Below are 72,089 nucleotides of genomic sequence, written 5' to 3'. Positions count from 1 at the left end.
AATCCTGGAGGCGGTGTCCCCACCGTTCTATCCGCGGGGGTATTCGAGGCAAGGGATTGCCGAAAATGGTGAGGAGGGCTAGGTGGCCGGTGACCACTGTAAATGTTTTCCTGAATAGGAACAGATGGAAATGTTCACAGGCCCAGACAACCGTCAGGCTTTCTTTCTCTGCCTGGGAGTATTTTTGTTCAGTTGGGGTAAGGCTGCGGGTGGCGTATGATACCACTTTCTTGATATGGGGCATCCTGGGGTTGTATTGTGCCAGTATCGCGCCCAACCCCACAGGGCTGGCACCCACCGTCACCTTAGTGTCTTTGGCTGAGCTAAAGTAGGCCATGTCTGAGGCTGAGGCAATAGGGGCCCGGATGTATGTGAAGGCAGCCTCACATTGGGTAGTCCAGATGAATTCCTGACCTGTCTTAGTGAGCTCTTGCAGTGGGGCACTCACCATCGTAAAGTTTTCCAGGTAAAGTGAACAATAGCCGACCAGCCCTTGGAATGACCTAAGGTCTGACACGTCCATTGGCCGCGGGGTGTCTTATAATGCCTTGACTTTCTCGGGGTCCGACCTCGTGCCTTGGTCAGAGAATATGTGACCAAAGAATGTGAGATTTGTTTTCCAAATTCACACTTGTCCTTATTAAGTGTGATGTTAGCTGCTTCTAGGGTCCTGCAAACTTTGTGTAAGTTGTCATTGTGCTCCTGGGTTGATTTTCCGAATACTTGGATGTTGTCACTGTAGTTACTACACCCTGGAATATGTTTGATCACCTGCTGGATCTCCTCCTGGAAAATCTCAGCCGCCAATGTTATGCAGAAATGTAGGTGTTTGTAGAGGAAGAGCCCTATGTGGGTTACAAAAGTGGTGATGTACCTGGACTCCCGTGCTATTTCCAGCTGGTGGTAGCCCTTGTTGAGGTCAAGCTTCGAGAATACGGTTGCACTATTGAGGAGGTGGATCATGTCTGTTATTCTCCGAGCCTGGTGTCGCTCTTGCTGTATCGTCATGTTAGGGTGGTGCATGTCTACGTACAAATGAATGGAGCCTTCAGCCGACTTTTGGGGTACTGGTACAATCAGCGAGAACCATGGGGTGGGTCCCACCGCCAGCTCGATGATGAGGAGGTCCATAAGGCGTCACAGTTCTTCCTTGACTTGCCTCTGTATGTTTATCGGGATGCCCCTGTAGTGTCGAGCAACCGGCTTGACCTTGGGATCGATATGTGGTCTCACTTTGCAATGGCGCAATTTGCCCAAACCTTTGAAGAGGTATATTTTCATGACACCACCTTCAGGGGCCATGTATTTATGGACCATCAAGTGGTTATAGGATGTGGACAAGTCCCATGTCGATAGCCATCCTGAAGCTCAGGATGCATCTGCTGTTGGCTTCCGTGGAGAGGACGTGCAGTTGTATTCGGGCCATGTGCGATTTGCGTGTGCACGCGGTGGCAAAAGTGCCCTTGCATGGCAGTGGTGTGTTGGAGCCATAGGGAAAAATGTTGACTTGAGAGGGACAAAGTTTTGGCTGGTGTGGCAGGCGGTTGTAGGCCTCCTCGCTCAGGACATTGACGGTTGCACCCGTGTCAATGAGGAATACAGTCAGCGTGTTTTGTAAGTGGAGTGTTAGGATGGGGCTATGTTCTTTTGCTGTTTCGTTCCCCAGTGCCCATACATATCCTTTTCTCCTTTGGCTGTCATGAGAAGAAGAGGAATCACTTCCTGACTGTGATCGTATTGCTACATAGAAAACGCTCCTCCGGGGTTTGTGAGATGTTCTTCTGTCAGGGGACCGAAGTGATCTTCTGGAGGTTTGGTGGCTACCCTTAGTCTCCGCAGGGTGATGTCTTCTGCATTCACGGCTCGCTCTCCTGTCCTATGATCGGTGAGTGGGATGACGTCTGCTGCTCCTCGGGGAGGCTGTCGAGGTGGGCGGTGTTGGGGCTTTTCTGCAGACTGCCCTAAAATGGTCATCACCCCCACATGCTGCGCACTTCTGTCTGATGCTGGGCACGTGCCTTCATTGGGGTATGTATAACCGCACCAGTAACATGCCTTTGTCGAGTGCGTACATTTTTCATGCTGAGCTGGTGTCAGTTTCCTGACGTTCTCCTAATCTTTGGCATCCAATGATATCTTCACCTGTCGCTGACCGACCCCCTATTGTGTGACGGCCAAGTCAGTGCGAACCATGGCTAGTATTTCATCCAGGGTCCTCTGTTTCTGGAGTAACACCCCACGATGACCTGAGAGGAAGGGCCTCATTGTTACAGTATCGGTGAACAGTGCAGTGCTTCATGCGGATGTGCAGTCTCATAACGTAATTGTCCATGGTTTCTCCTTTGTCATGCATGGTTGTGTGAAAAATATGTCTCTCGTAACCTACGTTGGTGTGTGGGGTGAAGTAGGTGTCAAGTGCCTCTCGGATCTCCTGGTATGTCACCTTTTCTTCATCAACCAGCTCGTAGAGGATCTCTCTCACAGCTGATCCCACTGCCAATGTAAAGAGATTTTTTTTTCCTTTCCTCATCCATAGGGCCCATTGCCCCATGTATACTTTAAAATCTTTCATCCATCGGACGCACTGGGTCCCTAGGTTACCTGTGTCTCTGAGATCAAATGCCTGGGGTAGTTGCCATGGGGAAGTCTCTCCTTGGCCACGTGGAAATGCTTCTGAAAATCTTGTCGTCCTCTGACATTCTCCCCGATTAGCTGGTGGCATGTGTGTTTTACCTGTCCAACGGGCTATCTTCACACTGGTGATGTGTGTGGGTGGGCCACACTCCACTGTCCCTTGTAGAGTGCTCCTGTGTGCAGTGTCTGGCTCCAGAAACCCTTTCTGTAGGTTTTTCTTTGTTTGCCTTATAACCCTTTTGTGGCTTTGTGACATTTTCCTTATGTGTGGCAACCTGGGGGCGCTGTGCAGCCATTTTAGATTGAAAAGATCACTGCTGCGGCCCTGGTCGTAGCAGGCCGTGAGGATCGAGGTCTTCCCTGTCGCACTCTGGGAGCAGATCACCGCCTCAGGGCCCAGGAGCGCAATGGAAGTGGGTCACGAACCCCACTGACATGCACGCTGTGCAAAAGAAATATGCCTCAGCGGGCTGCACCGGGTCCACCACCTCATTGCCAGGGTCATGTGATGCAGTGCACGCTTGGGGAAAGCTGATCTGCTATCGGAATGTCCGGCACTGCGCATGAATAAAGAGGCCCACACGGAAGGACGCGTCCGGTCTCACTCTTCTTGAATATAAACTGCCCCTTCCCTGTTCCCACCACGTCACTTCCCCTCCCCATGGGTCCGCCCCGCCCTAGCCCAAACTTTCACATAACAATGCGGACAACTGGAAAAGTCCAACATGACAACCAGTATATTCCTCTCGCGTTGCAGCCCCTCACACACTCTCCTAATTTATCACTATACATTGTATGCGGCATATCTGTATAGTAGCTTGTACCGTGTGTCAAAAGCCCGAACACTCGGGACATCTTACCTATCCTTGGAAAACATAGCAGCCATTGTCTTTCTTCCAGTTCCACTTCCCACTCCCTTTCCCAAACCTCCACATGCTTTCAATTAAAACTGCACTTCAAGCTCATTATCAATTGCCAAGATGAGACCCTTAGAAGAGCTCATCCCCTGCAGGATCTTTTCTATCCCTGTGGGAGGCCTACTAACCTCAGCCTCATTTATTCAATGCAAAAGCTAGTGCCGGCGCTGGAGGTATTCCAAATGACCTGCTTTCATCTTCCTGAATTTTGCATTGCACTGTTCAAAACTTTTAAAGCTTTTCTCACGAAACAAGTCCCAATTTTGTTGCACTCTGCTGCCTTTCATCTGGAACACCGTGTCTCCTACAATCCCAGTGAGATGTCAGGGTTTCAAATATGGGTGTGAACGGGGACAGGGATGAGGTAATCCCTGCGACCCCAGATACTTTCTAGATATTGAAATAGCAAGGGTTGTGATTGGGCTGACCATCGTGGATTTTGCCCTATATCAGGACGAAAGCCGGGTCTGTCTACAAATATGGGACCCTGTAATTGCCTGCTCCATAAAATAACATTTCTTAGATTCTCTCGGTATCCACTCCCCAAAAACTCATAGCTGCAAAGCCTCTAAATAAGATTCGATATCTGGGCACCCCAGACCCTCTTTCAATTTGAAGTACAACCTTCAGACTCACTCTGGCCGTAGCACCCGGCCGCATGAACTGAGCAATTATCCTATGCATTTTCGTGATCTCCTTTTATAAACCGCTATGGGGAGCTCATGAAACAAATACAATAACCCAGGAAGGACATTCATTTTGGATATTGCAATTCCCTATCCTTGTGCTCTATAGCTGTACAATTGCTTCCACTTCGAGGAGTGATAGTTGTACTGAATCATTCTAGTCATATGTGGACTGAATCCATATTTTTCTAATACCTTTTGCAAATACCCACAATCTACTCAATCAAATACCTTCTCCGCATCTAGCATGAGTAGGGCCAACGTAATCCTTGACCTATGGACCTTATCAATAACATGAAACACCCTTGAAGTCGAATGGACATCTATTTGGAGAAAAAGAAAACAGATTGGCCTGGGTCTGCTGAGGGTTATCGATATATCTCACTACAACTGACAACAATTCTTGTGTATAATTTTGCATTGATTTTAATCAGTTAAATCGGCCTCTGAGGGGCACACAGTTGAGGATCCTCCTCCCGTTTTGAAATTATTTTAATTCTGTATTCCTCCATTGATTCTGTACGTGGGCTCATATCCCTAAAGGATTAAACAACTTCATCAGATGGGGAACCCTTACAGGTGTGAATGTCTAAGAAAAAGAGGCAGTAGTAACACCTGGAGCTGGTCTTTTATTATTTTTCATCACTTTGTCCGACGTGTACAGCTCCTACTCCACAGGATCTAGCCTTTCTTTGATCCTGTGCAAGATTGTGAGAGGCCCTTTTTAAGTATGTATCTTGATGTAAATAAGGGCATTGTTACCTAGAGTACGGTGATGTATACTATTTAGAAAATTCCCTCTTCTGATCTTATTCTATCCTTATCTGATGCTTTGATTGTATTATGAGCCTTGATGCTTTGGACCTGCAGCTGCTGTGCCAGCATCGATCCGCTTCTGTTTCCATGCAGAAAGAATGCTGCTTCGCCTTAGGGAAAGCAGCTTTGCTTTTATATTTCAGAAGGAATATAAGATGAGCTTTGGCTGTGAGAAAAGTCTTCCCCTCTGCGCCTGACCTATTTCCTCGTGCAAAGCAACCTGATACCTTAAATCATCTTCAGTGAGTAATCTCAATGTTTAGCTGCAATCACCAATGCTATACAGTTCCCCTGTATTACACCTTTCATCATATCCCATGTGGTTGGCGTATGATTTGTCCCAGGGATCATTTTCTCTTTTGAAACACTCAATTATATATCTTGATTGTTTCCTACATACAGACCCTCTTAGGATATACACTTTTAATATCCATAGCCTCCTTCTACCAGTTGGTTTGTCCAGACTATAATCTAGCGAAATCGGGGCATTATCTGACATGAAATTATACCCATACCAACCTCCCTGAACCCCTTGAAAACATAATGAGAAGTCAATAGAATAGCAGTTCACCACTAAGTGTGGCGCCCATGGGAGTAAAAAGAATAATTCTTCCTCTCTGGGGGGTACGTTAGGCCATGCATCCAGTAGCTCCTCTTCCAAATTCTAGCTTTTAATTAGCTAACATACCCACTGCCGACTGATATATTGAATTTGAAGAGTGGCCCAACAGTAGGTTGGTCACTAGATTACAACCTCCGACCTTAGTAGGCGAGAACCCCCAAGCATTCCCGGATAAAAGGTTCCTGTCCCTGTTTTGGAGGCTAAATCGACATAAACATCAAGGTGACATCCCCCAACGGTCCCATCACCAAGAAGTATCTTCCTACAGGGTCAGATGCAGCCAGCCACCTGTAAATGAAAGTTTACATGGAAGAAGAGAGCAACCCCTAGTCACTTTCATCATAATATTGCACTGGATGTTCCTTAAACCTAAGCCTGTGCAGGTCTATTAGTCTGAGGTGTGTGTCTTGCAGACAATCAATGTCCGGAAGATCATTGCCCCCTCATCAACCTGCCTCTCTTGAGTGGGGAATTTAATCCCGTTACTTATAAAGACCATATTACAGTCATGCCTCACAATGGGAAGGAGGCCTTGCTTGGTCCTCTCCCTTAGCCCCTAGCATGTCTACAACGATTCTGAACACCTTAAGCCCTATTAGCCTGAATATTCCAATATAAGCTGTTATAATTTGGGCCCTAACAAACACTCGACCCTCTTCCCCTCCCTTAACCCCCTGCCCTCCTTATCCCTTTGAAATTACGCTGAAGGACCTCTCTCAGCTACTTCCGCGTGGCCTGCTGACTTTTCCCGTGACCACTCCTTAATGACGCCCCACCACACCCGACAATCCATCCGGCATTCATTAGAGCAGGTCACATTCAACAGGCAAGAACTTGCTAGTTAAGATGCACTTCAAAACCAAACAGTTTGACACTTCTACTCACGCATTCAGTGGCAAACTAAGCACATTTCTCGGCTCCAGCAGCTGACTGGCAACCTTGCTCTTTACTGGCTTGTACCACAACTCACCTAAAGCATGTCAGCCCTAGCCCTACACCCCAAAAATAGTTTGTCACTCCAGAAAGCCTCAAAAGCTCTCATCCATAAGCAGTTTTGGGTGGTCTGCACTTTTTTCTCTGCGGCTGCCAGTTGTTATTGAGTCTCAAGATAGAATATCGCTCCTGTTGTCATTTCCACTCTGAGGATTCTATGCCGTTCGTCCGTTGTGGTAACTCAATCCTTCTTATCTGCTGACTGAAATTGTAGCACACACAGAAATATCCAACTATATCAAACTTGTAATGCTTCAAGCGCCTCTACCACTGGTGTCATCTCTCTCCTCCAGGCAGCCGTCGCTGCTGTGATGTCCTAGAATAGTTGGACCTTGCTATCAAGATAATTCATGTGGGGTTTAATTGCTGCAGTTGCACGGAAGTCATGAAATTTGGCTAGAATGTCTCTCGAAGAGGGACCAGCCTAATTGCAATTTACAATTCCAGCCGACTCTAAGCTCTCACGCTACCCTAAAATGGTTTATGGTAGATTTCCAATGATTGCTGTAAACTGCACCTGCATTCATCCTCCAATGTCATTGAGTTTCTCTCTTCGGGACTGGTTATCTAGGACTCCACACTTCTATGCCCATTCTGCAAGGGGGATTCTTGCAACGTCTCAATTTCGGAGCCAGTGGATTTCATGCCACCTGCACATGATTCTATACGACAGTGGATGTACAAAATGGCACCCCTGCTCTGACAGTGAGGCAACCACTGATTGGTTAGCATTCTGGAAGGTCTTTACCTTACGTGCATGCAGTCCCATATAAAAGGGATGTTTAAAATGGCACCGCTGGCCCGACAGACAGGTGTCCGCTGCGCATAGCTAGCACACCACACAGCGCATCACAATGGTGTCTAAAATGGTAAGTATGCACATAGATCCACAGAAATGGACTCGGCTAATAAGAGAATGCTCATTGTAAATAAGGGACATATCACAAAGGTATTAGAACAGAACACAATAAATATATTGAACAATGAATGTAGAGAGCATTAGGCTCATCGTTGCTTCTCCATTCTGTTTTAGAACACTGTGCATGACAAACAGAACTTCACCAAAGAAGTTGGATATTTAAAAGTACGGGGAAGGGGGGGGCGGCATGGCCTGGGAGGACCCGAGAGAAGATGCCCCTCTGAGAGCCTCTGCACTCTGGTGGAGTTTTTCCATATATTCAGTAGTTTACAAGGCTATCAGTTACCCATATGACAGATAACAACGCCACTGACTCAGGTAACATGGATCAAATGCAGCAGCTAATGCAGGCCATGCAATCGCTCACTCATGAGGTCCAGAATTTGAAACAAGAAAACACGAACCTCAGACAACAGGTAGCCCGGCTCACGCTGGTCCAGAACTCCCCACTTCCAGCTACATTTCGAAGACCGAATCATCCAGAATATACCAGCTCTGGTCGACTGCAATGCAGCCGGCAATTTTATTGATGACCAATGGGCCCAGGAGAAGGGCCTAGGTCGTATTGCCAAACCAGTGTCTATCCCCGTCCAAGGAGTGGACAGAAGCCCTTTAGTGTCAAGACCTATTAAGGAACAGACTTGCATGTTATTTTGTAAGATTTTGTCTCATACAGAGCAGATCAGCTCTGACATAATGACAGACCATTTTCCTATAATCTTGGGTTTGCCTTGGCTCCGCTTACACAACTTACACAATCCCTATGTGAATTGTACAGCAGGCACTATTTTCCTAGGTTCCAAACAGTGTATCACCCATTGTATAACACAAGGTTCCATTGGGATTAGTTTCATTCCGTCCTGTCCTCATGACACCTCCCCTGTGATTTTCCGCCAAATGTGTGGAAACCCTTCTTGGTATTCCGAATTCACTGAGATTTTCTCTTCACCACAATTTGCGGTGCTACCCTCTCATCGAAGGGATGATTGTCATATCGAGTTGGTACCTGATCAACACATTCCTTTCGGGCGCATGTACTTCCTTTCTCAAAAGGAGAAGCAGATCTTGAAGGAATACCTCCAGACAAATCTTCAGAATTGATTGATTGCTGAATGCACCTTACCAGCGGGTGCCTCATTATTTTTTATCCCCAAGAAAAACATTGACGAACTTCGTCCATTTCTGGATTATCGAGGCCTCAATAAAATCACAGTACCAGATCAACATCCGATGCCTCTTATCCTGGACATATTGGAGGCGGTGAATGGAGCAAATATATACCAAGCTTGATCCAAGGGGAGCTTACCACCTGATACGGATTGCAGAAGGGGACGAGTGGAGGAAAGCCTTCTGCACTCCGTTCGGACAATATGAGTACCAGGTGATGCCGTTTGGGCTCTCTAATGCACCGGCAATATTTCAAAGGTTCATGGACCATTTGTTCTCTGATGTATTAATACACTGTGTAGTCATATACTTAGGCGATATTCTGGTGTTTTCCCCCACAGAAGAGGAGAATGTCAAGCATGTACAATTAGTTCTAGGACGACTTCAGTCAAATCACCTCTATTGTAAAATGGAGAAGTGTGAATTCCATAGTTCCCAAGTATCTTATCAGCTCAAGGTATTTTGCATGGATCCGTCCAAAGTCTCAGCGGTTCTTGACTGGCCACCACCTACCTCAGTCAAGGAAATCTAGCGTTTTGTGGGATTTGCTAACTTTTATAGAAAATTCATCCCAGACTTCTCTTAAACCATTTTGCCCCTCACAAGACTGCTGAAGAAGGATGTTCCATTTCTATGGGATTCTCACGTTCAGTCCTCATTTGAACGTTTAAAACAAGCCTTTTCGATGGAACCCATACTCATCACACCAGACCAGAACAAGAAGTTCATCCTAGAGACGGACGCTTCCCATCATACCATTGGAGCGGTCTTATTGCAAGAAAACGACATTGGACTAGAATCTCCTGTAGCATATCTTTCTAGAACCTTAAACCTGTCAGAACTAAATTATTCGGTGCTTGAAAAAGAACTACTGGGCATCAAGAAGGCCTTCGAAGAGTGGAGGCACATCTTGTTAGGGTCTAAACACCCCATTGAGGTTTGAACCGACCACCAAAATCTAAAGGTACTACAGTACACCCAGACCACCAAGAGCAGACAGGCCCGGTGGGCTCATTTCTTCTCACCTTACAATATACTGTTTACCTTCCTTCCGGGCAGACAAAATCTGCGGGCCGATGCGTTGTCCCATAAAAATCATCCTACAGTCAAGTTCCAGTCTGAGAAAATCTTCCCCAAGTCAGTGTTTGTACACGTCATCACAGATTTTCTACACTCAGTTAAACAGGAAACCCTGGCTCATGCAAGGGAATGTCAAACCATGGCCCGACTACATGACTTAACCTCAGAGGGAGGCTACTACTTTGGCAATCACCAATTGTTGACTCCAACTCCCACACTCCAAGTTGAGATAATGCACATGTGTCATGACTCCCTGGCCGCTGGACATAGAGGGGTTTCCAACACCTTAGCCCTAATAAAAAGACACTTTTGGTGGCCCACCATGACTACGGATGTACGAGATTATGTCTCATCTTGCTCCGTTTGCCTACAGACCAAGACTCCTTTACATCATTCATCTGCACTCTTATCCCGTATGCCCATTCCTGATAAACCATTTCAGATCATATCTTCTTATTTTATCGTAGACCTCCCTCCTTCAGAACAACACACCGCCATTCTGGTCGTCATCGATTATTTCAGTAAGGTGGCTCATTTTGTTTCATTACCAGGGGTCCCAACAGCTTCTCACATGGCTAGGATCTTCATCCAAACCATTTTTGCTAGACATGGGTTTCATGACATGATAGTGTCCGATCGGGCACTCAGTTCACTTCCCAATACTGGCAGAAGGTTTGTTCTCTTCTCAATATCCTCTGTGCCCTTATTTCAGGATACCAACCACAGACCAATGGTCAGACTGAGCATCTGAACCAAACTCTAGAAGGCTACCAGCGTTGCTTTATCTCTGTTGCTCAAGACAACTGGGTTAGCCTTCTACCATTGGCAGAGTTTGCATATAATAACTTGCCTCATACGACTCTGAAAGCTAGCCCCTTTTTCTGCACATATGGTATCCATCCTGCCTGTTTTCTGACTGCGATTCTGTCCACCTCTCACATGACCGATGTGGATGCCTTGTCATGGACATTCATCAAGGTCACAAATTGGCTCGCAAGGCCCTCCAGGATTCTCAGGATCACATTAAATGGTATGCAGATTGGATTAGGCAGCCTGCTCCGAAGTACTTGGTCGGGACTTTGCGTGGTTGGCCTCCCGTTTCTTACCTCGACATCTGGTTCCATCCAAATTGTCCCCATGTTATTTCGGCCCATTCAAGTCTTCAGCTGATTGGTCCTGCGCAGGTGCGCCTCCATTTGCCTCCCTCAGGGACTCGTATCCATCCGGTTTTTCATCTGTCTCAGGTCAATCCTGCTCCTCCGGATTGCTTCCAACGTGGGGCCTCATCTCATCCCCCTTCTGTGTCCACCGCTACCGGCCCGGAGTTCAAAGTATCAGGCATTTGTGACTCCTGTTACTACCCGGGTCGTCTCCAGTACTTGGTGGACTGGAAGGGGTACTCTCCTGCGGACAGGTCTTGGGAGCCGGCGGCTGGGGTTCATGCACCCCGATTGGTTCGTTGTTTCCATCGACTGCATCCGGGCAAGCCTGGCGAGATGCCTCTGAAGGGGGAGCATACTGTCAAGACCCGTTGCCGGCACAGGTTGTGGCCATTCCGTCAGAGTACAAGCCCTGTATCTTCTTTGCTGTTTCTTTCTCCCAACATGGCCACCCGTTCACTCAATTTATTCAGGGCATTGCACGCAATAGTCACTGATAGTGCTTTGTCCCGGTCAACCTGCGCATCCGACATATCTGCAGTGGATGCCCGCGGCTGGACGTGTCGCTACTCCTTTTCCAGACGCTACATGAGTTCGCTTCTGGTCTTAGACTATGTCTGTCTTAATCTATCGTGCTTCCTTGCTTCGAGTAACTCTATCTTTTTGCATTATAGTGTCTCTGAGCCCTTTGTTGACAGCTTAGTTTGGGCTCCTATGCTATCGGTGTTCAGACTGCCACCCACTCTGCTCGGAGCTTGACCGGCATTACGCTATCAGTATTCTACCCCGAAGAAGTCTACGCCTTCGAATTGCAGGCGGGATCACTCTCACCAGTGATATGGTAAGCGCGAGCCATAACACTTTCCTGCTAAACTCCGCTCTTCACGCGATCCGTATTCATGTATCCTGTCATTTCAGTCTGCACACAATCCATGGTAGAGCACTTGCGAGCACGATACCCTCGGCTCCAGGATCGATCTTCTACTCACGTCCTTTCAGTAGCAAAGGGACTTATACACAGCACATGGTCACAGCCCATCCAGATTGTCCCGTCCTGAGAACCTTTGCACCGCTCCACCATTTGAAGCACAGGGGAGACTCCAGACTGCACGCAACTCACCTGTGAAACCTTAACCTCAAGCTACATCCAACCCCAATCCAGATACCAGGGTTTTTTACCCCAGAGGGTTTCCCTGGCTCCTCTGCGCTGCTCAAATTCCAGTCACACAGGCTGGGGGCCACAGAGGGGGCGGGGATTTCTTGCTCTCAGCTGCTTCATTGGATCCAGGTTGGTGGAGTTTTCCATATATTCAGTTGTTTACAAGGCTATCAATTACCTATATGACAACCCCTTGCAAGGATACCCGCTGCTTCCGTGGCTGATGACCTCTCTGAGGAATCCCCATACGCAGGAGATGGCATACAACAGGGTGCATTGAGGACCAGGGTTACCATTAAGTGGACCTTTGGGCTCTTTTGAAGGCACAATTCCTAGTCTGGGGTGCTTTAATGTACAGGCCAGAGAACGTGGGGCAGATAGTCCTGGCCTGTGCAATGTTGCATGCTAGCTGTGTCAGATGGAACATACCCCTGCCACCAGATCTGGACATTCCTCTGCCAGAGGATGATGCTAATGATGCAGCATGAGCTGGGCCCATGCATGTGCACATGGAGGCCAGGGAGGGGCACATGGCCCATCGAGAACTCATAGATAACTTTTTCTGAGTACCCCTTTCACTCTGCACTTCCCTAGCACCTTAGTGCATATGATGCACAGATGCAAAATCAAACACCCTGTGCAACCCCCTCCCCTCCCCACACACACCCCCTCTCTCCCCATACCCCCTCCCAAAATAACCCCCTCCCCACACACCCCTTCTCCACACACCCACCTCCCCATCCCATGCCCCATCTCCACCTCCCCACACCCCCCTCCCAGCACAAACCCCTCCCCTAATACCCCAAACACCCCATAGTCACAAAGTGAACCAAAATGTTACACCAACTGTCATTTGTGCTGCCTCTTCGTCACAGGGCTCTTGGCTGGACTAGGTGTCGAAGAAATCCGCTGGGAGTGGCGCTTTGGGCTGCCCTGATGCGAGTTCCCTGGGGTAGTGATGGTCGATGGCGGGTGAGACGTCTGGGCCCGCAAGTGCCCAAGAGTGACTTGCAGGGTGTGCGAGAGGGACTGAGCCATGGCTGAGATCCCCTCATTCCCCTCGCGGATCCTTTGTGCTAGGATGAGTAGGGCAGTGGTGGTATGCCTTGTGCCTGTTCACTCCTGTAGCTGCTGGCCTGGATGCACTCACACAGCAGGCTCAACCCATTAAGCTGCTCCTGGGCAAGTGTCGTCATGGCCCCATGGCTGTCCTCCATTGCACGTAACCACGCATCCATGTCCTGGATGCTGGGCATGGGTAGAGGAGGGGGCAGTGGCGTAACACAAAATGTGGGGGTCCCCCTGCGAGCCATGCTGAGGGGGCCCCCCAACTCGGCAACAAATCACAGGTTGCGCCACACTCTGGGCCGGCCTAGACTGTCACGCTTGCACAATACGCATGAACGTGCTGCTGAAGGGGTATGCTGCACACTGCACTAGGAAAAAGATACAAATATGTGTTTTAATGCAATATACAGCACACTTTCTGAGATAAATTGGCTATAAAGCCAGAGTGTTTGCAATTGTTTTGTAGGGTAACACAATCCAATACATGCAAGTCACCAACAGTGCACAGGAACATTAATGCTTCCAACTGGCTGCACAATGTAGACCAGTGTAAACACGTAATAACATTATAGTACAGAATGCCAGGCCACATTTAGACATACCTAGACTGTTTTCAGCAAAATGCCAGTCAAAGCAATAACACTCATCAAGAAGAGAGCACACAATAAAGCATGTGTCTCCATGGCCTCGAACAACACGGCCAAACTCTTTAAAATCTGCAAGGAACTGGTCAATCCGGTTGTGGTCTATACCTCTTCTGTTCCCTCCCATGCCCTCTGTACAGCTCTGGCCTCTCATTTCTCTGCTAAATCTCAGGACATCCTGTCCTCTATGTCCTCTTCCTCTCTCGGCCCATTTTGGCCATCTCTTCTCTCCTCCTCCTTTTTCCTCTTTCTCTCTGACAACACCTGACGAGGTTTCTAGACAAGTCCGATCTATGAAAGTGTCGTCCAAACAGGTGCTCCGCTGCTCCTCCAGAACCATCAAAGCCCATATTGACACCCTCGCTCCAGCCTTGGCCGATTTCTGTAATCACTCTTTCGCCACTGCAATGTTCCCCTCTCCCTTTGAGCACTCCCTTGTGCACCCACTCCTCAAGAAGCAGTCTGCTGATCCTACCTGCCCGGAAAACTATCGCTCAATCTCCACCTTTCCTGAGCAAACTCTTGGAAAAGCTTGCTATCTCCCAGCTTACTCTCCACACTGAATCTGTTGGTTGTCTCCATGACCATCAGTCTGGCTTCAGAGCTGCCAGAGGCATGGAAACTGCTCTCCTTAACACCTCTGCTGCTCTCTAACCTTGATTCCAGCATTCCTTCTATTCTCATCCTTCATCTTTCCTCTGCTTTCGACAGGGTCAACATCGCCATCCTGATCAATCGACTCTGTGAGAACCTGGGCATCACAGATCAGACCCTAGAGTGACTGACCTACTTCCACTTGGACCGCCACTCCGCTCCCAGGTCGATCGTGGTCCCATTCTCTCCGCCACCTCTCTCTACCTGTGGCATTCCCCAGGGCTCTATCCTCTCACGCTGGTTTTTCAACCTCTACTTGGCCACTTTGGCCTCCCTGATCTCTACCTTATCCTCTAACTTTCAGTGTTGTGCGGATGACTCAGCTTTCCTTCAGGCTCCCCTCATCCTCCTCTCCTCTCTTGCTCATTCCTGACTGTCTATCCACGATTCAGGATTGGTGTGCCTCCAATGATCTCTGCCTTAATGCCAGTAAGACAGAGATCCTTCTCATTGGGACCCTTGCCACTGCGTTTCCTCTCTCACTATAGCAGACCACCTTGGGCCCTCTTCCTTTGCCTTCCTGCGAGGCAAAAAACCTTGGTGTCATCTTCAACGCCACACTCTCTTTCTCTCCTAACATCTCGGACATCACCAAGAAGTCCCACTACCAGCTGCTCCTCCTCAAAGGGACTCTTCCCTTTCTCACTCTCCACCAGAAGCTCACTGTCTCTAGGCTGGACTACTGCAACAGCCACTTTCTCAATCTGTCTTCTTCTAGTCTCCGTCATCTGCAAATAATCCAGAACAGGACTGCAAGACTTAGCCTTGGCCTCAAGCCCTGGGATTGTATTTCTCCAGCCCTGAAATCTCTCCACTGGCTGCAAGGATCAAGTTTAAGAACCTTTGCATTGCCCACAAGGCTTTCTGGGGCCAGTGCCCACACTAAATCCAATGCTCTCTTCCAAAATACCTTCTTTCTCTAACCCTTCACTCAGCTACCTCCAACTCTCTAAGGCTTAGACATTTCTCCAGGCAGAGAGTGGGGGTAGACCTCTCTCCTCTGCTGGTGCCTCCAACTGGAATGGCCTCCCTGCCCCTCTCAAACTTGAGGCGGACAACCTGAAGTTTCGGAAGCAGCTAAAAGCTTTCCTGTTCTCTGCTGCTTTCGCTCTCTCTCCCCCCCCTGCTGACCTACCTGACCTACCTGTCTGCTGTACTGACTGGCTGCTTGGCTACCCTCAGAGTCTCTCTGAGTTCAGGCTCTTTCTTGATTGGTCACCCTTGCACTGCCTCCGGGCCTACCATGCACTTAGGGGCTGTAACTGTAACCCTGCAGTCCATTGTTCTCCTTGCACAACCAATAGCTGCTCTGCCCTGGCTGCACTTACTGAGAGCATTGCTGCCCTGTTTCCCCCTCCCCTCTCACTTGCACTTCCCTGCTCCCTTTTCCCTTGCACTTCTCGTTCTCGCAATGACACAAGGCCTAGTGAGATCGTTTGTCTTGTCCTCCCTCTATCATCCCTCCCTTATGTACACTTGTGTACAGGCGCGTTATAAATGACTTAAATTACATCATATCATTGTATCACAGATGCCCAGAAAAATATACAATGCCGCAGTAAGAAATGGCTAGAATGGCAGCACCCAAATGCCAATCTAGCCAGGTAATTAAAGTTAGCAGGACTACTTTATCAGAAATGTCCAGTTAAAAGAAAGTCATACCAAACTGAGGAATGACTAGACTGGCTGCATCAAAATGCCTCTCTAGCCACTAATACCACATATAATGCCTGCTTAGCCTGGACATGGACAACCATTATGATTTATCACACAATCCTGCCCCCCCACACATCCACTCTCCCTCCCACCCACTACCCCAACCTCCACAATCAGCTCCTTGGCCCAGAATTACCTCTGCATCCCTCTTCCTTGTCCCAGAGCTTACGTATGAGGCTCCTTGCCTCATAGGTAAGTACTGGGATGAGGAACAGTGGGACTAGGAGTGATGAAGATTACAGGTAGCTAAATCAGGCATTACCTCCATGTACCTCTACCTCTTCCCAGTACTTTTGTATGAGGCAGAGTGCCTCAAACACACGTACTGCCTCGTATATAAGTACTGGGACGAGGAAGAATAGGGCTAGGAGTAAGCAAGGCATTAAACACAAGTAGTAGCGCAACACCATTGAGTTAACTGGGCTTCAGCACTACCCCCCTGACATTTTGGGCTATATTGACTCAACTTGGCTAACCTTTAGAGCAGTTGCCAGACCGAACAGGACACAGATTTTAAACGGCACCTGGTTTTTGCTGTTAACAAGAACCCAGCAATTACCAACGTAAAGCATTTCACTGTTAGTACCTGCATTCAAATGCCACATTGTTTAGGAAATTGAAATCGTGATGTGGGTTTAGTACTTGCATGCCAGGGGAGTGATTGGAAGGGTAGAGAGGGAACAGGAGACTTATAAGAGAGAGTTAACTGCTTGTAACATTGAATCTGCACTAGAATAGTCTCATTAAAATGCTTAAATAATTTGGATGCGCCCACACAAATAAGTTTCCCCCTCCCCACCGCATGTGAAGTTAGCGCCTCTCCCAACATTTGAAGAGTTAGCCCCCCCGAAATGAAGGTTTTCTTGTGCCCCTGTACACAAGCACACACACCATTCACCTTATACACACCCAGTCATCCACACATTTAAGTGTGCACCCTTTCACCATACACTCACACAGGTAGCCACCTATACATTTAAGTGTACACCCTTTCACCATGCAGGCACACCCACACAGCCACCCATACATTTAAGTGTGCACCCTTTCACCATACACACACAGGCAGCCAGCTATACATTTGAGTGTGCACCCTTTCACCATAGACTAATACACGCACACCTCATGGAGTTGAGGGGGGCCCTATTACTTAAAAAAGAAATTGGGGCTCATTACGGGTCCAGCGGTAACCGTGCCGGTGCTACCGGCAGGTTGCCGCCGGACCCATAAAAAATTACTATGGCCTGACTTCCCGGTGCCACCGTCCGGCGGCTGGGAAATCAGGTGCTGGTAATTTCATTAAACCCCAGACTCCACGGGAATGGGGACACAGAAGCACCTGCACCATTGTTAACGGTGCCGGTGCTTCCATGACAGGTCTGCCTACCGTGGCTGCTGTGCCTGGCAGGGTCAGACCTGTCGGTCACGGCAGCCCCACCAGGCAGACCTGTAATATGCCGGTCCGGAAACAACAGTGCCTGTAAGCTTACCAGCACCGTTGTTTCCGGACCGGCATGGTCAGAATGAGCCCCATTGTTTCTTTTTTAAGTCACTATAACTTCATTAAGAAATTATTTCAGTTAAGGACCGAACCATAATCAAAATAATTTCTTTATGATGGCTGAGTGGCTTCAAAAACAAACAATTTCTTTTTGAAGGCATAGGGCTCCTCCCCCACCCCATGACATGGAGGCCTCCAGCCTAGGGTCTTCCATGTCATGGGGTACGGGGGCCCTCAGACTTCAAAAAGAAAGTTTCTTTTTGTAGTCACTCTGCCTTCATAAAGAAATTATTTATGTTACAGAAATGTTCTTTATGAATGCAGAGTGAATTTCAAAAGAAACTTTTTTTTTTTTTAGAAAAAAATATATATATTTTTTTTTTTTACTGGGGCCCCCTCCCAGCCATGTGCTGGTGGGGCCCCCCACACCGCGGGCCCCCCCGCACCGCGGGGGCTGCGGGGGCCCCTGTTACGCCAGTGGGAGGGGGGCTGTGCAGTGTTACAAGGCTGAAAGACGGGGTCGGTAGGGGGTGTGGTTGTTGTCATCCTCTTTCTCCGTGCTGTACCAGCCACGATGGTGTGCAGGGTAGAGAAGGGATGCTGGGGCTACTGACCACAGGTGTGGTTCTGGTGGCAGCTGGCGGAAGTGGTGGCACAGCTGACGGTGGTGGTGGCACAACTGGCACTTGTGGCGGCACAGCTGGTGGTGGTGCTGGCACAGCAGGTGGTGGGGGTGTTGGTGCAGCAGGTGGTGGTGCTGGCACAGGAGGTGGTGGTGCAGCCGTCCCAGCTCTGCCTGCACATGCTGGGCCTGACAATGATCTAGGCACGTCGCTGTCAGAGGATGTACCCGTTTGGAGGAGATGAGCATGCTGTTAGTCTTCTGGGAGTCACAACTACATGCTTGCATTACACTCATGCTACATTGTGTGTGTTCTGCTCTTGTCATGCTGTTTCTTTGGTCTATTTGCTCCGATGTGTGCTTCTACATGTGTGCGGTGGGAGTGCACATTGACTTTTGGTCTGCCAAGGTCACTTGTTGTTCTGTGTGCGGTGGGCCTATGATTCCTGTCCTGTTCTCCCGTGGCATACATGTCCGCTCGTCATGTGTCCATTGTGGGGCTGTGCATTTTTGCTATTGTGCTTGTGCATGGCTACATCTGCCTGCATCCCCTGGCATGTGTGTGTGATTGGTCGATTTGGCGTGGCTGACACGTATTAAACTTGTCCCGTTGCCCAGTTGGTGTTTCTCTGGGTGGGGATGCATGTATTTTGACTCAACATTTGCATTTACATGGTGTTTTTTGTACTTACCACCATCGCCTCGTGTCCATCCTCTGCTGCCCTGAATTCCTCAATTACCTTCATGTGAAAGATGGAGCTGCACTCATCCTCCCAGGGCATGAGGGTAAGGGATGCCACTATCCCTCCTCCTGTGGCAACAGATTCCCTCCTAAGGGTGGCCAGGATGTTTCGGACCCTCAGCCGCAAATCGTACAATGGGCGTAATTATAGGGTGGTACAGTGTTTATGTGTCCCCCAACTTTTGTGTCATGCCAATTTGTCCCCCCCCCATCTTTTGGCAGCAGGGCCGGGGGGCCGCATTGTGACCGCCAACCTGAGTTGACCACACGCTGACACAGAAGCAGAAAACGAAACCAGCCTGAGTTTCATTTTCTGCTTCTGTGTGTGCGCTGTAGCGGGCCGGGTCAGTTTGTAGGCGTTCCGCAATCCGGATGGCAACATGACTATATAATATTTCATTGGCTGTTTGTCAGCCAATGAGATTCGTTATAGCGGGTGTCGGTGATGACGGGCACGCTGCTGCTGCGCGCATGCATGCGCGTCGGTGGCAACCACCTTTTGGAGTTTTCCAACCTAGGCGAGCTCTGAAGGCACCCTGGTCCCTGACGAGGCACGTGCGCACAGTTTCCCAATGCGGTGATGGTCGGTGCCTTCTGCCCAAGCTTGCAAGAAGTTGCGCCCTTGTTGCGGGCACCCGAAGAAGATTTGTCGAGTCGATTCAAAGCACAGCAGGTAAGACTCGAGTTTATTAATTTCTCACCCATTGCAGTGTGTTTTTCTCTGCCTCCTGTCCCGTATATCTAAGGTGCCGGGCAGGCACCTATAATTACGCGATGCTGATATATGTTCATTTACCCTGTGCCCAGTCCTATTTGGTTTTTTTGCATTCTTGCACCTGTCCTGTGTGATAATTCCACTATAATCTCAGGACTATGAGTACCAGAATGCAAACAAAAAGGAAAATGTGGATAGAATAGACTGTTCTCATGTGACAGTGGCCAACTTAAAATGTTGGCCTGAACAAGAACAACATTGTTTTGATTTGTGACAATAGCTCCATAGCGCCTAGAGATCTAACCTACTGTTTAAATATGCCCCCTGTCAGGAGTGAGCCTTCCATTCTGCACTGCGTTTCTCATCCTACTACTCTTAGGTTTGCTTATCCATAATGGCTGCGGCAAGTGACAGAATGCAAATAAATGAGACAGGGTAGAATGTTCTATTCGCATTGGGACACTGCGAGAACTTGAGGTGTCTGCACAGCCTACGTGCTTCAATGTGTTATCAATATAAGTGACTTACTTTGTCATTATTTTCAACAGACATGCGCTATGTTTTGAATTATGTGAATAAAAGGCAGCGTTTTTCAAGCATGCCCAAAAATCAAGCCAAAAGTATTTGGGTGACCTTTTATTTCACAAATGTACTAATCAGGTGCAGTGAGCCGTGGTGAGGACTTCGTTTTAAAATGCATTTGACACGTGACAGTTTACAATCCGAACTTTGCTGATGAAATAGTTAGTGGTGATGAACTTGGCCCAGCCACCCATTTCCCAGGAATTGTTGGTTGCAGGTGGAAACCCCCACGGACCTGCAGGTTTGCGGCAATTCTAAGACATGTTGGGCCTTAATATCATCACGTGAGTGATGATGCTGCACAACCACGCCACAACATCACTGTAAAAAGTGCAGCGCTTCTTCTGTCACTGCTGCGTAGCTGGCAACAGTGACTTGCCTGCTTGGTTTTCCTGGCCGCCCTCACCCCTACATCTAGATTTAATCTGATACTCCAGCAGACCCCACAGCCAACATTGACATATGCCTGGCATAGGGGGGGGGGGTAGGGGTTTCTAGGCACTAGGCTGCTGGAAGAGCAAAGTTTACTTTTGCTGACTATGACCCCCATCAAAATTCAGAAACCTATCTGCTGCGCTCAGCAGGGTCCATTCTTAGCCAAGCTGTGTAGCTCTAGGCCTTCTGTAAAGATAGCTGAATGCCTAACTCTTGAGTACAGTGCAGAGTTACACTGCTTCAGATGTAGCTTCTTGCTTTGTATGACTTCATCACCTTTAAAATGTATGCCCTATTTCCCTCTGCAATATGTGGCACTACAAGTGTGTTCCTAGTTTGTGACTGGCTGTTGTTAAGGCATTGTGTTGATGGGTGCTCACGTTTTGCGAAATGCGTTTGTGTGTCTCATCAATGTGTGGCCTAATTTTGGCCTTTATATCACTTTGCTCTTTGGCTGAAGCATAAGGTATTTTGGTGGTTTTCAGGCTGTTTTCTAACTCATATGTAGGTGATAAAATACCACCCGCAGATTATTAAGAAATATTTTTGGTATGCAATGCCATCAGAGTACCGTGCACAGATTTTTATTTCCACATGGGTAAACACTGCATGGGCCATCCAGTTTCTAATCGGGAAATCTGTAAACAGACTGTATTTCAAACAGTGCCTGTTTTATAGTTACAGACAGGCTCATTATGAGGGCCACTGAAGGGAGTATTTTGCTCCCAACCTTCTATACTTTGACACAAGTAGTGTGAAACTCAAAGAAACACCTTGGAAAAAAAGTAGTTTCAAAATGAAAACATTACACAGGCCCATCAAGTGACTGCCACATCCAATCCAACGATCAGTCCCATCGTAAGAGTCCGATCCTGTAGAGACTTTTACACTTCCTCTGAGGCTCAGGGCTCAGATATATACTCTTCTTCTTCTCTCTCTGCAAAAGTTGCAAACGTTTAGAATCGAGCCTCTTGAAAGTTGAGTCCCATCACCAGTCTGGAAACCTTAACATGCTCTGAAGGCCAATACCAAGAACATTGACTTCCGAGGCCAACTTAATGGCTTAATTCATCTTTTATAACGCACTTAAAACCTCTAAGCACTGTAAGTGATAAATAAGATGAGGGGCCAACCTGTGACACGCCAGGTCATAGTAAACTTAGTCTTAGACATGTGTATATTTAAAGAAAGGTAGATGGAAGTGGACTGTGCGTGTTGTTCTTTGATTCAGGGGGGTGCAGTTTTGTCAAATGTAGAGCCTATCTTGGCATGATTCTGGCATTGTGCAGGATGCCTATTGTGCCCTCTTGTGTTGTGTGTGGCTCGCTTTCTCTCTGCGCCTCACGCCCGCTCTGGTGTGGCATGGCAGGGCGAGGAGAAGGGAGTGCGCCTGGCTCACCAGAGCAGTCTTGCCAACAGTATCTCCATAGGGTTAAATAAGAGCCTGGCCAACTCTGCTGCCGTTCATGCATATAAAGCTGAAAGCATTTGCAAAAGTTGGGGTACTAATAATGCACTTGCGCAATCTCAATGTCACTTGGCCTAGAAAGATCATTGTCTCTGTCTTCCCTCTGTTCCCCCTCCCTTTGTCTCGTGACGCCTTAAAACACTTGTGGATAGGTGTGTTATACATGCCATATCATATCATAACTCTTGGCTATTCTATGTATGGTGTTCACTTCAGCATCCCTGAAATTATATTATTAAACATGAAATAATACTTTATTTCAAAATCGTTATCTTATGCACAGAAATCATCCATGGTCTTATTATTAAAAATTGCAAAATGTGTTCCTGTTTATAAAACAAAAACACAAAAAAAAACCACAAAAAAAAAAAAAAAAAAAACGCATTGTAGTTTGCCCGCTATTATAGTTCAGCCGCATGATATGAACAAAGGAGTTCCACTTTTTTTTTAAAAAACAGAGACATCAAAAGACAAGTCTCACACCCCATACCCCTCATTCTTTGTGCTGACAGCCTTTCAAGTGGGGCAATTTATAGATTTGGCTCACTTAACAAACCATTGTTTTTACACAGTATGTTGTGCTTAACATTTCAGTGTTAAGAACTGAACATGGGGCATTTGTATTCACCAGGCCAGCACATGTATCAGCTGACCAAGCCTATGCATTCTTCAAAGAGAATTTAAATGACACACAGAAAAGTTTAAAACTATTTTCTTTATTTTATTGTCTCTTCATTTGACACACCGAAACGTGTTTTTCTGTATATTACTTTTTAGTTACATCTGGCGCGTCCCTGGAAAGGTTAACTCTAATTTTCTTGCTTAAGTATTCTAGTGGCTGCTTTGGGACATGGACTAAATGCATCTGCTCAGCATCAAAGGTCTTTTAAATGTCTAAACAAGCCAGCCACTGCCTAGTGCACACACCAGATGGCAACTCAATGTCACTTGGCACCTTGATTAGGAAAGTAGAGTTAATTGTCTGTCACTGTGCAGACAGTAGTCCATGGCAAATCGGTGCAGCGATATGTGTGCAGCAATGATTTGTGCATTGCACAAGTCACCACCCTTCTGGTTAATGGCACCTATGTGGTGCTCCCTTATGTAACAGCACATATACCTGTTTTTGTCTGATGTGCCCAATGTCCATACAAGAGCACACTGGAATGTTTTGTGCATATGATTCTGATGAGCATGCCATACTGTGCCCACACTTAAACACATAAAGCAAAGAAGTTGCCTCAAATTGTAAATCCTCTAGGTCAAACACCCTTTCTACACTGCAGCACCAGGATTTTCACCAGCTGCAGGCCAGCACTAATAAGAGATGCTAATGCCAGCTCTGTTAGATAAAGCATTGTCCTGCTCTTTTTTGCCGAAATAATCCCTGAGGCCTGTGAAATAGTGAGGAGGTAAAGGCTGAGGAACTGTGGACCCTTTACCATGCATTAGAAGCCAGTTTTGTGTAAAACACTTCATCAGCTTATTACTGGTCAGGCTCAAGTTTGAAAAAGCTACAATCCTTTCTGTGTAGCCTTTCTGTGCAGTGTTTATTGGGTCTCTCTTGTGCAGTATCCTGTTTGTTTGTTTTATTATTTATAGCGCGCGCCAGACCTGAGGGTATCAGAGCAAAGAAAAGGCAGGAAAATTCTTAGCTTGGTTACAGTACTGTCTTGGTTACAATCCTGTCTTGTATGTAGATATTATTCCCTATAGACGTTTCTGTATTGGGGTTGGGCATTTCCACACTGAGACATAAGTCCTCCCTCCTCTAAAATTCTTCAGAAACAATTCTTCATAAACAATAAGCAAAAGAGCCCTTTTACCCCCTGACATCTGCAACTCCGGAATGAAGATTTGTATTGAACTACATTTGGATCACATTTGTAGCTCATACATCTATTTTCTTAATAATCTTTAGGTGAGGAAGACAGAACGAGTGCTTGCAGGAGTCCTTCCGGCACCACTTTGTGTGCTTTCAAGGACATCCTTCTTAGAGATCAGGGCAGAGAGAGGAGACACAGGAAAGGCAGAAGCTGAGCTAAGTGAGATAAGAACAGCCCTGAGCTATAACCTGCTCTATGTATCCTTTAGTGTATTCTTGGCTTGCGGGATGCCCAGACCTCTACTCACAGTGTACTGATTTATAATCCTAAAATGTACTTGCTGAGCGAGTCTGTTTTTGATAGAACAGTGTTTTTGACTAGTTAGCGATACAAATTATGTTACATATCTACATTTCAGAGCAATTCACTACATACATCCATCCAAACCAGAAAGAGTGCAGATGAAGCGCCAAAGGGAAGGCCAGCCTACCATTGAAGCCTTTTTCAAAAGACCGGGCGTTAACCCTGCAGATCGTACAAAAACATCATCAATTAGTGCTCCTCATGAAGAAGAAATGCATACTGAGTGTAACGATGAGCATGAATCAGAACCCCAAGTTGAATCACAGTCACAACCAACAAACTGTGCTGGTGATGACATCCCTACAACAAGTTCTTTCACACCAAATAGCACACCGTCTCCAGGTGACCATCTAACCAAGATGTCAATCCTTACTTTGCAAGAGCCCTTTCAACCACCTAGTGAGGAGATACCTCCACAAGAATGTGTTCAAATAAGCCTGCGATTTCAAAGTGCCTGGTACAAAGAATTTGAGTGGCTGCATTTCAGCCCTGATTTGAAGGCAGTGCTGTGTTTCACTCATACAAAAAGTGAAAAAATGGGGTTTGCTTGCCTTGTCAAGGAAACGTGAGCCAACATTTTCTTCAGGAGGATTTTCCAACTGAAAGAAGGCACGTGAAAGGTTTGCAGCTCACAAGTCATCTGAAACTTACCAGCATGCATCTTGGAAAATGGTACACGCCCTACAAAGACAAAGCATTGATTCTACTCTGCAAGATCAGTCAAGGAAGTCACAGGAACTTTCAAGGAAATGCTTATATAACTTGTCATCGCTTTGCGCTATCTGGTCAGACAAGGACTGCCACTGCGGGGTCATCAACTGGATGAGGGAAATTACAATGAGTTACTAAAAAGTTTCAGCGGCTGTGAAGGGAAACGTTCAAAACGTGGCTACAGTGGAAGCATGACTACACCAGTCCAGCAATACAGAATTAAATCATCTGTTCAATGAGTCATGAAATAATCCGTTCCATCATAGCCAACATTAACTGCAACTCAATGTATTATTCTATTATTGGAACTCAGGACTACTCAGGAATGGAACAAGAAAGCATATGTCTTCGTTATGTGGACTCAGACATGAATCCTCATGAAGAGTTTGTTGGCTTCTATGAGCCCAAGGATATGACGGGGGATTCTATTGCCAACCTAATTTTTGAAGTGCTTGTTGGTCTTCCTCGTCCTGTTGCTCTCCTCCGAGGTATGACATTTGATGGCGCTGCTAACATGTCTGGGGCATATCACGGAGCCCAAGCTTTCATTAAAAAGAAACAGCCACTAGTCTTATTTGTACACTGTGGTGCACATTGTGTGAACCTAGTAGTGAAAGAAAGCTGTGACGTGAGCCCCTTGCTACGAAATGCCCTAAATTGGGTAAATGAGCAAGGGAAGTTATTTGGTGAATCCCTAAAGTTCAGAACATGTTTTCAGCTATTGCCCACACAGAAAATGTATCAGTCAACAACATAAAAAAACTGTGACCTCTTTGCCCTACCAGGTGGACAGTCCGACAATCTGCAATTGAAGCTGTCCTAGGACAGTATGAACTTGTCATTCAAAGCCTACAAGGAATAGAGGAAAGTACTAGAGAAGCAGCTACAAGGGCAAGTGGTCTCCTGGAGCACTTTCTGAAAGGAAATACTATTCTTCGTTTAACTCTAATACAATCATTAATGGAACCACTCACAATACTAAATAAAAGCTTACAAGAGCGGAATTGCACTGTATCAGACATGCTGAAAAAACATAATCTCATACAAGAAAACCTAACGAGGCTCAGAGATGAGTCACATCTTCTCGTGTTTTTTCAGCAAGCAGGGGCAATAGTTCAAAAGCTGGATTTCGAACCAATCACCCCTCCACAACCTAGAAGATTACCAGTAGGTTTAGCTGGTAATGGAGAACAATAGACTGCCAAGACAGCTGAGCAGTTCTTCAAAGTAGAGTATTTCAAAATCATCGATATGGCCCTTTCTCAGCTACAACACCGGTTTAGTCAACCAGGATTGCAAGAATTGTCCCAACTGGAAGAAATACTTCTCAATGCAGCGAAGTGCAGTGCTGGCCTCACCGATGATAGCATTAAACATTTAAAGTCATATCCAGACATCAATGTTAGATTTCTGAAAGTGCAACTGGAAATGCTCTCGCACAATTACACATACACTTCCTTAAATGAGGCTGTGAGACAGTTCCAACAACTCGGTAGTGATGTTAAGAGACTTTTTGGTGAGCTGGAAAGATTTCTTAGGCTGCTGATGGTCATCCCTGTAAGCACATGTGAAGCGGAGAAGAGTTTCAGTGCTCTTCGTCGCCTAAAAACATGGCTGCGCTCCACAATGACACAGACTCGTTTGAATAGTGTTGCCTATTGCCATGTGCAAAGTCGCCTAGATCAGGTGTCTTTAGACAATATTATCCAGCAATTCATTCATGGAAATGAACGCTGTCAAGCTGCATTTGGACACTATTTCCGAAAATGGCATCTTGAACCAGGGTTCAGTCTTGGGTAAGCTTCTGTTTTCTCTCTTTACGATTCTTCCATGTGTTGCTTTTGCTCCTCTTCCTTGCTGGCCCTTAAACATTGGAATGCACTCCTCTCCTTCACTCTCGCTCCTCTTTTCCACACTTCCCTTCTCGTCTCAAAACACATTTGCTTTTTTGCTGATTTGGTTGTTTCATTTATTTCCAATTGAACTGTACAGTTTCTTTTACTTGTTAAACACTTGCGTTTTCTGCTCAATACATAAAATAAAATGCAAATAATCAGGGATGCACTATATTTGTGTAAACTGTCGCTACATCTAAAACAATCAAATAAAAGATGTTACAAGTAATTAATGAAATCAGAATAAGCAACCTAACGCGCTGTTCTTGCAGGCATCCATTTTATATTATGTCTATATGCTTGTTTGAGTCAGTGCCCTGATGGCAATAATCAAACACCAGCTCCCTTCAGCCTGCTTGCAGGCCCTAGGTCGAGGGGGAGCAGGCTTTTTTACTGTTGTCAGTGCAGTGAATTCTAAAGACCAACTGTGGTGTTATAAGTTTCAGAAGACTGGCGTATCTTTAGAATTTAATTTTAAAGATATCCATCAGTCTTATGAAAGTTATAACCGAGTGCGTCGGCAATGGACTCTTGTCGTTTAGTACTTTAGTCCTACCCCTCAGTGCCAACGTCTGCCCACTCCACCCCGGCCCTTTTTTTCAGTTGCATTGATGTCCCCCCCCAACATTTTCAGCAAAGTTACTCCACTGCAGAGTGTCAATGTCAACCACATCTCTATGAAACACATGCTTGGAAGGCATGATTCCTTCAATGTGAGATAAGGGGTCACTGAACCCACTTTTACATTCTCTGACAAAGTGGGATTGATACCCTGCACTGGGTAATGCTTGTATATCAACTCGGGGTGACACGTTCTTCCGGATCATTCCATTCCTGCTCGACTGTTACCTACACAGTTCTTAATAGCAGAATCTTCTTGCCCCCATACCTTCGACCATTTCTGAAAACACAATCAGAATAATCATACCTATACCAGCTTCCTTTTCATGTGCCGGATCTATTCCTTAGTGACATGCCAGGGTAAGACTATTGCCTAGCAACGATGTCAAATATTTCGTCGCTCCATGTCATTCCACCTACATGCTTTCTGGACCAACCTCCTGTGTGCAAGACAGCAATCGTAGCTGGGTGATCTTCCCCAAACATATTCTTTCGTCTGGTCTTCTGCACTGCACTTGACTTCCTAGTACTGCCAGACGTCACAATGAGCATCACATCGTATCCCTTGAATTCCCTTATACAGGAATAAATTGTGGAGGAGAGAATATTTAGAGGGTCCACTCAACCGGTGGCCAATCCCTTGGTAGAGTCCTTTCATTGAACAATAAGCAGGAGTCATGATGTTTACGCACCCTCATACCGTAAAATAGGCCAAAGTTGGAGAGGCATATACACCAGATATGAGGAAAAAAGATTGGGTGAGGGTTCTATACGGATGGCAAAGCCTTAAGCTAAGGAAGGAATGTGTTGAGGCAGGAGGAAGAGGGAGTAATAATTAGGGGGTTGTGATGGACTTCTAATCTATTAAATGGAACTAAGTGGCTTATAAACCTGGCTGTTCTGACTTTTCATTGAAAGCGGTATACACAGTAACCTCAAATGGCGACGCACCGCCAGCCACCATCTTCCCACATTCAGTGTGCGAAAACCCACAAATAGATTCAACTCACGGATGTGGGCGATGTTTATTTAGTGCTCAGCCTTAATTCTTGTCCTAATCTGATCCTGTTCTTGGTTGTAAAAAAATTCTTTTAAAGTTCGGGCAAGAACTTAACTTACTCAACACACACTAAATGACCCATTTGTTTGGCTAATCCATGAAAGGTTCTCAGCTCTTTCGGATGTTCAGCAGAACTTGCATTCCCCTGTTTAAGGTGTGTCCATTACATACATACATGCCCTTACATTTTTGATTTTATAGAAAAGGAACCAGTGTAAATATGTGAGCAGAGCAGAAAAACATGTTTCCACCATTGCCAGAAAAGAGCCGACACTGAGACGGAGTTTCCAGTAAGTGACAGAAAGAAACATCTCTAGAAATACCCTTTTCAATGACACCTGTCAAAGAGATGCCATGCTGAGTATGTGCTGGGCAAACACATATTTTTATTACTTCCTGGTGTATTCTGTATAAAACAGAGGTTTCCACCAAGTCATCATCATTGTTCAATCAATGCTCTAGAAGATCCGACCAGCGCCAAACCCACGACTTCTGGAACTAGCCGGCAGGATGGAAACAGGCAGCAAACTCGATCTAGTGGAGTCCCCTCCAGTAAGATTTTGTGTTTAACTTTCTTTACCTTATTCTGTTGTCTATAATATAAAATGCATGCCCTCCATTTCTAATGCTCTCATACACAATGTCAAAGCACGAGGCGCCATCGAGGTTGGAGGTGATGGGTGGGTTAGCAGTGGGGGACAGAGGGTGTTTCATCGCATAACATGGACATTTCCTCTGCAAGTCACCAGGTATGACTCACCAATAGCAGCGTCTAGCACAGGGTTCTGCAACCTGTGGCTCTCCAGATATTTGGACCACGATTCCCATGATCCCTCGCCATTGACTATTTTGGACAGGGCTGATGGGAGTTGTAATCCAAAATATCTGGAGGGCCAAAGGTAGTAGTCTCCTGGTCTAGCCCTTTGCTGCTCTTATCCGCCAACAGTCACTATATCTGTAAATTCACACGTTGCAATTACACCTTCAGCTGCTGATGTCATTCCCTGTAATGTTTTCAAATGTGGCTCAGAATACAGATACAGATCTAGATACCTTGTGTTTGGGAACTGAGATGCCTTTGAAACTTATTCAATTGTTTGCAAAACATATAATCTGTACAAAAAACGAATAAAATAATATTTCATTATTAGAGTTTGCAATGTATGTGTAGTATTTTAGCTGGTCCAAAAATGTATTGTAATTTGACTGTCAATCTATTGCATTTGAAGCGATCTTGGTGTCTTTGCATTGCCTCTGGGCGGCAGGTTCCCCGGCTCCATGCTTCTAACACTGCCTCTCCTCTCCCCCTGCAGGTTTACTCCATATCCCCCAAGGGCTGGACCCCTGAAAAGAGGAAGAAGGTGGTGATTATCTCTGTGGTGGTCATCGTCCTGTCTCTGATTGCGGTGGCCGCGATCCTGATTGGAGTCAAAATGACCCAGGATCACACAGAGAAAGTGAGTAGCCTTGTGTATTTCCAGCCAGACTAACACATCCTAAGAACAGACAAGGATATCTGTAAGGGGGGCATCCGGCATGGCAGCACTGAGGGAGAGGGTAAACTATTGAAAAAGCTGTTTTGTTCAGGGGAGGGCTTGGGGAAGATATAGCTCACCCAATGGGTGACTATAGTAAAACATAAAGGGTGATGGCTTGAAGGTTTAGAATCAATCTTAACCTCTCGCATTGATCTGGGCACCCTCCAGACCTTTGTTATTTGCCTGCCAAGCCATTGCAAAAGGGGAAAGACCATATGCAAATCAGGCTTGGTGTCACCCCAAAATGTGCAGTCCAGCCCAAACTGCTTTGTCACATTCCTTCTGCACGAGGCCACAAGCGTCCCCAGACATGTTTTGGCCCCATTGGGCCTCATCAGTGAGAACTAGCTTGGGTCTCTTGGCCCAGCAGGAATGGGACCCATGTTTGACATACCTGTCCTACTCATGGTGACTATAGCAAAACAAATGGGGTGATGGCTGGAAGCTGTAGCATGCATCGTAACCTCTGACATTGCTCTGAGCAACCCTCCAGACCATCGCTCTTGCAAATGGTCTTTCCTCCTCTGTAATGGCTTAGCAGGCGAAGAACGATGGTCTGGTGGATTGCCCAGACCAATTGCCAGATGTTTAAGATGAATTCTAAACCTTCCAGCCATCACCTCTTTGTTTTTGCTTTGTCACCCCAAGTGGAACGGGTATGACCAGATGTGGGTCCTGTGCATGCTGGGCCTAGAAACCAAAGCTACTCCTCACGGATGATGCTCAATGAGGCTGAAACATGTCTGGGGATGCTTGTGGTCTCGTGCAGAAGGGATGTGACCTAGCAGATTGGGTTGCACCATGCTTGATTGCATATAGTATTTCCTCTTCTGTAATGGCTTGGTAGGCGAAGCACAATGGTCTGGAGGATTGCCCGGAGCAATTACCAGATGTTTAAAATGAATTCTAAACTTTCCAGCCATCACCTTTTTGTTTTTGCATTGTCATCCCATGCATGGCCACAGAAGAAGGCAAGACCTAATCAGCCATGTCCTCGGTTACCCCCTTCCCACTCCGACAATGCCACTAGAGTCGAGGCTACCTGGCGTAGACTTCACTGCATGACACCGAGTGCCAGGAGCAGTACTGTAAATAACAGATGTTACTAGAACCTAAATATATGATACAGCTTTTATTGAATGCTTAAGGCTAAAAGGCAGTTATGGTCCTGCCAGAATTCCCAAATGTACTTGCATGTGGCACAAAGACCTCTTCTTTTGCATGTATATGTGCATGTAGCCTCATGGCTGGATGCCACGTACATGGTAGAAGTAACTGGTTTCTCTTTTGCAGCTCAAGTGTAATATGCATTAAAAGTAATTGCTGAATAGGAACATTCTGAAGTTCACCAGAGCAAGTAACGCAGACACCACCTCCTATCTTATGACTTCAAATCAGTAATTTGTTCACATGCTTGTCCCTTACAAAATGCTGAAACAGAACTCTACTAATATTATGTTCCTTAAGTGCTGATTTTTTTGGTATCAGGTAATGTTATCACCACCAATAATATCGCCATATATATGGTCGTGGGGTAAGGCTTTAGGCAATATTATTGGTGGGGATAATTTATGGGGTAAATGGGACCAGGGTTGCGGGGGTGTCGGCCGCAGGTCCATGGCTTAATATCGCTGCAAAAATATAGCGATATTTTTGGATGGTGGTATTTTTGCAGGGAGATTAACACATGGAACCGTATTTTTAGCGCATTTATATTTGGATTCTTGTATACATTATAAATGTTATAATTGCTGAACTACAAGAACCAAAATGCAATATGGTATGAACCTATGATGAGTTGTTAATTATTATTTCAAACATGTCATGGGACAACTTCAGAACTGCTTACTGCCCTGTTGGTTGCACTACTTTCAATATTTAAAGACACACGGGAGAAGCCTTTGTGAGAAAGTTATCCGCTTGCTGCTTGTAGTCATTGTTCGATAGAGGCTTGCAGCTAGTTGTTATGTATAGCAAGACTAACATTTGCAGTTTCACATAAAAAGTGGACCTGTTTGTGCACATTAAACGACGAGCATTAACGCATAGCAGGAGCCAAGACGTGTCAGGGAAAGAATCTTTGCGTTCTCTGCTGCAGTCCCTGATAACACTGCTGCCCATTACAAACGCATGTTCTAAACAAAGCGATAGTGTAACTGAAAAGGATTGGCAGCCCAGCGTGACACCTACTGGGGGTGTAGCAGAAGCAGCTGAGACACTTTCTACCACTTTCAGGGCTCTCGTGACAGCTCCTGCAGAGGCACCACCTGGTGAGAAAAACCTCCAGGACCTACACACAAAATCCTGTCACCTTCACTGTGGGGGTCTGGAGCTGCCCCCTGTTAGTATACCAGTGGTGTCGTCTTATCTGCTCACATATCTGCAGACCCCAATCCGAGCTAATATGCAGGCCTTTGACCTGGGGGTACTAGATATAGAGATACCTGGGCAAATAAACCACCAGACTTCAAGGGCTGCCCGATCATGTCCGCTTGCAAGCCCTTCATGCACTTGACATTCTCCACATCTGACTTGGAAACCCAAGCCAATGATCACAACACTCCAAGACACCTCCTCACTTTTGCAGGACTATGGTCCACCTAAGAGGCCTGGCATGCGCCCACGCTTCCACAGAACACCCTTCCCCTGCTGCATCCCTCTCCCCCTGTGTTTGTAGCATCTATTTCCCACTTTCCTACCCTCTTATCTTCCCCCTCTCCCATTTTCCTTCCTCGAGCAGACTAGGGTCTGGATAGCCCTGGTCAGGGGAGTTGCTAGGTCTGGAAAAGACCCGGGGCTAAGCTGATGTCGGAACTGTTGGGACTGGGGGCTAGCTAGTCTTTTGGCTGTAGCTGCTGAGATTCTATCCGGGGCTACAACCAAATGATCAGGGGCTATAGCCCCCTTAGCCCCCCCCTAGCAACGCCCCTGGCCCTGGTCACCACTCCACTGACAAGCCTCGTCGTTCTGAAACTACCACGGTGCTGATTTGGCACATCATCAAAGCCTTTTACCATAACAGAACGTAACATAACATGCCGGTGGAGATTTCAAAGTCCCAATGGATATTTACTTTTGGAAATAATCTTTATTCCTGGGAATAAGGTTTTTACCCACATAAGAGGATCGTGTAACAGAAGGGAATCAGCTGCTAATAGTATCAGCCGCTAACACTATCAGCCGCTAATAGTATCAGCCGCTAATAGTATCTGTCCAATGAACCAGCACTTCTCCGCTGACCCTATCGTACTGTAACACTGTGCCCTGGCATGCTCGAGAGGTTCCCTCTCTAATGCAAGACATACACACACAAGAGACTCCAGCAGGAATATGGGCCTCATGACAAGATTCAGCAGTATATTGGTGGTAAATCTGCTGAAATACCCCCAAATGGAATTACTGTTACCACCACGTTGTCCTGTGGATATGCAGTGGGATTACAAATGGTGGTAGGCAGTGTAGGTCCCCATTTTGATGAAGAAAAATCCTCTATGACAAATCCTATGGAATCTGAGATCCTACAGACTTTTCTGGTGCATTGACATCAAATTATGCCCGCAGCAGTAACAGGCATATCCAGGAGCGGTAGAGCGGTTCATAGTATGGCCTGGCAAGCTACCCCTGGCATTCCACCAAACTATCAAGGCTTCTCAGCTACTGCTTTCTTGCCCACCTGGCATTCATGCATTCCACTCACGTCTGTCCAACCGACTCCCGGCTACCCCTTACCCAAGCCTTCTGCTCCTCATTGGCACTGCCATCTTTCCAAATGTTAAAGTCCATCGGGGCACAAGTCCTAAAGTCCTAAATAAAAAGGTGAGGGCATCCCTTGACATACGCAATGGGAAGTGATGTCACACGAAGTGAACATATCTTAAAGCAAAATAGTTCATTCAATTGCCTTTCCTGGTCAAAGAAAGTGCAAAGGAAAAGCGAGCAAGCGTCTTTCAGAGAATTAATCATCAATTAGTAAACATTAACCTCAGAGAAGATATTTCTCCTGCAAAGTCTTAGTGGTGAGCCCCTTTTAAAACCAAGAACCTGCATTGAAATATTCACTGCAAAGCAAAATCCCAACGTGAGGCATTGCATGCCAATTGCGCTCGTGCTTTCGCGTGGTCTAGTGGCCAATTTTCTGGTTTGACAAATTGAGGACCGAGGGTCCAATCCTGCCTTCAGCACTGGTCATAGTGGATTCGTTTTTGTTTAGGGAAAAGGGGGCAGATGCCACCCACCCACGTGTACCCTCGACTTGTACCCAGTGAAGTCCCTATCATGGAACCTAGCGTTTTAAGCTCCTCTCTCGGTTTCACTTTAATTCTAAGTTTACTTAGAAGTGTCTTTTCTCTCTTATGCTGTGCACACAACAGACGAGCAAAAACCTGCCTTCTGTGGGTGGCACAAGTCAAAAAGTATATCAGCCAGTAAGTGTGTGTATGCGCTGGCAGATTGTGGGGGGGAGTCCAGGGAGAGCGTCTGCTTAACATGAACATGCATCCCTGGTTCACAAGGGGGTGCGCTTTTGTGTGTGCCAGTCCATGCGGCTGTCCCCTTGTGAGTGGTCTCCCCCGTCCCAGGCCAAGCACAGGGTAATCGCAATACTGTCTGGATCGATTGGCCCCCGGTGTAAACACTCACTGAGCGCATGCGCGGTCCCATCATTTATGGTAACATTTCCATCCCGAGACACGAGTGGACCTGAATAACATTACACGTGCAGCGGCAGACCCTTTAATAGTCGGCATCCAGCAATCTCCTCAGTCGACGGAACAAATGTAAGCAAGCCAGGTAACCCATATGCATGCCGCCGTAATGGAGGACCATAACATCTACTACTGGAAAAGTGGCAAGGTCTTTGCAAAGAGCATGCATATCGGTGAAATTGCACTCATACACAGGGTTCCACGAAGCTTCCACTCCTTCCTAACCAAAAGTGGCTTCAAAGTGTTTTTTCAGGGCTTAGGTGTGCACATATATGACAAAGGGATCACTTACTGTGAACACAATGCGGTTCACCATGTCAGCCACCCTCAGTACGCAGAGTATAATGTACAACAGTTTCACCTCCCCGCCCTGTTAACCACTCCCACACTTCCTGATTGGCTAATCCCCACACTGCCATGGCAATTGGCCAAGGTGGTGTAAAGGGCAGATTTTGGCACGTGCGCCTCCCAAAGTAGCATGAGGGCCGCACCCCAGTAAAGCTGGAGCAGTCCTTCTTCCCTTTGCACTATCTTTTCTGCAGCTGTACTTCATTGGGTTAAAGCACGTCCACTACACAGTTCAATGAAAGTATGCAGATTTCTCCACCCGCATACATCCACATAGCCACCTAGGATGTGCCACGTGTACCCCATGAAAGTACTGCCTAATCCGCTACCTTTTACGGGATAGTGAGGGTGCTGGGAGGTTAAACAATATCAAACTGGGTAGAGGATGCAGTCTTGCATCGTGCATGTGTAAAGGTTTTCATTTTTTATTTTGGGTTCGATGTGAGTGTGAGCAATTCTTTTTGTATTTTCTCTTTATATGCATTTCTGGTTGCCTCTCCTCACATTTTTACCACATTCTGGTCAAGGCTTTTTGCACAGTGTAAAAGAAAATGGCATTGCCAATGGCGCTCAAATAAATGCCATTTCTACGGAACCACTACATATTTTGCGACTTCATGATCTCATAGTGGGTGGGGAACATGCCAGCAGTCTGCATAAACAAGCATAATTCTGTTTATAGCACACCTTCTGACCTCTGGCTGGGGACAGATTACACCGTCATGGACCCATACTCCCCTTGGCAGCAGGAAAAATACACATCACTGCGGTCAGCAACCTCTTCAGGTGACGGATTAATCGTCCACACGACATGTAACCCAAATGTAGACTTCCATAGTGCACCATGACAAAGTCAATGTTCGTAATGGACGCCACATATCTGCCCAGGCGAGCCACCCCCCCAAACCTGCAGCCACCCTGACAGGCCCACAAAGTGTCCACTCCTTCCAAACCGAAATTACCAGCAACGCCTCTTTGCACACAAAACCTGTGCAGATGGCGCACAAAGGTATCACCAACGATAAGCACTCTGCGTCTCTCCATCGCGACCACCCTCAGGACACTGTATTGGGACGAAATGGTACCACCCCTTCCTGTGAACCACGCCCTAAACTCATAATTGCCTTTTTCCCACAATTCCATTTCCCTTTCCACATTGCTCATAATGACAGGATGTGCACGTGCGCTTTCCCATCGACAGTGAGGGCCGCGGCCCAGTAAAGCTCAGACGATACTTCTTCCCTTTGCACGGTCACTTTTTGTAACACTTCCCCATTGGGTGCTGTCAAATATTCAAACACGCATGCAGCAATTGCATACAAAACCTATGCATTGCACACTGTCATTTCTATACACTACTCCATATTGAGCATTAAACAGTCTTACTACACATTCCGTTTGATAGCAAAGACCCTCTACCAGAAACTTCTGCTAAAGAATGCACGATTGCAGCATCCACAAAGATCCTAAGATGCACCCAGCACACCTTTGGCCATGCACACAACATGGTAGCCCTTTCCACACCCACCACAACAATATACATTCAAGCAAGCGACCATGTTGGCACCTAACATTATGCCCATACGTAACATACGTAGCGGCACTTCTACCCAACTCCCCCACACCATAAAATACCCATTCACGAAACAAACCGTGTCTCACTTAGAAGAATTCACAAACATACCACAGCCTGCACCACCCCTATTCACTGCTGCACCACCCCTATGCACTGCCATTCACAAAGTATTGTGTGACTGCCAACCTATGCACAACAGCTTCACAACATTGGGTCCTGCTTCAATAAATCGGCACACAGCAGAGTAACCAACCACATTTAAGCTGCTCTTCTACTATACCCACTTCCATAATGACATTACATACACACTGCACCCTGTGGCCACACTACACAACTTCTCACTTCACCCTCTCCTGCCGCACACCAAATACTGTAGCATATTGCAACTATTACCAGAACCACGGAATGCACAATAAACACTTTGCAACTCACTTGTGGTGCTGTAGCACATCCACAATGTGCTCATCACCCATTCTCCAAAGATCGCCACCCTGTGCCTCATGCACTGTGAAACCTGCATTGCTCCACTGGGTGTGCTCCTTACACACATTCCCTGCACCGTAATGCAACCATGATTGTCAGCATGTCACCAACTACCACTATGCACATATGCACCACTGGCACCAGGACTCCTAACCAACCTCCACACCGCAATGGACATGCACAGTGTTACATGCAACAGTAACCAAAATGTGTAAACATTACACTATCTCCGGCACCCTTACGTGCTTTCATTCATATACTATTGTCTTACCCTCTCCAACTCAGAAAGAATTGTGTCACTGCCAACTTCACCACAACATGTTTACTACATAACCCATACTGCACACATTGTGCACACACCACACTATCCAAGCACCTACAAGCTGCCCTTCAACCGTACCCTCTACCATACTGACAGTATGCAAACACTGCACCCAGTGCCCACACTACATGACTTTGCAGTACAGCATCTCCAACCACAGCGCATGCATGCAACTGTGTGCCCAACTACTGCATCCTATCCGCAGCGCACAGGCACCCACACTTCCACCCAACCTATGTCATGTGCAATACACCCCCCTTCTGCAATTGACTTGCCACCACTCACCATGAAAAGAGGTCGCTGCAAACAGGTTGCGGCAGAAGCTATGGGGCCGTTACGACAGCTGCCTCCAATCACCACACAAAGTACTCGCCTGCATATGTCACATGAACTACTTCTCACTCCCCCACCCGTTCCCTCCCTTATTGATGCCAGCACATTCCGTTCGGTACATTTTCCAAACCCTTCCGCCGATACACCATGGCGGCTTTCCCAAAAAATGTTAACGCACACCACACTTCCTTCCAGCCAACCACCGGCCGCGTCCAAACTTCTCTGACAGCACGCCATACCGCGAGCCAATGACACTTCTGTCCGCGGACCCAGATATCACAAATTTTCTGGGATGTGCATTTCAGTTCTTTGCAACAAAAGTACTGGTCCGGTTTCCACCAAACACACAAAAGCACGCTTTCTGACACAAGCCCCTGCTGCAAATTTGGTGAAAATCCGTCTGGCTGTTCGGCCTGTAGCCGCACGCAAAGTTTTTCCCCATTCAGTCTATGGAAGAAAAAGAATAATTTGGCACCCCCGCTCTTCCTATGAGTTTACCAACTTAACCATAACTACCACGGCCGTGTAATAAAAACATCACCTATTGTCAAGTTTCAATAATGTAAATGGTGCTGCTAGTAACTTCTATTGGTTTTCCCCGGGCCGGGGATTATGGGATTGGTGGGCGAATGTCTACCTGGGTTGCCCACATTGTCAACAGCGTGTCATCCTGAAGGGTTGGGAAGGGGGCAGGCCTGCACTATTGGTTGGAGGGTTCTGTGGGATATGTTTAATTGTGCTGGAGGAAGGCACAGATTGTAGGCAGCTAACTGCCAGTTTGCATGTGCTTTCAAAATAGAAATGCCCCTTGGAAGTTCTTCGGTAAGAACGCCTTGTTAAATGGTCTCCTAAATAGGCTACTAGTAAATCGCACCCACTTTAAAAGCTCTGCTTTAAGAAAGCAATCAGCTGTGGTTAAGAGGCCTGCAGCGCCTATTGGGCCACTGGGAGGGGGGCATTTGTCTCGCCAGTGTCGCAACAGGATGTTAACAGGTGATAAGTTGACTCAACAGAAGAAACAAAAGGGAGCCAAACCTCGAGGTAAAACCTGTCATCATGCATGGTGCAGCGTGTACCGCTCGTGTGCTGAGAGTGCGCTGCAGCAAGGTTACATACTCTGAGCCGAAGGCCCACGCGGCAGCCTCCAAGAAGGGGGAGTCAACGACACCCTCTGAGCAGGGCCCCATGAGCGCTGGGCCAAGTGCACCTAGCTCCGGCCGTGTTTGGAAGTGTAACCTAGAGCACTGGTACTTGGTAACACTAGTTAATTTTCATTTTGAAGTGTGGACCTTTAGTTGAAAGGGTCACAAAAGAGCCACATTTAAAATCATGCCTGCTTGCACGAGCAAACACTGCCCATGAGTCACGGCCTGCCTGAGGCGCACACACAGGGAGGTTGGGGGCTGTGCAGCCAGCACCTTAACGACATGCAAACACACTTCTTGCGTTGCCAGTAAAGCCTTTCTTATGCGTGATGGCCAGGACATTTCCAACTGAAAGACCCCAAACAGCACCAGCTACCTTCATATCTATGCACACTTTCAAATCAGTTAAAGAGAGCAACAGAATTAAGCCCCTTTTTAACGATGTGTTTATACTCATGATGTCTACTAGCTTGACATGCAAAAAAAAGGTTGCTTAATGTCCATAGTCAAATGTTCTTAACATTACGCATAACAAGCTGGAGGTTTGTTACGAAGAATCTCCATACCTAACTTATTTCATGACACAACTTCCTTCCGTGTGCCTCTCAAAGTAGTGAAACTACCATTGTGTTAAAAAGGAGATGTTTCAGGCTTGCATTGCTTGCATTATTTTGCATTCTGGGACTTATAGTTTTCCTTTCAGTATGTCAAAAATAAAGCTACAGTAATACTCTCTGAGCTAAACATGTTTCTATAAGGATTCGTATGTTGTCGGGTTGCTGCAATTCGTGTAATTTGCAAGTACATTTCATAAGGCAGTATTATTTTAGACATTGAAATCCAAACGTCAAATATTTCTACCACGTAAATTTTGGTAGGTGTGTGGCAAAGTGCTTCAAAAAATCCCACATTCCCTTTTTTGCCAAAGTGTGAATCCTAGGCAAAGGAGCTGATCTCACTCTTACATAACTGCACACATTAGAGTCCTTATAAGTTCACACTATATGAACAAAAAATGCCCTAACAGCGGGGCAGATTTAATCATTTTAGGGACAATATATTGTACTGTTCTACTCCTGTCAGCGACCGCCAGTGCCGCCACCTAGAACCACACCACTTCAGATGACATGTAGACATATAGGCCCTCATTACAACCCCGGCGCTAAACCATGGCGCTATTAGCACCATGGTTGGTGCCGGTGTTGTAACGAGTCTGCCATGGTGGAATGGGGAAATACCGCCCCATTCCAAGGTTGGCGGGGCGGTATTTCCCCATTTCACCTTGGCCCTTCCCCATTCCCATTTTCCCCCCATAGGGCTCAATGGGACTGGGGAAGGCGCTAAGTATGGTACCGCATATTGCGGTACCGTAATTAGCACCGAGGTCCCTTTGCGGCACCCTACTTTAACGGCTGGTAAAACCAGACGTTAAGGTCGGGTCCCGCAAAGGGTCCTCGTAATCAGGCGTTAAGGGTTTAACGGCGCCGACACCTTTTACGGCGCCGTTAAACCCTTAACACCAGGGTCGTAATGACCCCCATAGTCTCACCACCCATTCAGTGCACCAGAGATGTGTGCATAGCAAGTAACAGCAGCAGAACCAATCCTCATGTCCTCCTCTGGCGCCAGTGCCAGTCACGGAAGTTGCTTGGGCATCCAAAGCACTGCCCCAAATGTGAATGGGTGAAGCCCTGCTGTACGGCCTGTTATGCTATGTTATTGAATCTTGCACAGCGTGCCTTGTGCCATTTTCATGGTTTCTAGGAGCTTCAGGAACTGCAGGATGTAGGGTAGAGGACATATTTAGTAGCAGGGCAAGATTGCTTTGTTGCAATGCTGATGTGTGCAGATCTGAAAAGAGATGGCTCTCGGTAGGGAGCATGTTTTAGGTATTTTGTGAGCTGTCTGTAGCAGTGCTTAATGTGTGCTCCAGGTTGTTAAAGTAATTGTGTGGTTGTCTGTGCCGTCTGCCAGAGCAGTCCTTAAGGAGTGCAGAGAGCTGTCTTGGTGTAGCTGCAGTGGGTGAATGTGGTGTTTAGGGAAATGCAGTGCTCCTCCTGGTGGTGTACATTCCACTGTGCAATATGGGCTGTTTTGGTGGCGGAGTTGTGTGTCGAGATATGTTGTTGGTTAGGGAGGGAAGGATAATGGTAGTGACGTGGTTATTGTTACCATGGTTTAGGGCAATCAGTGCCAAACTTGATTGCATGGACACCCCATGCAAGCGCAGGAATTTGGGGCTTTCAAAGTGCACTTTAGACAGCAACCATTAGACCACCAGAGTAGCACTCGCCTCTTTTCTCCCCTTCACAACTGCATGTATCACAACATAGCCACACATTATTAAAGCAATGAAGTCCAACGAGAAGTTTGAGAACCAAAGTTTATGTGCCAAACATTAACAAACACAATCAAAGACATATGGGGGAGAGGGGGGTGTCCAATAAATGATCAGTATGATGTGCGGGGAAGGGTCTTAAGTGGGTATGGGTCTCACTTCCCCATACCGTCTGTGAACAACGGGAAGCACTTTTATTATGCGATTTCCTCACCTGCGTATCTGGCAGTTCATCTGAACACACTGCATACAATCACTGATCATCACTGATTGCATGCAGCGGTCCTGCGGAGCCGTCCACACACAGGCACAGAGTTGAAGAGAGCACATAATGAGAGCTTCCCATACAGAGATCTCTTACAAACATGTCAACCTGCCCCGTTTCATTCGGGAGATACTAGTCCTGTCCTGGATTTAACTTTGCATTCTGGGACTTGTAGTCCTGGGTGTCTGTATTATAAATCTAGGACTAGAGGTCCCACAATGCAAAGTTAAAACCAAGACTGGACTTGAATCTCCTGAATGGAGCATGTTGGCGTGTATGGTCTTACATTATGATTCCCTCACTTCCGTCTATGGACGCCTTGATAGAACACACTGCATGCAATCAGTGATGTGCTCTCGCAGTGACATCTTTGTTTCAGTTGCCTTTGTTTGGACCGATTTGCAGTTTTTAATATACGATGCTAAACAAGTGGTGTTGCATGCACAGAAATCATATTTTGATCAAACATTTAGGCTCATTGAGAAGTATTTGGTCGTGGCTAGTTCCTAACTCCTTTTGGGTTATAGATGGGTTTCCTTTTCTGGCAAGCCTGAACAATACACATATGCGCAGACATGTGGTCTGCTTTGCTACACTAGCTTTCTACGCAAGAAAGGGCAGGAAGTTATGCTTGCATAAGACAAACACATAGCGGCCAAGTTGTTCGTCTTGACAATCACGGCTACCCTCACCTTTCGAACTGGTTGGCTCATAGCAAGCAATATGGCTTTCTACCAATTCCCCATGCCTCAAATTAGTGTTAGCTGTCCCTGCTTTTCTCCCGCATAATGCCCACTATCTTTCTTTATGCCAGAAGTCTGAAACCTGTGGCTCTTTAGATGTTTTGGACTACAACTCTCGTGATCCCTCGCCATTGACTATTAAGGCTAGGGCTAAGAGGAGTTGTAGTCCAAAACATCTGGAGAGCCAAAGACTGCAGACCCTTGCACTATATGGTACCTTCAGCGATGCACTCGGCTTACTCTCTGACCCAGCACTGCCTTAGAACCCACAAAATCCCATATTCCGCCTCAAAATTCAGGTCCTTTGTCCATGTAGCACCTCGCCACTCGTACGTCCTCGCATGACACGTGACCACCACCTCACCCGCGGTGGCCCGCCTCCGGTCACCGGGGCGGGTCACGTCCTGTGTCGGGGTCCCCCAACGGTGCACACCGACACTGCGGTCACGCAGTTGATTGTAGGCAGGGGTCAACCTGCACCGTCCAGATCACCGGACGAATTACCCCAAGGCCAGAGACCAGCAGTAGAAGCCTCGGCACTGGGGGCACACAGGCGAGGCTGCAAGGAAAGGCCGTGACCACGAGCAGTTACCCCACACGGAAAAGACACAAGTTGCCGCTTCCTGGTGCTCTGCTGCACTCCCTTGTGCGTGCCAGCAAAGCCCCTTTTATTAGAGAGGCGTCATGACGGTGTCATGAGGCTCTCTCGTATTAGAAACACTAGACCCACACATAACATCACCTATATGCGACACCGTCCTCCTGGACCAACGAAGATACTATACGACAAAACAATATCACAATCGAAAACGGATTCACATTTCTGGTTAAGATGACCCCAGAAACTAAGAAAACACAAATAAGTGCACAAAATATGTATTCTAGAAAACTTGACATCATCTCAGCTTGCTCATTGTTTTCTTCACTACAAAAAACGTGAGTAAATTTAACATTAATCTTCACTGAGTTTCTTTTCATTTCAGATTTTTCAGATGTCTTTTAAAAATCCAGACGGCTCTAACTCCCAGCAGACTGCCACAGTCAACAAGCAGGAGAGCGTGGCGACGTTTTACGTGACCGGGAAAAACTCCTCGTCCACCATCCTGTACGACTACACCAACGTAAGTCCTGGAGCTCGCCTGCTTAGCAGGACTGTGAAAAGTTAACACCACACACGGCGCCATTTTAAAGAGATGAACTGCGTTGCGCACAGCTCCAAATTGCATGGAGTTCAGTTATGATGGTGGACTCAGCTTGATTTTCCAATCACGAAAATTGTATCTCAAAATGCAGAGCGTGGCAGACGTGATAGTCTCCGGCGTTAGACCGGAAACTCTGGGCTTCCAGGCTCTTCTTCTTCTTCTTAATTACTGAAAGCGTGGACACACCCACGCAGGCACTTCCCCATCCAATAGGATGATGTGCACCAATTCACCAATTAACACATAGCCCACATAAACTCACAACTCCTCCCACCGCCCCGTCTGCCTCACAAAATCCAACAACACACTGCTCCTCCTCCTGCCTCTCACCTCGTCACATCCCAGCAAAGCCTTCCCACTCATCTCAGCCACACCCAGTGCAGACAACCGAACCCTCATCAATTCTCTCTCTACAACATGTCTCTCGCACCTGAGCAAAAAATGCCCCACAGTCTCAGGCACCCCACACACTGCACAGTCCCTCGACTCACGCTTCCCCACTCGATACAGTCATTCAGCCTCACATGTCCTATTCTCAACCGATTCAGCATCACCTCCTCCCCCCTCCTCCATTCCAGACTCCCCGCATCCACCTTCACTGACACTTTCCCACGGACACCGAACATCCACCTGCCCTTCACCCCACTCACCCAGGTTTCCTGCTACTCTTCCATGACCCGTCTCACCACCACAGCATTTACCTCATCCACACTCAAAGGCAGCCTCACATCAATCGCTCCCCTTCTCATACCCTCACCCACCGCCCGATCCACCAACTCATTACCCAAAATGCCACTGTGACTGGGAACCCACGCCAACTCCAAATCCATTCCCCCACGCACACACCGATCAATCTTCCTCCTGATGTCCAGGCTCTTCTCTGCGTCTCCGGGTAAGAGCGTACGTCTCCGAGTTTACGGCAGTGCCGCCAAATTCCCCGACACCTTCATCTGATTGGCTATAAACATACTGCTAACGGACAATGACATGGAGGTGTTTGGGCAGATAAATAGCATTGCGAGCAAATCCTGCCCCCTTTCTGGCATCACACTGTGGTGTTTGCCTTTTATTTAAACTATGTGGACGAGGCAAGTGGGTGGAGTCTTGTGTGGGTGTGGGTGGGGCGTTGGGGTGACATAGAGTTGCGGGTTTTTCTTTTTTAAATGTAGGCAGGTCTGGAGCATGGAACAATGGTGACTTGAATGAATGTCTGCCTATATTATCTATCTCAATAGAAGCATTCATGTACTCCAAAATGGGAATTAATTTTTTTTTTACATAAACTCGTAAATTGTGAACCTTCACTGGTATTACTTCTATTTAGAAAGTTACGAAGTTCTGTGACATGTATTTATAAACTACTGGTACTGCCCAGAGTTGCCCGGGTCTGTAGCTGACATGCATGAGGGTCTGCTACAGACATGCCAACATTCTGAATCCCTTGAGAGGGAGATTTCAGCACCAAAATCGGGAGAATGTATTTTCCCCATAGGAATGAACTGGGGATATTGTTATTTTAGGCAGGAGACAGTAACAAATAGTACAGTTTTTAATGAAAAAATCGGGAGTCTCCCGCCTGAATCGGGAGGGTTGTCATGTATGCTGCTATAGCCTTGTGTATGTTTTTTAGTGCCATAACTTCCAATTTTTGGAAAAGTTGCAAACTCGGCAATCTCCCAAAATCACCTATCCTGATAGCATAGGGCCGGACCCTGCCCTGTGCAGGGCAAATGGGTGGGGTTGGTCAGATTTCACCATCGCCAGTACACCCCATAATGGCATGCTGACCTTGGGCCAAAATTTCAGCCCCTCAACTGTTGTGGAGCTGGAGCCAACAATCGCAAAATTGCCAATCTCCCCAAACTGCCTATAGTGATAGCACAGGGCCGGACCCCACCCTGTGCAGGGCGAATGAGTGGGGTTGGTTAAGTTTCACTGTCGGCAGTGCACCGCAGACTGTTATGTCGATGGTAGGCCAACATTTCATCCCACCAACTGTTATGGGGCTGGAGCCAACCCCGAACATAGAAACACACATTCACCAATATATATCTCTAGGTAGAGAGCATCCCTAGAGAACCAAATATTAAGATTATTAGTTTAGTACGTGAATGGGAAGGTGGGAACAGAGCTAACAGTAAAGTAGTTTACTGCTGTGATATACGCATAAGACTACCAGAGAAATAGCAATACCAGAGAAATTCAATATGAGTTAAGCTGGCCACACTGATTGCAAAGTGATGCACTCATCTTGACCTCAGCCAATTATAAATGCTATCAGTGTGAGGGTCTATTCATTATTCCAGGTGGGAGCCGTGGGTGTCAGCAATAGATGCTTGCAAAAGGAAAAACAGCAAAATGTGCAATTGGCAAGATTTCAAAAGCCGCTGGCAATTACTGTGACTTCACTAAACTTTCACAGCTGAAGCGGTCTATTGCATTTTTCTGTTAAATTTTGTTTAATGGAAAGAGGAGGATTTGGTGGATTTTCAAGCTGATAAAGGGTCAAGGATTTGGTTAATCTGAAAGCGAATGCAAGAGGTTCTGCTTGATTTTCAGACTGTCGCAGCGGCACTTGCTTGATGTAAGAGCCTCCTCTTGAAGAAATAGCTCCTTAACACTTAGGTGCACACCCCCTCCAGTCCCCAACTAACCTGCGACTGGGAGATCTGCTCTCCTGTTTCCTTCCCTTGCTGCCATATTGCCCCCCATTCCTGATTGTTAGCTCCAGGCTCGCTTCCTTCCCTTGCCGCCATATTGCCCCCATTTCCCATTGCGAGCTCCCGTCTCGCTTTCTTCCCTTGCTACCATATTGCACCCCATTCCACATTGTTAGCTCCCGGCTCGCTTCCTTCCCTTGCTGTCATATTGCCCCCATTCCCCATTGTTAGCTCCTGCCTTGTGTCCTTCCCTTGCTGCCATATTGCCCCATTCCCCATTGTGAGCTCCCGGCTTGCTTCCCTCCCTTGCTGCCATATTGCCCCCCTTCCCCATTGTTAGCTCTCAGCTTGCTTCCCTCCCTTGCTGCCATATTGCCCCCATTCCCCATTGTGAGCTCCCAGCTTGCTTCCTTCCCTTGCTGTCATATTGCCCCCATTCCCCATTGTTAGCTCCTGCCTTGTGTCCTTCCCTTGCTGCCATATTGCCCCATTCCCCATTGTGAGCTCCCGGCTTGCTTCCCTCCCTTGCTGCCATATTGCCCCCCTTCCCCATTGTTAGCTCTCGGCTTGCTTCCCTCCCTTGCTGCCATATTGCCCCCATTCCCCATTGTTAGCTCCCGGCTTGCTTCCTTCCCTTGCTGTCATATTGCCCCCATTCCCCATTGTTAGCTCCTGCCTTGTGTCCTTCCCTTGCTGCCATATTGCCCCATTCCCCATTGTGAGCTCCCGGCTTGCTTCCCTCCCTTGCTGCCATATTGCCCCCCTTCCCCATTGTTAGCTCTCGGCTTGCTTCCCTCCCTTGCTGCCATATTGCCCCCATTCCCCATTGTGAGCTCCCAGCTTGCTTCCCTCCCTTGCTGCCATATTGCCCCCATTCCCCATTGTTAGCTCCCGGCTCGCTTCCTTCCCTTGCTGCCATATTGCCCCCCATTCCTCATTGTGAGTTCCGGCTCACTTCCTTCCACTGCTGCCATATTGCCCCCATTTCCCATTGTTAGCTCCCGCTCGCTTCCTTCCCTTGCTGCCATATTGTCCCTATTCCCCATTGTTAGCTTCTGGCTTGCTTCCTTCCTTTGCTGCCATATTGCCCCCATTTCCCCATGTTAGCTCCCAGCCTGCTTCCTTCCCTTGATGCCATATTGCCCCCTTTCCCCATTGTTATCTCCCAGCTTGCTTCCTTCCCTTGCTGCCATATTGCCTCCCTTTCCCCATTCTTAGCTCCCAGCCTTCTTCCTTCCCTTGCTGCCATATTGCCCCCTTTCCCCATTGTTAGCTCCCGGGCCTGCTTCCTTCCCTTACTGCCATATTGCCCCCATTGCCCCTTGTTAGCTCCCAGCCTGCTTCCTTCCCTTGCTGCCTTTATTGCCCCCTTTCCCCATTTTTATCTCCCGACTCGCTTCCTTTCCTTGCTGCCATATTGCTCCCATTGCCCATTGTTAACTCCCGGCTCGCTTTTTCTCCTTGCTGCCATATTCCTCCCATTCCCCATTGTTGGCTCCCGGCTTGCTTCCTTCCTTTGCTGTCATATTGCTCCCATTCCCCATTGTTAACTCCTGCCTCATGTCCCCTTGCTGCCATATTGCCCCCATTCCCTATTGTGAGCTCCCGGCTTGCTTCCTTCCCTCTCTGCCATATTGTCCCCCCATTTCCCATTGTTAGCTCCCGGCCTGCTTCCTTCCCTTGCTGCCATATTGCCCCCTTTCCCCATTGTTATATCCCAGCTTGCTTCCTTCCCTTGCTGCCATATTGCCTCCCTTTCCCCATTCTTAGCTCCCAGCCTTCTTCCTTCCCTTGCTGCCATATTGCCCCCTTTCCCCATTGTTAGCTCCCGGGCCTGCTTCCTTCCCTTACTGCCATATTGCCCCCATTGCCCCTTGTTAGCTCCCAGCCTGCTTCCTTCCCTTGCTGCCTTTATTGCCCCCTTTCCCCAATTTTATCTCCCGACTCGCTTCCTTTCCTTGCTGCCATATTGCTCCCATTGCCCATTGTTAACTCCCGGCTCGCTTTTTCTCCTTGCTGCCATATTCCTCCCATTCCCCATTGTTGGCTCCCGGCTTGCTTCCTTCCTTTGCTGTCATATTGCTCCCATTCCCCATTGTTAACTCCTGCCTCATGTCCCCTTGCTGCCATATTGCCCCCATTCCCTATTGTGAGCTCCCGGCTTGCTTCCTTCCCTCTCTGCCATATTGTCCCCCCATTTCCCATTGTTAGCTCCCGGCCTGCTTCCTTCCCTTGCTGCCATATTTCCCCCATTCCCCATTGTTGGCTCCCAGCTTGCTTCCTTCCCTTGCTGCCATATTGCCCCCCATTCCTCATTGTTAGCCTCTGGGTTGTGTCCTTCCCTTGCTGCCATGTGGCCCCATTCCCCATTGTTGGCTCCTGGCTCATCTTCTTCCCTTGCTGTCATATTACCCCCATTTCCCATTGTTAGCTCCCGGGTCGCTTCCTTCCCTTGCTGCCATATTGCCACTATTCGCCATTGTTAGCTCCCGGCTCGCTTTCTTCCCTTGCTTCCATATTGCCCCCACTCCCCCATGTTAGCTCCCAGCCTACTTGCTTCCCTTGCTGCCATATTGCCCCCCTTTCCCTGTTGTTATCTCCCGGCTCGCTCCCTTCCCTTGTTGCCATATTGCCCCTCTTTCCCCTTTCTTGGCTCCCAGCCTTCTTCCTTCCCTTGCTGCCATATTGCCCCCCTTTCCCCATTGTTAGCTTCCGGCCTGCTTCCTTCCCTTGCTGCCATATTGCCCCCAGTCCCCCTTGTTAGCTCCCAGCCAGCTTCCTTCCCTTGCTGCCATATTGCCCCCTTTCCCCATTGTTATCTTCGGACTCGCTTCTTTTCCATGCTGCCATATTGCCACCATTTCCCATTGTTAGCTCCAAGCTCACTTCCTTCCCTTGCAGCTATAATGCCCCCATTCCCCATTGTTAGCTCCTGGCTCGCTTCCTTTCCTTGCTGCCATATTGCCCCTATTCCCCATTGTTAGTTCCCAGCTTGCTTCCTTCCCTTACTGTCATATTGCCCCCATTCCCCATTGTTAGCTTCTGGGTCGTGTCCTTCCCTTGCTGCCATATTGCCCCCATTCCCCATTGTTAGCTCCCGGCTCGCTTCCTTCCCTTGCTGTCATATTGCCCCCATTCCCCATTGTTAGCTCCTGCCTTGTGTCCTTCCCTTGCTGCCATATTGCCCTCATTCCCCATTGTGAGCTCCGGCTTGCTTCCCTCCCTTGCTGCCATATTGCCCCCATTCCCCATTGTTAGCTCCCGGCTCGCTTCCTTCCCTTGCTGCCATATTTCCCCCATTCCTCATTGTGAGCTCCGGCTCGCTTCCTTCCCTTGCTTCCATATTGCCCCCCATTCCTCATTGTTAGCCCCCGGCTCGCTTCCTTCCCTTGCTGCCATATTGCCCCCCATTCTCCATTGTTAGCTCCCGGCTCGCTTCCTTCCCTTGCTGCCATATTGCCCCCATTCCCCATTGTTAGCTCCTGGCTCGCTTCCTTCCCTTGCTTCCATATTGCCCCCATTCCCCATTGTTAGTTCCCAGCTTGCTTCCTTCCCTTACTGCCATATTGCCCCCATTCCCCTTTGTTAGCTTCTGGGTCGTGTCCTTCCCTTGCTGCCATATTGCCCCAATTCCCCATTGTTAGCTCCCGGCTCGCTTCCTTCCCTTGCTGTCATATTGCCCCCATTCCCCATTGTTAGCTTCTGCCGTGTGTCCTACCCTTGCTGCCATGTTGCACCCATTCCCCATTGTGAGCTCCCGGCTTGCTTCCCTCCCTTGCTGCCATATTGCCCACATTCCCCATTGTTAGTGCCCAGCTCGCTTCCTTCCCTTGCTGTCATATTGCCCCCATTCCACATTGTTAGCTCCTGTCTTGTGTCCTTCCCTTGCTGCCATATTGCCCCCATTCCCCTTTGTGAGCTCCCGGCTTGCTTCCTTCCCTTGCTGCCATATTGCCCCCATTCCCTATTGTGAGCTCCCAGCTCGCTTCCTTCCCTTGCTGCCATATTGCCCCCCATTCCCCATTGTTAGCTCCTGGCTCGCTTCCTTCCCTTGCTGCCATATTGCCCCCCATTCCCCATTGTGAGCTCCCGGCTTGCTTCCTTCCCTTGCTGCCATATGGCCCCCATTCCCTATTGTGAGCTCCCAGCTCGCTTCCTTCCCTTGCTGCCATATTGCCCCCCATTCCCCATTGTGAGCTCCCGGCTTGCTTCCCTCCCTTGCTGCCATATTGCCCCCATTCCCCATTGTTAGCTCCCGGCTCGCTTCATTCCCTTGCTGCCATATTGCCTCCCATTCCCCATTGTTAGCTCCCGGCTCGCTTCCTTCCCTTGCTGCCATATTGCCCCCCATTCCTCATTGTGAGCTCGGGCTCGCTTCCTTCCCTTCCTGCCATATTGCCCCCATTCCCCATTGTGAGCTCCCAGCTCGCTTCCTTCCGTTGCTGCCATATTGCCCCCCATTCCTCATTGTGAGCTCCGGCTCACTTCCTTCCCTTGCTGCCATATTGCCCCTTTCCCCATTGTTAGCTCCCGGCTCGCTTCCTTCCCTTGCTGCCATATTGCCCCCCATTCCTCATTGTTAGCTCCCGTCTCACTTCCTTCCCTTGCTGCCATATTGCCCCCATTCCTCATTGTGAGCTCCGGCTTGCTTCCTTCCCTTGCTGCCATATTGCCCCCCCATTCCTCATTGTGAGCTCCGGCTCACTTCCTTCCCTTGCTGCCATATTGCCCCCATTTCCCATTGTTAGCTCCCGCTTGCTTCCTTCCCTTGCTGCCATATTGTCCCTATTCCCCATTGTTAGCTCCCGGCTCGCTTCCTTACCTTGCTGCCATATTGCCCCCCATTCCTCATTGTGAGCTCCGGCTCGCTTCCTTCCCTTGCTGCCATATTGCCCCCCATTCCCCATTGTTAGCTCCCGGCTCGCTTCCTTCCCTTGCTGCCATATTGCCCCCATTCATCATTGTGAGCTCCGGCCCGCTTCCTTCCCTTACTGCCATATGGCCCCCCATTCCTCATTGTTAGCTCCCGGCTCGCTTCCTTCCCTTACTGCCATATTGCCCCCCATTCCTCATTGTGAGCTCCGGCTCGCTTCCTTCCCTTGCTGCCATATTGCCCCCCATTCCTCATTGTGAGCTCCGGCTCGCTTCCTTCCCTTGCCACCATATTGCCCCCATTCCTCGCTTCCTTCCCGTGCTGCCATATTGCCCCATTTCCCATTGTTAGCTCCCGCTCGCTTCCTTCCCTTGCTGCCATATTGTCCCCATTCCCCATTGTTAGCTCCCGGCTCGCTTCCTTCCCTTGCTGCCATATTGCCCCCCCATTCCTCATTGTGAGCTCCGGCTCACTTCCTTCCCTTGCTGCCATATTGCCCCCCATTCCTCAATGTGAGCTCCGGCTCGCTTCCTTCCCGTGCTGCCATATTGCCCCCATTTCCCATTGTTAGCTCCCGCTCACTTCCTTCCCTTGCTGCCATATTGTCCCTATTCCCCATTGTTAGCTCCCGGCTCGCTTCCTTACCTTGCTGCCATATTGCCCCCCATTCCTCATTGTGAGCTCCGGCTCGCTTCCTTCCCTTGCTGCCATATTGCCCCCCATTCTCCATTGTTAGCTCCCGGCTTGCTTCCTTCCCTTGCTGCCATATTGCCCCCCATTCCCCATTGTGAGCTCCCGGCTCGCTTCCTTCCCTTGCTGCCATATTGCCCCCATTCCTCATTGTGAGCTCCGGCTCGCTTCCTTCCCTTGCTGCCATATTGCCCCCCATTCCTCATTGTGAGCTCCGGCTCGCTTCCTACCCTTGCTGCCATATTGCCCCCCATTCCTCATTGTGAGCTCCGGCTCGCTTCCTTCCCGTGCTGCCATATTGCCCCATTTCCCATTGTTAGCTCCCGCTCGCTTCCTTCCCTTGCTGCCATATTGCCCCCCATTCCTCATTGTGAGCTCCGGCTCGCTTCCTTCCCTTGCTGCCATATTGCCCCCCATTCCTCATTGTGAGCTCCGGCTCGCTTCCTTCCCGTGCTGCCATATTGCCCCCATTTCCCATTGTTAGCTCCCGCTCGCTTCCTTCCCTTGCTGCCATATTGTCCCTATTCCCCATTGTTGCTCCCGGCTCACTTCCTTACCTTGCTGCCATATTGCCCCCCATTCCTCATTGTGAGCTCCGGCTCGCTTCCTTCCCTTGCTGCCATATTGCCCCCCATTCCCCATTGTTAGCTCCCGGCTCGCTTCCTTCCCTTGCTGCCATATTGCCCCCTATTCCCCATTGTGAGCTCCGGCTCGCTTCCTTCCCTTACTGTCATATTGCCCCCATTCCTCATTGTTAGCTCCCGGCTCGCTTCCTTCCCTTACTGCCATATTGCCCCCCATTCCTCATTGTTAGCTCCCAGCTCGCTTCCTTCCCTTGCTGCCATATTGCCCCCATTCCTCATTGTGAGCTCCGGCTCGCTTCCTTTCCTTGCTGCAATATAGCCCCCCATTCCTCATTGTGAGCTCCGGCTCGCTTCCATCCCTTGCTGCCATATTGCACACATTCCTCATTGTGAGCTCTGGCTCGCTTCCTTCCCGTGCTGCCATATTGCCCCCATTTCCCATTGTTAGCTCCCGCTCGCTTCCTTCCCTTGCTGCCATATTGTCCCTATTCCCCATTGTTAGCTCACGGCTCGCTTCCTTCCCTTGCTGCCATATTGCCCCCCATTCTCCATTGTTAGCTCCCGGCTCGCTTCCTTCCCTTGCTGCCATATTGCCCCCCATTCCCTATTGTTAGCTCCCGGCTCGCTTCCTTCCCTTGCTGCCATATTGCCCCCCATTCCTCATTGTGAGCTCCGGCTCGCTTGTATTGATCCTGCGATCTGATTCCCCCGTCGTGTGACTTGTAAAGTCCTCCGTGGCTTTCCTTAGCTAGGTCCGCGCTCAATAAATACCCTAATAATAAAATTAATAATGTAAAATCATGTGGCGGGACAGAATCAGTCAGTTCTTTGCCCAAAGTTATCCAAGGGATCCATACAGAATTCCCTCTCCTCTCCCCTGTGAAGTGAATGGAATGTGTGGGCAGAAATTGCACGGTCTTTCTATTTTTGCCAAACAATAATACAAGCCGTGCATGTCTTTCTGAAATAAATAGTAAACATACCATGAAGAATTTCACTTCTGCTACACCTCATCTACCCGCCCTAAATTAACAAGATTTTTCTGCACACAGCAAGCCACCCAAGCATTCCAGGATCAGAAATGAATGGTCATTCCAGTGCCAACTCGGTCACTTGTTTTGAAAATATTTTGGTTCAAATCCATGTTCAATCTACCACAGTCTAATGCAGATGTTGCCTTCCAGCTCCAATGGTGGTGCGCGGTATAGATCAATCCAGCAACGTCACAGCATCCAACAATAACGATACACCACTAGTCCTTGTTGGATGGGCTCACCTCAAACGTTGGGATTGGGACATCTTTCATTTCGCAAATTCGAATCTTAGCGGGGATTGATTTTTCTAGTGTAAATTAATTCATTGATTGCCATTAAATTGGGAATTACTAGCACCTAGCATTACAGTGCTTAAAAGTGTGAGGAATCCGGCATGAAGCACTGTAGGAGACATATATTTCCCTTTACACCTATTTTTTCTGGGTAGAAATATGAGGGAAAACAAACAGTATTTTAAAGCTCTTTCAGGAAGTGTGGTGTATTGTCCCTCCCTTGGGAAAATGGACATAAAGCAAAGTGATTAACAGTCGCAAAGTGAACGCTCGTGTTTCGTAAAACAGGGGGGAAGGTTATCAGACCTCCTCAACCATCAGGCCCTCCACATTCTCTGGGGTCTTCACTAGATCTCTCCCTTAATGTGCTCGCAGCAGTAAAGCAATGTTCAGCATCACCCACCCCCAGTAACTTCCTTCAGCCTTTACCATGAGGTGTTGAGAGGAAGATACTAGTCATTTCACTCTGACATTTGAACACATGTTCACTCCACCAGCAGCTCTGTAGTTGTATGACAAGAATCCTAGTTACTGTCCTGTCGCCCCTGGAAACAGATCCCGCCCCCCCCTTTACCTCCATGATTGATGTCTTGAAGAGAAGCAGAGGGATCTTACTAATCACATTGTTGCCTTTGCACAGAGCCTGATCTGCACCAGGGTGGATTCCAAGGTCTGCTACATTACCAAGATGGACAAGAGCAAGATCCCCAGCCTGGATTCCATCAGCAGTAGCTTCCAGAACATGCAGGTGAGAGCTGCCTCTGCACAGCAGGGATACCTGCAATCCCCTGTGGATGGGGAAATCGGCCAGGAAGTCAGGCAACCTTTGTGCAAGCACCTACCCATGTCTTCGCTGTACACACTGAGGCGAGGGGCATCTTTCTACTTCTGTCGACTCTTAGGGTGGCCACATGTGCTTTGCCAACAGGAGGAGGCTTCACACATCAGCCCTCCCCCATCCCCCCAAAGGGTTTCTACTTCTTCTATTTATTGGGTGCCAAAGGAGAGTTAACATGATGTCACTGTATGTGTCCAATATGTTGCCGAGGTCAACAACCCATCCGTCCAATTAAACACAGAAATGTCCAACTGCAACAGTTTAAATAACACAGCCACTGTGAACATGTTTAATTTCGTACACAAGGAGCTGGTGTCCAATTAGTAATCATATCTATTGAATACATATTGTTTTCATGTCCATGCTTAAGACTAGCTTTGGGTAGTAATATTTCTGGTTCATGCACTGATCATGGCGGATCTCTGCCCTGTGGGCAATGCCGCAAGGAGCCATTCTGTGTGCAAGTGGTAAAGGGCGCAAAGAGAGCCCTTTCTTAGCCTGTATTTGGGGGAGTACATCAACAGAGGGGATAAGGAGGATTAAAGACAGGGCAGGGAGCAGCCAGTGAAATTGATTAAAAAGTGCATCTTACAAAGGAAAGGTTTAAAAACTAAAAATATATATGCAGGAGGAAATGCTTTATATTGTCGCGATAATACCGACATTCAACCCCCTGTGAGATATAGGCTTCTTGCAAGACAAGAGTTCAGAAGGTATCAGTGAAAGAGCCCTCCTTGCTAAAGAGGTCCGAATGTGGGATGGGCCGAGAGGATCAGGAGTAATGCTGATACATCAGTGCTCATGGAGAGGGCCGTGAGTGCATGGCAGGCATCCCCGAGGAAGGGAGGGAGGCAGAGGCAGAGGCCTGACCACATGCAAGACTGGGGCTTGCCATCTGCAACTCTCCAGATGTTCTGGACTACGACTCCCATGACCCCTCACCATTGACTGGGCATGCAAGGGGCGATGGGGGATGCAGCCGAAACATCTGGAGGGCAAAAGGTTGCATGAATTTGACAAGTGCAGGCATACCCTCATATTTTAAATTAAAGGTCAGAGTTACCCCTATAACAAAGGCTCCTTTTCTCCCCAAAATATCCCTGGTATATTGGACTGCCTGCATCATTGTTAGGGCATAAGCTTGTGTTTTTTTCATAGTCTGTCTTGACTCTAACATTAGTTTGCACTGGTACATGGTCTGTCTGTGGAGACAGACACACCCTTCGTCCATGCAGACTGGCATGGATGCTGCTTTCCGCTTGCCCATGAAACTAGAGTGAGGCATTGCACTGCTCAATGCCGCTTCTTGATATGCCATATGAACACCTGGGAGGTGCACCAGAGAAAGGTAGATGGCTAGGAGGGAGGGCACTAACCAACGGCATTGCATCACGTTCTGAGCCAACTTCCAGGCTTCCACAAACCTCCCTTTTGTAGTTGTGGCTCTTAGGTAGTGCTGAAAGTCCTGCCTGTAAGCCAAAACTAATGATGAAAAAGGAGGTAGGCGGTGGTGAGATGTGGGGAGCGACACACAGGCTGTGGGTGTTTGGTTCTTTACCGACCCATTGATCACCCTGGCGACGCGAGTCCCTATGGGAATACTCACCTGTTATAGACATAAGTACATCAGTGCTGCAGGTGTAATAAAAATATCTTAACCAAGTGTGCCTTCAGCCACTTGATTTATAAGCAATGTGTGTGCCCTCACATCCGAAGTCCTATTAAAAACAAGCATTGACAAAGCAAACAGTTTTGGCTTGTGTATAGATGTTAGCATACATGCCAACATTCCGAGGCACGTGGGAGGGAGATTTCGTCCGAGAAATCAGGAGATGTACATTTCCACATATGAATGCGTTGGGGCTAGAATTATTTTAGGTGGAAGAACGTGAAAAATAGCAATATTTTTCACTGAAAAGCCGGGAGTCTCCCGCCTAAATCGGGAGGGTTGGCATGTATGTATTAGATGGGCACTTGCCAGGCACTTGCTATCATATCCCCACGTAGTCACACTATTTGTCATCTGCTGCCGTCTTATGGGCAGGAAGTGCCCTAATGGCAGTGCCTGGCAAATGCCTATCACCTGCCTACACAAAAACCCAAACTGTTGGTTTTGCCAATGCTTGTTCCACTCGCCTTCTCCTGGCTCCTACAGCGGTTGCTCTCTACTGTGTCTTTGGCTCCTTCTCTGCAAGGCCTCCAAAGAAAGGTGGCTTTTTCAACTGCCCATCTGTTTTTATGACTGCTGTTTTATTTTTTCTAGAATGAAGCTCGTTTGTGCTCTGAGCTTGTTGCATTTGGGCCAAAAAGAACTTTATTTTAATAGAAATACTCCTGGCTACATGGCTTGGGTGCTGGTAGTCATATAGGCCGCTGTAGTGGGCTATATTGGCTTTTAGAGACATAGGACAGCTCGTTAAATCTGAGTAAAATGTCTGTCATTGCCCACCAGGGTAGGCTCCCGGCAGGTACAGAGTGAAAAGGTCTTTTTTATTATTTCTGACTATAAAAAATATCACTTTAGAAAGACCGCGCTAAGACCGCTCAGTGCTGTCTTTCTAAAGTGATCTGGCTTGCCCGTGCTGCACACAGTGCGCGCATGGGCTGACAGGCGCGTCCAGGCCTGACAGTAGCCATGGATGACGCAGGTAAGTGGTATGAGGTTGTGTGTCTGTGTATGTTTCTGCTGGTGCTTGTAACTGGAATGGGGGGCGGGTACTGAAGTGAATGGTGGCGAGCAAAGGGAGTCCTGGGGGGGGGGGGTCACCGCCCGAAATAAAGAGTAAAGGAGCGGGATAGATTGGGATAGAGGTCGGAACGGGATAGATTGGGAAAGAGGTCGAAGGTGGAAAAAACGGATATTCCAGAACCGGCCGTAAAAAAACAGTCTTTTTTGGGCGTGACCATTAATATTCGAGAATTTCACATAGAACCACATCGCAATATTGCATCTGGCCGGGGGTCCAGGCCCCAGAATCCTCACACAGACTCACTGATAAGAGCACATGCCAGATGCAGTCATCTTTCCCCCAGGCTCCGGTCTACTGAGCGCTGAGAAGAGTGGGAGTGGTGCATGGGCACATGCCAGATGCAGTCATCTTTCCCCCAGGCTCCGGTCTACTGAGCGCTGAGAAGAGTGGGAGTGGTGCATGGGCACATGCCAGATGCAGTCATCTTTCCCCCAGGCTCCGGTCTACTGAGCTCTGAGAAGAGTGGGAGTGGTGCATGGCAGCCGGGTTTGGTGGCAGGAGATATAAGCCCTCCTTTCCATGAGGAATGAGTGGGGCATGGGACGAATAGGTTGATGCCAGCAGAGACAAAGCATGCAATGCCAGCTGGCAGAAAGGAGGTGGCAGACGGAAGGTGGAGGTTTGTTGTAGGGAGACCATGTGTACAAATGGTCTTAGGCTGAAGGTTGAGTTTTTTGTGAGGTGGTTGTTGGTGGCAAACAAGGGCAGGTAAAGAAAGAAGGGGCGTGTGGTGGAGTGGGATGGGGAATGGGAAAGAGCTGAGTGGGTAAATGGCGACAGGAGAGACAGGCAAACACTTCCTTCTGTGACGGATAAGTGAGCAGGATGCATATGGAGGGTCGTGTCAGGGGAGACAGGTAGTATTATCTAGTGCAGGGGCGTGATGCCCCCCGCCCCCAGCCCTTTCACCACTGCCTCTCTGAAGTAGAGGGGACTATTATATGAACCCTGTCAGGGAAGTTGTGAACGTGGTGCCCTGACAGAACATTAAATGTAGTCCATGAGGGTAGCCATGAATAGGAGCGTGTCGCAGATATGCGTTCCACGCCCGCAGTCCTAATGACCATCTCAGACGCCCAACCAGGGTCGGACTGGGACAAGAAATATGCCTGGTCACCCAAAAAAAAGTGGCCCACCCCTCGCCTCACGACCCTTAACCTCTGATGACATCACCGGAAGTGATGTCATTTGCCCCACCCCAAAGTGAAATCCCGGGAAGTGATGAAACACGACCTTTCACCCCTTGACAAAACAGGAAGTGGCATCAAATGGCATTGTTCCTAAGTACACCAAATTACTGTGAATCCAAGCAGACGTCCAAGGCCAAAGCATATGTTATTGTATAGCACTTGCGCTTAAGCTCTTTTTTATATAACAAATATGCATACAATATCACCGAACCTGTGTTGGTACTCATTTATCGACCTAAGAAGGATGAAAGGCTTTTTGGAAAGAAAAAAAAATGGGAAAAAAATATATATTTTCTTTTCAATTTTCTTTTCTTCCAAACCGGCCCAGGCATGGCCATAAACCGGCCCTCACTCCCCAGCCGAAAGGCCGAGGGGCCAATCCGACCCTGTGCCCAACTCTTGAGTCAGACCTTGCTCCAACTTGTAGGTTTCTTGAGATGCATTGGACGCATTGCAGAGAGCCATACAATCCTGTGCAGGCCGCGAGAGAATATTGTTTGTTCTACAGAGTAGATATTTAGATGGCTTCATTAGACCTATAAGCTAAATGTCAGTGTCTCATACAGAGAAAAAATAAAAAACACAACTGATGAGTGTGACATTCTCTGAATTGTTACCTAGCAATCATTTTTAATTTCACAAAGACATAGGCCATTGACACAGGAGGGTAGCTCAGGGGCAACATGCTTGCCTTGCAAGCAAGATGACACGGAACAACACAGGTTTGATCCCCGGTACTGCTTAGAAACGGCAGGGTATTAAGCGTGTTATAAATAACCAATCATATCATGACATCACAGGTCTTCTGGGTCTACCCTATGCTCTCACTGACACGCCTCTATCTGCGCATTTAGTCCACTTCCAGTATCAGCCCAACGTCGCAGGTGAGCAGCACCTACACCGCGCAGAAGGAGGCCGTGGTGGATCGCACCGTTTTGGGAACCAATGTCAACGTGCTCTGCAGCGGTGTCCCCATCTATTGGATTCAGGAAACAACAGCAGGTAATTACCATCTTGCTATCTTTACAGGTGGGAATGAAGAACTATTGTTGAATTGTATTAAGTAGACCACTGTAACATTTCAATCCATAGCTTGATTAGGTCCGTAAGCCAAAAAAAGTCACGTGGGGGCCGGCTGCTGAAAGAACGCAGAGTTAGGTTTTTCTCTTAGCTCAACACAGAGTTATCACAGAATCGTCAGAAAAGCATTGGGCCAACAAAAATGACCAATTTCTACTTTTAAAGAATATTTCACCCAAGTAGCTAAAAGGATGGATTGATGCTTCAGATGATAGTCAATCTATGAACAGAGATCAGCCGAGGGCTGGTTTATTTTTGCATCCCGACGTTGTAGCACCTTGACATGGCAAGACATTCACCTCTGCACCTTGGTTTTCTGGCTGCCAATGAGCTTGAAAATGTTTAAAATTCGTAAACCGGAGTGAACATCTAGGAAAGGCAGCCTGATTGCTTTGATATCTTCTACAAACGTTAATAAAACAAATCTAGCAGGTACCAAGTGCTATAACTCTTGGATCAATGGACAACGCTAAGCCACAGTACAGGTTCCCGTCTCCTTATTGGGTATAACATGGAGCCAACGGGGCGGAGTTCTGGGATAGGTGTAACTGGGCCAGCTCCCCTTAGAATCATGCTTCTCCACAGTTCTACCCTCTCTCACCTAAATGGCTAACTTCTCAGCGGCATGCAATCACCCGCAGTCTCTGGGGCTTTCAGTGACCCGCACATCTTCCTAGGTAATGTGTAGAGATTTATTTTCCCTTGGGTTTGACCGGTCACAATGTTGTGGTGGTCTGTCTGGATTTATAGGATAATACCCGGCATGTGGTATTGGGTATTGAGCATTAGACTCCTATGCGTGGTGTTGGACCATGTATGAACAGGCTCCTTTCATCCCCTATTGGCAGCGCGAGCTGGGATCAGCCGATTATTCTTCCAAGACCTCAGCCACAAACTCACCCCTCCACCACTGAATAATTCCACTGAGGGAAGAGGATTCCATTCCTTTCCTCTGCATCCCCTCTTTCATCCTCATCCTCTTCTCTCCTGTCTCCTTCCTTTTTCATGTTCCTCCTCACCTCTCCTTGGTCACCTTTTCGGCATCCCGGCTGTTCCACCACACAACTCGTTCCTTAACTCCCCACCTCTCCCTCCTTTGCACTTCCTCGGATATCTTTATTCATTCTCTAGCCTCCACTCCTCGTTTCTCTTTCTTGACCTCTTCGCCTTCTCTTCTCTCTTGTCTTCTCCAAACTTTGATCCATCTCTTACCTCATTCTATCCTCTTCTTTTCCCCACCACACTCTGTTCTTTTGCCTCCTACATCTTGTTTACCACTCCTACACCTCCTCCCTTTGTCCATCACATCCACGTTCCTCTCTTCCACCCCTACTTCTACTCTCTATTCTCCATCCTCTGCTCTTCTCTGTCCACCACCTCTGGTCCTTTCTTTCCCATCCCTGCGCTTCTCTGTTTCTCTTTCCTTCCCACTTATCTTTCCCACCATCACTCTTCTGCCTCCCTTCTGTGCTCTTCTTTCGTCCTCCGCCACTCTTCACTACCTTTGCTCTTCTCTCTCCCTCTCCCACCTCCACACCGCTCGCTCTCTTCCTTTCATTCTTGCCATATGGCCACAAGCAGAACTGGACCTCACTATACGCACTCCTAACTCGCACCCTTCTCGAAATCCTGCTCTCCTTATGCAAGGTTGGCCTTGGAATGACTAATAGTTTAATTGTGTACAGGTGTGAGGATCATGCAAGTATAACTATGGTTTTGCTACTATTAAGATGGATTGTACATTCACTGGATGCTAACACTCAGTTAACAGCCAGTGCTGCAGCTCCACTACCCAATGTTATTTTAATTCTTGTTGCCGTCTTGGATTCAATCTCTGGGTGGCTGATGTTACTGAGGGTTGTGATGAGTGGGGTCTTCTCTCTTTTATAACCAAGTAAGGTTTCTGGCACGTCCGGGTCAGCATGGGTTGGGCCGTGCAAGGTCCATGTACTGCTCGGCGACACCATGCACAGGCTGTTGTCTTTCATTGAACCAAGCAACCTTATCAATATTATGAGATCAACGAGGCCTGCTTTGGTGGATCCCCAGACCATGTGGTCCTTTGCGCTAAATCTGCTCTGTACTCCACAAAGTGACTTCTTCTGATACCACCAGCAAGCATTAAGGCCAACAGTTCTAGAACCATGTACGGAAGCTTCGTACCTATGTAACAGTGCCTCCCTGAGCTTGCAATGAATCCTACCTCACTGAAGCTGGATCCCCTGTGACATTCCCTAGTATTTGAAGTTGATTCGTAACTGAAAATGAAGGTGCAAGTTTAACATATTTTCCTCATCTCACATGATCCATTAAACCTGCTACGCAAAATCATGATCATCTTTACTGAGGAGCGACTTTGCCACTGGGTGATGAAAACTCCAGTTGAATACAATACCTAAGTGGTCTTTGGTCGAGCTCAAAGCTGTACCAATGAGGCATTCAGTGTATTTGTGGGTTCCTGCAAGCCCGATCAATTTATCACCACCGTGCACGCCGTCCAATAACTCCATAGAAAAGCTGAACCATTCCTTAAAATCTGAGGCCCACCCTTCAAATACATCCATAGGAGGCCAGGTATCGTAACCTACCATTGCTAGCAAGTGAATGACCCACTTCAGACAGTACCAAGTTTTTCTGGCATTAGACCACATTGTCTTTGGAATTCCTCAAAAACATGCTTGTTCGTTCTCTGGCATTGCTACATTCTTGAGGAATTCTCTTCCACTTAAAGTCACGATTTTACTTACCGACTTACAGCTAAGAAGACAACTTTTACCAGACTTTGTAACTTTGAGTCAAAATCATCTGCGATGCAAACGTTCTCAGGGTGCCTGCTGATAGCAAACCATTCTTCAGTTCGTAACACGTCAACATCCAGGAAGCTTCTAAAGAAAATAAGTTTGCAGAACTTAAACTGACAAGCCAAACGAAGCAATAAACTGACAAGCCAAACAGTAACAAAATTATGAGCCAAAAAGGAACAGGAGAACCAAAAAGAAACAATAAACTGGCCAGCCAAAAAGAAACAAAATGATGAGGCAAAAAGGAACAGGCGAGCCAAAAAGAAAGAATAAACCGACAATCAAAAAAGAAACAATAAACTGGAGGGCCAAAAAGAAACAAAAAGCCAGAGTTTATACAAAGGTATGGTATCCATTCAAAGGCCTATCCTCCTGCCATAAAGACAGCTAGAAAACATGCATGATCATGTTAGATAGGCAATATAGGGAGAGAGAACCTGCCTGAAGCACTCACAACTCACAACCATCAAATTCCTTTTAAGTGGAGGCTTCTTGGTATGGAACCCCATTCAGTGTAATTATGTCATAGCAAGGGTATTCCCAGGGATAGGAAATATGGAGCACTGCCACTATATCTATGTAGATGATTCTCTGGTTTATGTTGCTATTGTTTAACACTATATTTTTATTCTATTTCTTTGCAGCGTCCAGAGCTCTCTATCGGTACTGCTACTACTACGACTGCTACCTTGTGTACATTGGGGGTCAACCTTACCTATACTGCAGATACATTTGCTACTATTACAACATATAGGGTTGGCTGCCTATTCATAAGAAGACATTGGATACTCCGGTGAAGGTTTCTAGTGTTTCCTGAATAAAAGCAATAGATCTAACAATCGAAAGATGGTTTATGTGAACACTGGTGTTGAGGACTCTTTCCTTTTCCCTAGAGGTGGCCCAGCTGCAGCACTCACTGTGGCTTCAATGCTGACCCAATTTATGCGCAATATCCGATCGTTTAATGCACTACCCGTAAATATGTTTGAGAAATTTGAATTTTAGCATTGCAATAGCGATATGTTTGCCTTTCAATATGGGACATATTGTTTTTCTTTGAAATATTAATAAACAAATGCTAAGATTAGTACATTTGTATTTATTCCAAGCCCAAGCTGCATAGCCTATGAAAGAGATATCACCAAAGTAAGGGAGAAGCCAGCATTTATAAGCTGCATGCCTCCATATTGTGTTAGTTATTGTTCTTTATAAAAAACCAAACAAACAAGGAAACATATAGAGCTATTCATTATTCTTTCAGACAATGTCACCAGATAACTTATGAAAACTCACCAAAACACTCAATTAAGCTCATTGTGACGCTAAAATGAATGTAATTTGATCAGTACAACATACAGTCAAAAATAATTAGATATGAGCCATGCACCATGCATCCAACTATAATTTAGCGGTTTGATTTTGAATTGAGTATTTTCTCTTTTTTCTTAATTTATTTAATTTTATATCTCAGACAAAGTCAACATAGAAATTGTATTGCCAGGAAAACCTCCTGATGACTCACATCACATATGCAGTGAAGCACGTGTAGAGGGCTACAAATATTTACTAATTCAAAACTTAAAGAATTCGAGTTTAACATGGCCTACAAGGGCATACATGTTCTATGAGGATACACAAACTCTTTCAATTGTAAACTATTGGAATTCAAGTTTGATATGGAATATATGATTTGGAATACATGATCCATGAGGATATATGACATTATTTTGAATGCAAAAATACATGAAATTTAAGTTTGATCTGGAACACAAGATTGATCAAAATATAAGAGTAATATAATTCAAGAATTCACTAATTAAGAAAAAAAGCATGAGTCTCATTCTATCCTAGGAGGAAAAGGAGAATCTACATACACTTTATCAGCTGGGTGCAGTAACCATCCTATTTCCCCCGCGCTTCTTGTTACTGCACTTGCATGATCCGACTGACACAAGGTGTAGTAGGACCGTTTTTTTGTTTTTCATCCCTGTTTCCCCCCTCCCTCTTTTGTCTTGTTGCGCCTTGAAACACCGCTTGTTTTATAGGCACATTATAAATAACCAATCCAAAAAAAAAAAAGGAATCTGTACACAGTCAACTTAGGTACATCAAAAGAGGGAATTGCAGGCCTGGCAAAATCCGCTTGACCACGTACATGATAGTGTAGATTTTCTTGCTGGCGATTACAATGAAATTCTGGGATGTTTGAAACTTTTGATGTTTAGTGCAAACACACTTTGCACTAATTTTCACATAAAAGTTTCATTGTGCGTGGCTGATCTCTGAGTGGCAGCAGTGCACTAAATGAGAAATTGGCTTATGGTGACATGCACCATTTTACAGAAAGTGCTGGCAAACATGTTGTGACCCATTTCCATGGGTGGAGTGCATTTCTCTTAGGTCGAGTAGGCAAACTAACCTGCAGGTCTAGCAGGATTTTAAATAATTCACAAAGAGTGGACTGGTGGCAACATAAGGCGGAATGTTCTGCAGTGATTGAGAAGTAAACATTGTTGCTTCCTCCCATTGCAGAGCAAATGTCTTTGAATAGGAAAGATCCAGCTTTGTATTAATTCCTCTAATATTCAAATCAGTGAGATTTTGATCTCTAATTTCTCGGAGGAAGAGATGCTCAGTTACAGCTAATCTATAAGTATCTAAATTGCCACGTGCCTCCAAACCAGGTGATGTTTCCTAGAAAGTCAAAGTACCAATGGTAGCAGAAGTGACATCACACAGCTGATAACATCCCTGGAAATAATGAAAGAAAAGAAAAGAAAAGGTGTAGGGATGCACTACTCAATTAATGAAATAATTACTGCAACAATTTAATAAGTTCCAAAATACTTCTGGTGTCCCGGGTATGTCCTTGGCTAGAGGAACAAAATGGAATGTAACGAAGAGCTCCTTGAAATACACAGAGATGCTCAAAAGCACTCTTGTAAGGATAACCCTTATAATTAATAATATGAATACAATATGTACTGGAATGTTATATCCTTTGTAATGTACTGGAATCCTTAAGAACTTCTAGTGTTCAGCTCTAATACATCACATTTTTCCCATATAAATAATGAATCAACAAATAATTCACTTCTTTTCGACAATAGTTTTCATGTCAATCTCTGAGACTATATTAAACAATCCAACAATGAAGGCTCGCTAGAGCCTGGTTATCACAACGTTGACAGTCTCTATAATTCAAGAGTAGGTGACTGTCATCTGTCTGATGTATCTTCAATAGCTCCTCTTGCGGGCACTACACGTTTCGGAATTAATAACTCCTTCTTCAGGTGGTTATGTGCTGTCTTCCTATGGTAATAAAAAAAAGTGGATGTAACTATACTACTGATTGTAATCAATTGCTCTCTGCTAATCCGAAGAATCATCTCCACCAACCTTTATCTTCAGGTTAAACTCACTATTGGTTCAAGCTGCCATAGAAAGTCATCTAAAAATAAAGTGTAGAAACTTCTATCTGTATTTAAAAGTTTCATAGCAACTATCCTCAAAAGTGTATAGTATCCAAAACTCTTATCTTACCCACTGTGTGTTGATGATGTATTAACCAGTGTGGTTGCTGTCTGAGATTAAAAATCCCTTCTAAGGCTCACTGATCCCTGTAAAGAAAGAACTAAAAAGTGGCTTTCAGTACCTTGTCATGTGCAATAATATTCCCAGGTAAACTGCTACTCAAGGTATCCTCTCCTTATAAATATTAATCTCCCGAGCCACGGGGCAGGAACAGCTGGAAAACCAGCCTTCACTCCCTGCGCTCCTGATATACTACTGGTGCTGCTCACGTGATACGTCACCCAACGTGCGATGTGGTGAAGTCACGTGAACGTCCACGTCACGAATCTGTGATGCAAATATCCTAACTGGATGCTGAGATGTTTCATAAATTCCTTGCCCTATATGGCATTTAATGTATGGCTACTGTACTTCCATATTTCAAGTGAAACGTGTTCTACAAAAAAAAATCATGTCCTGCTATGCCAGGAGAACGTAATGACATCACCCAGTGTGTGAATGCACCAAATCTTCATCTTAAAGCGGCACTCCCCCATTTCTCAACTACTTCGCTGCATATAATGTACGGTCATTGAAATATTCATTCTGATTGCGCCCTCGCCGGGTACTAATGGTTCATATACATGGTATAGGCACCATCACGTATGTCGTCTGCTCCCCTACCATAGTGCATGCTACGGCCGCATTTATCTTGACACATGTCCGTAGCATGTCCTACATCACCAGCGTCTCTTCCCCTTTTCATCACACTAGCAATTCCCTGGTGGCACAAGGTGCACTGGGAGGTTGGGGGGGAGGGGAGTTCCCCAACGTGTCCCTCCCCAAACCCCTTAACATTCCCTATGTAGCTGCTGACTGGATGCTGGAAGGACAGTGTCTTGCACAATCGGAAAGGAAAATGGGCACTAATCAAGTCCTTGATTGCTTTCGATTTGAGTCTACCTTTTCTCTCTCTGAGCCAGGCGTTGCAAGGGCGGTCCTGGGATGGCAAGGGTATCTTCAGAGGTAACAATTGATTCTTCTAGCAGCACCCCATAGATGTCATTCATGGATGCTGCCTGTAGAGCCGAGGAAGCGCCATTAATAATTACAAGTAAGTGAGAAGCATTCTATACCTCGTAATTTGTTAATACCATGATGAGGGGGAAGTCAAATGCCATGACGTTGAGTGGAGGGGGATTATGCTTCGGGCGCGGGTATTGCCTATTGTGCAATTTGGTTGTTTTCTATGGTGAATGGGGTCATAACCTGAGTGAATGTGATCAGAGAGGGTTCCATCTTGTAGTCTTTCAGCCCTCGTTGCAACGGGATTGGAAGATCCATGCTGCATCTTCTCCCGCCACAGCCCTTGCCTCTTTCTGCACTCATCATGTCAGTAATGTTCTGTTGAGAGTTTGTAAGCCGGCAATGGAGTCCCCATCACTTGTACATCTTTCAGTCTCTTAGCATCCATTCGGAAGCTGCTGAAGGGCAGCACTTGGACAACTCCAATTGCTTATCCACAGATGAACATGCACAGCATGTGAGATGCCACATTGACAAAGTGGCGCATGTGTATCGCCCACCGCAGAGAACTCAATGCTTTCACTTTCGATGCCGTGTCCTCAACCAATCATAAAAACAGACTTTAAAACTGAGTGGGCATCAGCATGTAAAGATTTGTGTTTTTGGTCAATTCTCTGACTGATATGTACAGTGTCTGCAATCTCATGCTAGCACGATGGCATGTATGTTTCTCCGATTGGAGGGCTCAATTCATTCATTTTCTCTTCCCTGTCCTTGCACATCATTAAACCAAAGTGAGTCGGACGCCACATGTAAAGATATTTGTTGCCGCCATCCTCCCAGAATTCTCAGTTTCTTCAATTTAATGGCACAAATACTGAAATCGCAAGAGGGATAAGGCGGTTCTCTGATCTGGCCTTCATCTCGCCATAGTATCGCTAGCGAGGGCCAAGAGGTGCGTAAGCTTGCAGTGTCGCCGCTTATTCTGGGAGGATAATTCAGAGGCAGAACATTGTAATTGATCAGACTCTGCAAATAAATTGAGCTCTGTTTGGCATTGTTTGGACTATCCTGTTGGATGACCACTTATAGCAGAAGATGTGCTTTGAACCCAGTCTGATGTTTACGGTAAGACATCAAGGAACAGGCCCCTTCCTGAAAAATAAGCCAAAGGTTGAGTAGTCAGAACCATAAAATGCTTTCTCGCAGGCAAACAGTGAGAATGATCACATTGGACTGCGGGGTGGCCACCAGAGTAATGGAATGCCCAATGTCAATTTGAAAAGAACACATTATGATCATTTGATATTTAGGGTTTACAATTGTGCTGATGGAACAGAAGAGATGGATCCTGTATTGAATTCTATGAGAACAAACATGCCTCATCCCGGGACCTAATCGCCATGTACTCAAGCGCGACATAAAGTCATGATAGACGATACAAGGGTGGATTAGCAGATTTTAGTTTCGTAGTCTTCTCAAGAGAAACACACCTAAGAATTGCACAATATACTGTGATTCCCAGACATGAGGCTGGCTATGAAGTCCAACAATGTGTTCTCAAACAAGATACATATAGGGAAAGCGGAACAATCAACTTCAGTGTGTGCCATCTATATGCAACCCGTAGGCCTCTTCCATTGTTCTCAATTCACATTGGGGAATAATGTAATGTATGGACTATTATAGGTAATATGCCGTAAGGAAGTCTAAGCCCCCACACTGCTGAATGTTTTCACAAGCTAGTCAGAGCTCTGACTCCCCTCCCCATTGCCAACCGCATTACACTTTACCAAAGACATTGTCATAACAGAGGAAATGGGTTGGCCAGAGTGTGGTGCCAGAAATTGAATTGGGTCACAGTTCATGTACTTCTATGTCTTTCTCTTGTGTTATCTCAGCCATCCGCGGCTGCTATGTAATCTGAGCGTTACCACCCATAACTGCATTGGCCTATGTCGTTGTGTGGATTTCTTAACTGAAATGTGATTCTAGGCACACTGCGATTTGCGACTCGCTTCTACATTACCCACTTCTGATGTAGTCCCTGTTTGGCACAAGCAGGCATGTTTTAGATTACCGCCTCACGAAACTAGGTGGCACCAGCAAGTAGAATTAGCAACATTAGATGGACAAGCACTACTTGAGCTGTGCGAGAACCGAAGTTGTAGTAGAAACCACTGATTTACAAAAAAATGTATCCAAGAATGTCTACTGCTTGTTGCAAAGTTTACTCACCAAGGTGTGAGAACACTACCAATGCTTGTAGTTTGTATTATGAGAATCATGTAGTTTGAGCTGAAATATTGTTATATTGTATACTGTTGCCACTGTACAATACATGGACCACCCCTTCCCTAGAAGAACCTGTGTGCATTACTGTATAAAAACCCTGTAAACCAAGGAAGCGGGGTTGCTTCGCTGTATACTGCTCAATCGTTGGTTTTGTGTCCTGCCTAATGAATTATCTTTATGCTGCTTCGCTGACTACCATTAAAGATGCTTACCAATCTAATTGAACAGTCTGTGGTTGAAGAGGCAACAGTTCAATAGGATTATTTAAGGTTTGAAAATGCCTTTTGGGAACTAGGAATACGTCCAGATTCTTGTACACCAGGCACAATGGGGGCTGAGAATAGCAGAATGTTCATTCAGTAGAGCAGTGAGGGATTCAATCACTTTGTGAGCTTCCATGAGATGGTGGTACTGTTGTCACTGGAGATGGAAGCTGTCGAGCCGACTATCAAGACCAAGAAATGCCAACTAGCCATTGTACTGAGAACTCATGTGTTGCCGCAGGTATTCTGATGATTCACAGGACTTCGTCACTTCTCCCCAGAGGAGAGCACTTCCCTGTGAGGCTAGGGAGATGAGCCTGCTATGCCACATTCCCCCTAGGGGTGCCAGTCAGTGGGACCTCACAGGAAGAACTCCCCTCATGGGGACAAGGACTCCCATTCCATGAAGGAACTCCCTGCCACACTTTCCTATGAATCCCTCAGACCATCACTGCCCCAGAAGACACAACCCGAGGAGACCACTGTATGCTATTCTGATACCACTTCCAATATTAGGAACCAACACAAATCCACTGAGAAGAAGAAGAGTGGAGGAGTAATGCTGATTGCTCCTCTATGGCAAATAGGGAATACTGTGAAGAGTGGGAACTATGGAGTAAGAAAGAATACTCCAGAGAAAGAGAAGAAGGAAAACGATCCCCCGAAGGGGAGGGCCTAGCCAAGATGCATTAAAACCAAAGAAGGACTTCCATTAGGGAGTCGTGTTCGTCGAGAAGGTGAATCCTGGGAACTTCAAACCAGGGCATTCTGGGAAGTCCTCGTGGGGAGGCTGTGGAGCACGAAGAAAGAAATCAGTGAGGGTGCCGGCAGGGAGCGGACTCGTGTGAGGGGCAAGCTTTGCCAGGTGGTGGTATGACCTCATGGAGGTGGACCTAATGGTCTGACAATGACACAGAGACCATCCAGGAAGATACTCTGCGGAGTCGCAGAGACCGAAGCAGAGAAGGAAAGGAAGATGCTGGAAGCATTCCTCGAGACGGTGTGATCCCAACCTCGCAGGAAGAACCAGTGACGCCAACCCGACAAGCTAGAGGTAAGGGAATGGCGAGAGATGCAGGATGGGCAGAGGGCAGACGCTAAACAGCAGAGAGTCTCATGAATACTGAAAGGGTCATCATTCTCATCCCAGTATCTGCAATAGTAGTAAAGAGTATAAAGAATGCAGGGAGACTCATCAGACTCACTCATTTTTCCGCCTACGTCTCAGTTACAGTAAAAGCAGCAAAACATATCGTGGAAAGAAATTGTAATGAGCTTGTTTACAACTCTCTTTTTGGAAGGCTAGCTCAGCGGCAACATGCTCGCCTTGGAAGCAAGACAACACGGAGCAACACAGGTTCCATCCACGGGTCCGCGCTTTGAAACCTCTGGGTATTAAGCGCATTATAAATAACCTATGATATTGTTAGAAATAACCTATCATAAAGAGTATAACGAATACCGAGAGACTCATCATACTCGTCCCAGTAAGTGTGAAAACAGCAAAGAGTATAACGAATGCAAAGGGACTCATCATACTCGTCCCAGTGGTTATAAAAATAGTCAAGATAGGGAAGAAAGTCAAAAGACTAGTAACACTTGTCTCAGTAATTGGGAAGACCAAGGCAATAACAAAGAAAAACAAAAGAACCTGCATGGTGGCTCCCAAAAAGGGAAGTACTTGCAATAAAACAAAGTGATAAAAGAAAACAGATGGTCTCTGGGGATTGAGGGACTGTGAAACAAGTACAAGAGAGAGAGATATTGATGTAAAGAAAAACTAGAGGAATAAAGGTCAATAGTCTCGAGTAGGGAAACAAGGTACTGTAAATAAGTCAAGACAAGGGATACCTGAGAGAAGGTGGAAGGGTCCCCTTGAAGAATGAAAGGAATTGATTAACTACGCTACAAGGAACTATCTCAAAAGGCCTTTCCAGGGGAAGGGAGTCATTATCCTGGAACCTCTTTTTGTTTTGTTAGTTGATAATTAGTGGCAGGGCTAGAGTAGAGTCGTTTCTGGACAGAGGCAGACTATTTTGATTTGGACAACCCCACTGACAACGAGCACCCCAGTTAGATTCTATTAAGTAGGGAAAACCCCAGTTTGGTAGGGATAGATAGGTCTTTGTTTTATTATTTGCATAAAACCTCAGGTAGAAATGCCACCCATTTTTCCGCCTCCTTCTGACTTACCATAGTAGCGAGAGGACATCTTTGTAAAAGTGTTGGAAAGGCCTCAGTCACAGGCGCAGACAATGTTACATGCCCCCCTGCGAGTGCATAATATTAGCAGAAATATGTGAAAGTAAATTGGTACAAAAGCCACCAGGTGATTCTGTTTGTTTCCTTTGATACAGGGGAGACATTCCACTTAAGAGCGCTAATGCTGACACTGCACAAAAACAGCTTTGTGACCAACAGCTGAATGGA

General features: G+C 47.0%; 1 protein-coding gene across 1 annotated transcript; it reads left to right on the top strand.

The window, feature by feature from the left end:
• Positions 1 to 29,205: 29,205 nt before the first annotated feature.
• LOC138504282 (surfactant protein C-like) lies at positions 29,206 to 63,649 on the top strand. Its single transcript, XM_069624669.1, has 6 exons — positions 29,206 to 29,325; positions 30,087 to 30,230; positions 43,551 to 43,688; positions 54,544 to 54,651; positions 59,536 to 59,683; positions 63,207 to 63,649. Exons 1-6 carry the CDS (start codon positions 29,284 to 29,286, stop codon positions 63,314 to 63,316), a joined length of 690 nt encoding a protein of 229 aa, XP_069480770.1. The 5' UTR covers positions 29,206 to 29,283; the 3' UTR covers positions 63,317 to 63,649.
• Positions 63,650 to 72,089: the final 8,440 nt, after the last annotated feature.

This window comes from Ambystoma mexicanum, chromosome 11 (genome assembly GCF_040938575.1).
Source record: "Ambystoma mexicanum isolate Mex_15411 chromosome 11, UKY_AmexF1_1, whole genome shotgun sequence".
In the NCBI taxonomy this organism is placed as follows: domain Eukaryota; kingdom Metazoa; phylum Chordata; class Amphibia; order Caudata; family Ambystomatidae; genus Ambystoma; species Ambystoma mexicanum.
Note: the sequence above shows the minus strand (reverse complement) of the source record. Positions and strands in the feature narration are given on the sequence as shown.

What these genes read in the sequence shown, in the direction of transcription:
- LOC138504282 (XM_069624669.1), top strand. Translation starts at nt 29,284, where the DNA reads ATGGAAACAGGCAGCAAACTCGATCTAGTGGAGTCCCCTCCA. An exon ending in GTAGCTTCCAGAACATGCAG is followed by an intron (nt 54,652 to 59,535) that starts GTGAGAGCTGCC and finishes CTGCGCATTTAG; the next exon opens with TCCACTTCCAGTATCAGCCC. An exon ending in GATTCAGGAAACAACAGCAG is followed by an intron (nt 59,684 to 63,206) that starts GTAATTACCATC and finishes ATTTCTTTGCAG; the next exon opens with CGTCCAGAGCTCTCTATCGG.